We start from the raw sequence: 72,089 nt of genomic DNA on the forward strand, positions 1-72,089 counted from the left end.
TGAAATAGTTGTGGGTGAGGACAAAATCACAAAGTTCAGCCACCAGGTTAGCTGTGACATTATCAGGGATACTGTTCCTGATAGCTTGTAGTCCATCTTTGTGTGGAATATTGGTGTAGAGGGCTTCTACGTCCATAGTGTCCAGGATGGTGTTTTCTGGAAGATCACCGATGGATTGTAGTTTCCTCAGGAAGTCAGTGGTGTCTCGAAGATAGCTGGGAGTGCTGGTAGCGTAGGGTCTTAGGACAGAGTCTACATAACCAGACAAGCCTGATGTTAGGGTGCCAATGCCTGAGATGATGGGGCGTCCAGGATATCCAGGTTTATGGATCTTGGGTAGAAAATAGAATACCCCTGGTCGGGGTTCTAGGCATGTGTCTGTACGGATTTGTTCCTGTGCTTTGTCAGGGAGTTTTTTTAGCAGATGGTGTAGTTTCTTTAGGTAATCCTCAGTGGGATCAGAGGATAATGGCCTGTAGAATGTGGTGTTAGAGAGCTGTCTAGCAGCCTCCTGGTCATATTCCAATTTATTCATGATGACGACAGCACCTCCTTTGTCAGCCTTTTTGATTATGATGTCAGGGTTGTTTCTGAGGCTGTAGATGGCGTTGTGTTCAGCATGGCTGAGGTTATGTGGCAAGTGATGTTGCTTTTCCACAATTTCAGCCTTTGCACGTTGACGGAAGCAATCCATGTAGAAATCCAGTCTGTTGTTTCGACAAAAAAAGGATTCTGCATGGACTCCTCCGGACGGTCGAAGCACCTACAAGATCTCTATCAAGCATTCTTAAAACTACAATACCCACCTGCTGAAGTGAAAAAACAGATTGACAGAGCCAGACGAGTACCCAGAAGTCACCTCCTACAAGACAGGCCCAACAAAGAAAATAACAGAACACCACTAGCTGTCACCTTCAGCCCCAACTAAAACCTCTCCAGCGCATCATCAGAGATCTACAACCTATCCTGAAAGATGATCCTTTACTCTCACAGATCTTGGGAGACAGACCTGTCCTCGCTTACAGACAACCCCCCAACCTAAAGCAAATACTCACCAGCAACCACACATCACTGAACAAAACCACTAACCCAGGAACCTATCCTTGTAACAAACCCCGATGCCAACTCTGTCCACATATCTATTCAAGTGACATCATCATAGGACCTAATCACATCAGCCATACCATCAGGGGCTCGTTCACCTGCACATCTACCAATGTGATATATGCCATCATGTGCCAGCAATGCCCCTCTGCCATGTACATTGGCCAAACCGGACAGTCTCTACGCAAAAGAATTAATGGACACAAATCTGACATCAGGAATCAAAATACTCAAAAACCAGTGGGAGAACACTTTAACCTGTCTGGTCATTCAGTGACAGACCTGCGGGTGGCTATATTACAACAGAAAAACTTCAAAAACAGACTCCAAAGAGAGACTGCAGAGCTAGAATTGATATGCAAACTAGACACAATCAACTCCGGTTTGAATAAGGACTGGGAATGGCTGAGCCATTACAAACATTGACTCTATTTCCCCTTGTAAGTACTCTCACACCTATTATCAAACTGTCTGTACTGGCCTAGCTTGATTATCACTTCACAAGTTTTTTTTCTCTTAATTAATTGGCCTCTCAGAGTTGGTAAGACAACTCCCACCTGTTTATGCTCTCTGTATGTGTGTATATATATCTCCTCAATATATGTTCCATTCTATATGCATCCGAAGAAGTGGGCTGTAGTCCACGAAAGCTTATGCTCTAATAAATTTGTTAGTCTCTAAGGTGCCACAAGTACTCCTGTTCTTCTTTTAATGTGTGTGGTTTGGGATACATACAAAATATTTATGACATGATGCAGGCTCTCTTCTTGCAGGAATCTAATATTTTATTAATTGCAGGATTGCAAAATCTTGACCATTAGAACACCGAAGAAATTAAAATGTTAAGTGAATTCTTGGCCACATCTGATGTCCTGAACTCTTTTAGCTATAAGCAATTTCTCCTTGCTTAGTTAAAAAAAAAAATGGGATGGGGGACTTTAGTATAAGGCACAATTTTAGAATGGATCTTGTATATAAATTCACTTTTCTGCAGCACAAGACCTTTGCACCACTTAAATCCCACTTCAGTCCTATTTTAAGGATACAAGTAATGCATAGGTCTTGTGCTGGACCTGTGCACAGGGAAGAATTTCACTCTGTGTACCTAAGAAGTCCTAAGTCTCCGTGATGTTATCATCAAGCTGCATGAATTCAGTCTTCCTTTTGTACCATAGATATTCATCTAACACTTAGCATCACTGCAGGTTATTGTTTTGTATCACATTCTTTGAGTGGTTTCAGACATGTACTCTACTCAAGTGTGTCATGCCAAGAGCACCAAAGCATTTTACCTAGCAGTACCCATATTGGTGGTGTGTGTGCCCTCTGGTCCCTTTGCTCCTCTCCAGGCTAGTTAAAGGCAGCATCTCTCCAACCCCCTCACTCTTTCTCACTGCCCTCGGCTAGAGTTAGAGCAATCAATGTGGTAGTATACCTCATGTTTCTTATTTCAGTGTTTCTGGGACTTCACTGTATATCGTAAATAGTATAGTTTAACAGTATCCTTAGATTGAGTTTGTAGTTGTTAGTTTAGATAGATAGTTCATAGAATCATAGACTATCGGGGGGGAAGGGACCTCAGGAGGTCATCTAGTCCAACCCGCTGCTCAAAGCAGGACCAATCTCCAGACAGATTTTTACCCCAGTTCCCTAAATGGGCCCCTCAAGGATTGAACTCACAACCCTGGATTTAGCAGGCCAATGCTCAAACCACTGAGCTATCCCTCCCCTAACTCTGTTGCCCTCACTGGTTTAAACATTGTCCATCATTTGGCATGGCTATCCCCAGTAGTGATGCCCCTGCATGCGATGTGTGTTGCACCTGGAAGAAGGACACATTAAAGAAAGGTGCTCCATCTGCAAGTCATTTAAAAAGAGAACACAGATGGTTGCAGAATTCCTGCATAGCTCCTTATGTTCAGCAGAGTATAGTTTCATCTGAATTGAGGATCGGTGCTTTCCTCTCTGATCTCACTCATTCTTCAGGTTATCTGTAAGTTGAGTATGGACCGTGCCAGACTGACTGATTCTCTTCACACCAGCTTGGCCGAGACAATGTTGTTCTTCTGACTTCCTCAGTCTTTCCATTCATCCACCTATTCCTCTCCCTTGTTTATACCTATCTGCTGACTCATTACCACGGTTGAAATTCACATCTAGCATTGGACAAGGAAGAGGGGCATTGTTCCAAAGCTGTTTGGCAGGTTCTACTGAATAGTAGAAAGCCCTTGATGGGTACTACCTATTTGTTTAATTGAAATGTTTTTCCAACTATTCCTTAGCCCATGGGATTCAACTGATGTGGCTCTGCATTCAGGACATCCTGAACTGTTACTTCTCCAGTCCTCTGATCTATCTCTTCATTCACTGAAGGTCCACTTGGCAGTGATTTTGGCATTTCATCCTCCAGTCCATGGAAAGTCAGTTTTTATTAACGCCGTCATAGTCAAATTTCTGAAAGGGGTTTACCTGATTCTTTCCACCAGCAAAGGAAGTGATTCTTCAGTGGGACCTTGTTCTCTGTCTCTGCCATTATTTCAGCAAGAAGAGCTAGTGTGCTGCAGGCCTTAATGACGACCCTTCAAGTACTCAGTTTTTCAAAGACAAGATTGCCTTAAAACCTCATCCTAAGATTCTAAGGTGGTGTCATAATTTCATCTTAACCAGGTAATTTACTTACCTATATATTTTTTTTTCCAAACCTCATTACACTGCTGACGAACAGCATCTTCACTCCTTGGATGTAAGACTGTGCTTGACATTTTACTTAGAAAGAGCTAAGCCATTTCGTTCATCATTTCATCTTTTTGTTTCCTTTGAGGATTGCACGAAGGGTCAAGCGGTCTCTGCACAGACATCCTGTATCACAATGACTTATGGGGATAGCTCAGACTTCACTTCTGCAGAGATTAAAAGCCAATTTGACAACATACAAAGCATCTTTTATTGCATTTTTCAGTGACATTTCAATATTGGACATTTGCAGGAGTGCCGCTTGATCTTCCATACATACTTTTACCAAACGTTGTGCTGTTACATCTGCATCCAGGTCAGATGCAAATGTTGAGAAGATGGTCTTGCAGTTGCTTTTTAAATAGATTCTGAGCTCCACCTCCTTCTGATACTGCTTGCGAGTCACCTGAGTATAATATATGTCTGCAACCACTTGAAGAAAAGATGGCTACTTACTTGTACTGTAACTCTAGTTTTTTGAGATGTGAATGCTGATGTGTGTTCCACGACCCACACTCCATCTCCTGTGCATCAGAGTCACTACTCTTGACATTGGGTGCAAAGGAACTGAAGGGGGCTGGAGTATTTCTGCCTTTAAATAGTCTATTGAGGGACTAAGGGACTAGAGGGCATGAGCACCACCCCTGCAGGTATTGTTAGGCACAGTTTTCCAGTTTTGGTGAGCTCCAGTCTCATAACAGCAACAACAGATTGTTACCAAGATTTGTATTAAAATCCATAATGCACCAGATGATGTTCATAGCTCCTTCCTTTCTATGGTTAGATTATCCTTTTTTCACTCACTCATCCATCCACCACTTAGGATTTGATCCAAAGCCCGTTTAAGTTAATGGGAGTTTTTGGATCTGGCCCTCATTCCTTTTTCTTTCTGGATATATTTTTACATATTCCTCCTATTCCCCTTGCTATCTTTGTGGTCCACTAGTTCATTCTGATCTTTGTAACTTCCTTTTTCTTTTGAGCTTCAAGCCTTAACACATTCAGTATATTTCTCTTCGGGCTCCTGCACTCTTCTTATGCAATAACAGCAATGTGTGTAGTTCCCCAGTTGTTTCCTTAAATGAATCACAAATCTCGGTAAAAAAGAGATCTGTCATAGAGGTTTGGATGTACTTTGGGGCTAGCACTGAGGAAGCAGACACCATGAACAATTGACATCGTGAAGTGTGTGAATTTGACAGTAACGCCACCATAAAAAGATTTTGCTAGTAGCAAGTAAAGAGAAGTACATTTCCCAAGACTCTAGCAAATTCTTTCTAGCAATGTTCTAAAAAGTCTGCAAGGTAAAATTTGCAGCAAACTTCTCTACCATCCTTAACAACAATGACAGTTTTTGTCATTCAGTGTTTTTTGGATTTTATTTGCAAGGGGCTATCTTACCCCCACACTATTGGGTCATATAAGCCCAATACGTTGGCCTTTTCAGGGGAAAATCTCACTTTTGCTTCTACTACATTTAAAATTATTCTGAATTAACTGCATTGATGCCTAAAAAGTGTGTTGTCACTAGCCTTCAGGCTTAACATAGGCAAGGGTTTTGTAAACTCTACAAATGCTTTCAAATACTGAGACTGTGCAAACCCTGGAACTGTTAATGCTTTAAAATTGTCATAAGAGATGATACTGTCAGAATTTTGAGAGCAAGGTTCACTTTCACTATCTTAAGTGAAGACTGATATCATTGTGAATAAGTCTCTTGCTCTCTTTCCATCTCTCCATCTTCCCTTCTCCCCCTGCCACACCTGTCTCCCCTTTATTTCTATCAAATGGAAGAAAATGAACTGCGTTAGGAAGTGAGTGGAGGTTGACAGATAGTGGATGTATTGCAGACTAGTATCTTATGTGTGTTATAGCTTAGCTGCAAAGTCTGCCCAGATCTCGCTATGCGTCTGAAAGTAAAACGTTAGCTAGTTTAGGCAAGCTTAGAATTAGTATAACGGTTTGAGGGGCTTTCGTTGGCAGTCATATTTTCTCCACTGATGTTAATAGGGATGAATTTGTCCCCAAAATTTGAGAGGTGTTTGCTTCAGATGAGCACTGAAAAGTAGTAAAGGCCTCATCTGTATGTCTTTGTGAAAAAACTGTGCTGGGAAACTCATGGGAGCAGTTTATCTTGTTCGGTTTTTGCTCAAACGTACTATTTCAATGCATCCCTTTCTAGTCCAAAAGAAATAATTTTGTCTTCTATTGCTGTTCCTATCGCTGCTTCTATTTGTTCAAAGATTAAGGATTTTTTAATACCCTTTCCAACTGTCACACATTTTCCAAACACTATCAAACACCAGCTGACATCTTCCATGGTACTAGTATTTATTGCTCACCTTTGATCTGATTAGTTACACTGAGTGAAAGTGCTAGAAACACATGGCACACCACTAGATGTACTACATTATCATCTTCAAGACATAATTATCAATTAAGAAACATGAAACCTCAGACTCTGAACAGGCTGTAAAAACAGAATTACAGTTAAGAGCTCACGGTCAATTTGAACACCACTAAACAGTGGCTCTGGAGCTGAGGATTGTATGCTACTAATGTTCACTGACTGAGCTCACATTACTTCAGAAGTACACAAGCAATTTTGCTTGTGCTTGTCAAAGACCGAGTCATTATCATCTCCAAATGTCTGCAGCATTCTGTATTTAATAAGCCTATGATAGGTGCTATTTACTGATTCAGTCTGGGACAAGTTACAATGAGTCTTTTGGACAGAGAAGCAAATGCAATATGGAGACACCTGTTAATACTGGACATTAGAGGTGATACAATATTGGAATAGGACAAATTTGGGAAAACAGATTATTATTATTAAAGATAGTATAAGTAGTAATTGAAACAAAGACAATTGAAATAAACCCTGTCACTAAGCCAACTAACTGCAAGCTAATCTGACATCTAACCTGACAGCAATAGTGATTGGGATGTGCTGAAAGCTAAAGATAAGTGATTAAAGCATAAGGAAAAATCTTCTACACTTCAATCTTTCTACACTGATTTTAAAATTATTTTGGTGATACTTGCTCTGAGGAACACATCTACTGGCAAAGGACTGTGTCTTAAGCAACCATTTAAAGCACATACATCTGGTATCCAGTAAATTAGTTTGGATCAAAAAAAAATGAAATATCCCAAAAATGAAATTCTAGAAAAAATAGTTTTGTTTCTATCTAAATGTATGTTCCGATTTTGAATTTTTTATTTTGTATAGTGTATTTTAAAAATTAAACAAATATAATTTCAAAATGGAAAATCAAATTGTTAAATTTCAGTTGTTGTTCTTAAATGATTTTTTATTGGTCAAAATCAACATGTTCCACAAATGTTTCACTTTTGAAGAATCAACATTTTCTGATGGAAAAATTTTCCCTTGAAAAATCTTTCACTAATTTTACCTACAGTCATAACACTGATATGCCTGTTCAGTTCTGTAAAGTTATGTTCTAGCTTGTTAAATCCATAGAACAGTTGGTTAAGAAATCTAATGCCATAAAGTTTTACTAGACGTTGCACAGATGGGCAATTCCTAAATCAAAATTTGTTCTTTCATGTAACTGGGACTTGATCCATAAATTGCTTTGAAAATTAGGATGAAGACTTTAAACTGGTATTGAAAACTCACGTGGAGAAGTAGAAGGACTGGAGCATGGGTCTGAGGTGCTCAGGGAAAATCTAAACCATGAAGAAGACAGACAGTCACATTCTGTACCAGCTGGAGTCTGTGTATTGTCTTCCCATTCAGCAAAGCACTTAAGAATATGTTTAAAGCTGAGCGCTTGCTTAAGTGCTTTGCTAATTTATGGGGCTTAGTATAAATAAAATTACTCCATTTGTAATGCCCATTTTATAGATTTGTATATTATATCTAAACTTACCCATGTTTGTCTGTGTAAAATGATTTAGTAGCAGCATGGAATGCAGGAGGTGCAGGAAGAGTACTGGGAACAAACCGTGATCTCTCAAAGAGGTTAATGAGAGAGAGCAGTCTGCCTTTGATGGTAAATTAATTACTATGGGATGTGAGTGGATACCACATATGGCAGTGGCAGTATTAAGGGGAGCCAGAGAGCTCAGTTTGCCCATTCGGTGGCACCTGGAGGAGAGACAATTAATTAAGGATTAGAGCCGCTGGGGAGAAGCAGCATAGTGGTTCCTATAAAGGAAGGATTGCAGGGCAAGGAGGGGAAGAAACCCAGGGGAGAGGTAGTTGAGAGTTTTCTCTCTCTGGGAAAGGAACCACTGAAGGTCCTTCAGGATGGAGCTTGTCCCTTGGGACTGTTCCTGAAGGGAGCAGGCAGCTGGGGACAAGGAGCCTTCTAAAGTAGCCATGGGAGAGTCCCAGGGAAAAAAAGCTCTGAAGATCAGTAGCTTGAGAGGAGGTGGTCCTCTAGGGAACAAAGTCCCAGAAGGCAGCACTCTGTGACAGAATGAAACAAACAACATTCTACAGAGCCCAGGAGAGGGGCAAAGGATGTGCTGCAGACTGAGCCCAGGAAGGGTGGAAGAGTTTTTGTTCCTTGGGTTTTGAGTTTCGACATTGTCATCTTGGAAGGGGTGGGACTATTAGTGTGACCTGGCTGGAGGACCAAATCACTGCACAGACCATCAGAAGGAAAAGAGGAGAGTGAAGCAGAGAGGCTGCAATGCTGGGTCTCACCATAAGGAAGCACGCTAAGTTGGTGAATTTATGGCAGGATGCATTTACAAAGAGTATACAAAAAATATGAATGGATACTTTATCAAAATGTGTGAAGAATCCTTTCATAAATTTGGGACTGAGAGTGCAAAGAGGTAAGTGGAATACTTGAATTTCCAAAATGATCATGACAGACTTCCTTAGAGGTGTATTATACATGCTGTAAGGATAGCAAATACCACAGAAAAGGCATCATCCAAGCAGAGGAGCTGGTTTTCCCCTTTAGCTGCTTCTGCACCACCTAATATACCAGATATGGTGTGTCCCTACTGAACTTCTGTGGAATGTTGACACCTAAGAGAGTTTCTGCTGTTTGAATCACCGTAAAGATACCCAAATTGCAGCTGTTATCCTGGACTTTGATGATTCCTTTGAAAGAATTGGTTGGAAATATCTATTCTGTGTTACACAGATTTGGCTTTTAAATTGCTCTATACAAACACTGAACTAGCAATTGTTACGAAGGTTAGGCTTTCAATTGTCAACGATTTGAATTGCCCTAGACTGAGCAGTTGTTAGTAATGCTAGATTTTTTTCAAGGTCCTTCACGATTTTCAAGGATACCAGGCAAGGCTGCCCTATGTCCCCACTATTGTCTGGTGTTGCCTTGGAGCTGTTAATTATAGCAAATGGGCAAAACTGAGAGCCGAGTAAGGAGGACTAGGGATCAGTATGTTTATATGTTGCTATTCCCTTGTTTGTTACACATCCACGTTACACTGTTTAAATTCTTACTGACTTTGAGGGGCATATCTAATTTTAAAGCTAATTGCAATAAACCTCAGACCACTGTGGGTGCTATAAGTCTCACTATGCCAACTGGAATTTTAGGGAGGAAAGTAACAGAATAAGGTATCTGGGTTTGAGACTGCAACAAGTTTAAAGATTTGGTCATTCATGTTCTATATAGGTCCAAATCTAGCCACCTCAAAATGGATCCTGAACACTGGGAGCAGCTACAACTGACTGTGCAAAAAGGTAAACTTCTGAGTGATTAGCCTCTGACAACTGCTGTAATTATTAGGATCAAATCCTCAAAATCTATTTTCTTAAGCTTTTTTAATAGAAAGAGGAGATTGTTTTCTATGGGACAAGTGCCAAGAACAAAAAGAGAGGGAAGAATCATACTCTAAAATCAATCACACAAATTGTTCTCTCATCACACTGTTGAACTTATTCCTATATTCTAACATTTCAAAAGATGCCAAATTATTTTAAAATCTATTATTGCTATGAGAGAGTTCTTATTTTTGAAGTTTCAGAGCTGTTTTTAAGGCAAATGGATTTAGCTAAATAAAAAGAAACATGTAAGAGTAAGGTGTTAATGGCATAGTTTTATTTTAAATTATTGTTACTGAATCAAACTCTTCCAAGAGACATCCTAAAACAACGTGAGAATCTAGACTGCAGGCGTTTGCTTAATGAAATTTTCATTAACCGGTACTTCCATAGGTTTATGATTTGGATGGTCTAATTAATGGACATAATTGTTGTGTCTGTTTGGCACTCCATTGGCTAGGTAAATAAGGAAAACAGGAGAGGTGAAAGTTTCCAGAGGAATAAAGTGATGAGTAGAATAGGTGGGAGAGACAAATTGCTTTCTAATTTACATATTCGTGATCTGGAGGAATCAGACCTGGGGGACTGCACCAGGGTACTGAAAGTCTTGGAGACACAGGGACAAATTATGGACATGCAGCGCCCATGGGTCTGCCACAGACTTGCTACATTAACCTGGGCAAGTCTCTTCATGTCTCTGTACCTCTGTTTCCTTGTCTGTTATACCATTTATCCACTCTCATAAGCTGCTTTGAAATCTTCCAAAGGAAGGCATATAGGTGCAAAATACTACTAAACTGGGTCGGCCAACAAACAGTAAACAATGTACACTATCTAGAGAGTCCTAATATAATTAGAGCATAGTTGACAAATGGCTTCTCAATTACAGTTTATACAAGAATAAAAAAAAATGTGGAGGCTGGGGTTAGAAACACTCAGAAGAACATATGCTTACCAGACTACAGTTAGCCCTTCTTCTGGTTTGTGTTCTGCGAAAAAGTAAAAGTACAGAGAACCCTGAAACCGTCAGCAGATTGTATGGCTGAGATCCAAAATGCAAACAGATGATAGTTCAGACAAAGCATTCATATGTATAATTAAGTATTGCAAAGTGTTCCAATTGTGAGAGATTGTTCTAATATTGTCCAAATGACTCGTTACTTATTAAACATGCACCCGTTCCAGCTTCTGCTGAAGATAATAGCAAAACTCCCATTGATTGAAGTGATAAGATATGCTAAAGTTTTGGGAGTTATGGTTGCCTTTAAGTCACCAAAAGAGCTGGGTGAAAAGAGCAAAAATGTACCTGCAACTTTTCTTGAATTAAACTTGGCAATTCATTTGGCTGGTATTTGTTGGCCTTTTATTCACAAACTTTCAGGTGAGTCAGATTGTATCGATAATTTATAGACATGGAACAATGTGCTGTATTGGTTTTCCACGGGGCAGTTCTTCATACCCGCTGGACTCTCAGCCCTGGCAATCAAGTAGGTCAGTGAATCCCAGAGGGATCTAGATGCAACAGGGACTGTGCATGACCATGTATGCAATTAGCCAGTGTGAATGTGCTGAGAAAACAGAATATGACATCTGTTATGCAGCCAATAAAAACCTAGCTTATATTTTTATCTTTTTTCTTGCGTCAGGAAGGAACCCTGTTTTTATTTAAAGATGAATTCCACATGTGTAGTGAAATACAAAGCCAGGTTTGGACAGATATTGGAATTGAAGCATTGTGGAAGAGGGAGCATGGAAGGACGCTACTCCCTTTCAGTGGCCAATACAATGGCTTGTTGCAGATTATGCTTTTGTGGTGCCTTGTTGGGGGTGCCTGGAGTGTAAGGATTGGGGAGGTTGGAGCCAATCAGAGGGTGGCATGGAGCAGCAGTCTACAACATCTATACACTTCCCCTGTACTCTCAGGCTGTAGGACCAAGTGGTTCTACACTGGCCCCTGCTTGAATCGGACACTAAGGGCATGTCTACACTGCAAAAACAAAACAAAACCACCCTGGGGCACCAGATCTCAGAGCTCTAGATCTCAGGCTGCATTTGGGCTTGGGCTCAGGGACCCAGTGGCGGGGGTCAGAGCATGGTCTCCAGATCGAGACTGAATGTCTGCACTGCAATTTTATAGCTCTTCAGCCTGAGTACTGCAAGCCTGAATCAGCTGACCCAGGCCTAGAAAGAGAGAGAGAGAAATGAAAAGAAATGGCTGCTACTTGAAGATTCTCAGAGATCTGGAACACTAGAAGAACTACTGTTGGAGATTAAAAGTACAATAGAGTTAGTCTAACATGCAATTTATGAGATGTCTGTGACTGATCACTACCAAATAGGAAAATGTGGTCTAGATGAAATTACTGGAAGATGGGTGCACAACTGTTTGAAAGATTGTACCTGGATAGTAATCAATGGTTTGCTGTGAAACTGCAAGGGAGTGTCTGCTGGGATACTGCAGCCGTCAGTCCTGGGCCCGATAGTAGTCAATATTTTCATTTATGACTTGGATAATGGAGTGGAGAGTATGTTTATAAAATTTGCAGATGACACCAAGCTAGGAGGGGTTGCAGGCACTTTGGAGTACAGGATTAAAATTCAAAATTATCTTGACAAATTGAAGAATTGGTCTGAATGCAAAAAGATGAAGTTCATTATAGACAATTTTGAAGTACTTCACCTAAGAAGGCAAAATCAAATGTGCAACTGCAAAATGGGGAATAACTGACTGATAGTACTGCTGAAAAGGATCTGGGGGTTGTAGTGGTCATAAACTGCATCTGAGTCAACAGTGTGACACAGCTGCAAAAAAGGCAAATATCCTTCTGATGTATATTAACAGGAATGTCGTATGATACAAGGGATACAATTGTCCTGCTGTACTTAGCACTGGGGAGGCATCAACTGGAGTATTGTGTCCAATTCTGGGCACCACACTTTAGGAAAGACGTGAACAAACTATAGAGAGTTCAGAGGAGAGCAACAAAAAAGAAAAAAGATTTAGAAAACCTGACCTATGAGGAAATTATGTTTTTAAACTGGGCATGTCTTGATAAAAGTAGATTGGGGTGTGGGCAGTGTGGGAGGGAGAGGACCTGATAAGTCTAAGGGCTGTTATAAAGAGGACTGTGATCAATTGTTTTCCATGTTCATGGAAAGTGGGACAAGAAACATTGGGCTTTAATCTGCAGCAAGGAAGAATTAAGTTAAATATTATGAAAAGCTTTCTAACTGTAAGAGTAGTTAAGCTCTGGAATAAGCTTCCAAGGGAGGCTGTGGAATCTCCATCACTGGAGGTTTTTCAGTACATGTTGGACAAACTCCTGTCAGGGATGGTTTAGGTTTATCTAGTCCTGCCTCAGCAGGATTTTGATGACCTCTCAATGGCCCTTCAGCCCTAAATATCTGTGATTCTATGTATAAATCAGTGCTGCTTGACTGTTATTCACCAGATGAAATAATCTGAAGATTGCTATTTTTATTTTATTCAATTAATATTAAATTTTTATTTGCTTTAGTTTGTGTTCTTGAGTGTGACGCACACATTTGTTGTGAGACATCATATTCTCAAGCACCAAAAATTGATGATGTGTGCTGTGAAATAACAATTTTACTTTTTTTCCTAAAGCAAATGCTATTTGAAATAATTTTATGTCTCTAGTAGATCTTTATTTAAAAAGAGAAAAGTTGTTTTAAATATTGTAGTTTTTTCTCAAACATCAGTTTCCAGAAACCAACATCATTCTTGTAAATGTTTACACTGGGATTGGATACATGCTTTAAGGCTTCCCCAGGCATATCAAATGATTGATGGAAGTCAGAGGGATTCATCCCATCAGAGATACTGAATTGTCACCTAAAGATATATATAAATGTAGGGTTTTTTCCTCAAAATCTGTGCATATAATTAAAGATTAAAATGGATTAGATATTTCAAATGAACCAGAACTTTCATAAAGGTAATAAGTACTGGACACCTTTATGCAAACCAGTACAGTAATGCCACGTAGTATTACATCACAGCCCCCGTATAAGCAAATCAAAATATTCTAGATACGGATAAAATGGTTGGTGCTTTTGCCAAACCCCTCGGTGTGCAAGGCTTTTATCTGTAGAACTAAAACAACAGTGGTTCCAATCCAAATCCCACTTGTCTGACTCAGTGTTCATGAGTGGGAGGAGAAATTTCCAACCTGAGTTTATTTCTTTTTCAAATAGGTTGGGAAAATGTGACATAGTTTGGTTTTGAAAGATTTCATCTGCTAGATTTTTCTTTTGTTAAATCCAAACCATTGCTGGTTTTGGATTCTGTTTATCCAAAGCCAATGTGATTCAGATGCATGGCTCCATTTCTGACCCCTTACTAGAAAGCTAAATACTTGCCTTTGCCATGGTTATTAACCACGGGTTTAGATAATTTTATTTGTGCCTTTGAGCAAAATCATTAATCTGCAATTAATAAGCATTACTACTTCCAGAGCCATAGGCAGAACTGTAGGAGGATCTCTTCCTGAAAGGAACAGCAAAGTACAATATATGGGGACATATTGTTTATATGTACTTAAAGGTTATCACATCCTATTCACTATATGAATAGCCCCAACTGACATTTTCCTGCTCTTCTCAAGCGATGCATGTCTTGTTCATTGTGCTATGCAGAGTCAGCTGTCAGTCAGTGCATCAGGGGACCAAAACCTATTTTCTTTTGCTGTTTTGTTTGCACTTCCACTAAAAAGCTTTGAATCTTTGAATTTCTTTGAAGTAGAAAAACTAATACATGACCAAGGATAACAACTTTTATCAGACTAAGAAAGTTTGGAGCCACATGATTTCACATTTCAGCAGTACCCTGTGTGATAGCAAGTATAAAATAAGAAGCGATCTTGGGTGGGGGGGAAGCTCACCCATTCAAAAAGCCTTCTTTTTTTTATTAACAAACACAAACAAACCCTAAGAATAATAGTTATCCAAGTTCACCATACTCACAGTGTGAGTTTAATTAAAGTCAATGGAGAGTTTAAGAGCAGGGGGAAAGCATGTTGTTTCTTAATTATGTTGTTGACTTAATATATAATGGATCTCACCAACTCATTCTATATAAAGCAATTAGCATGTCTTGCTATCTGCAGATAGCTTAGCAATGGCAAACAGATAATTGACTATATCTAGCACACAGGTGCTTGACTTTGCGGAATGGGCAGAATTTGAATGGGTAAGGGTTATGTGTATGTAGTCCTATATATAAAACATTTGGGAATCCCTTATTTACACTATCTAGAGGCTCGTTTACTCAATAAAATGTCTCAATATTCCACCTAGAAACACTGATCTGTGGGAAAACTGAATGAGCATGGCTTACCCAGTTAGTGTATCTTAAATAAAAGATGGGCACTAAGTGAGCTGTGGTATTAATAGAATTTGAGGTTAACATCTCTCTAAATAATTCTAATATAGAACAAGAACAGCTGGGTAATCAGTAACATAGTAAATTACTGATGATACATACACACATTACAGTGGAGACACATGAAATAATGCATTTAATGGGAACAGCACTGTCTATGCCCAGATGGATGTTAAGTTTCTAGGGAAGAACTTTTGGTTTGGGGTCTTAGTGGAGTACAGGTTAATTAGCTAGCTTGCTTTATGCTGGCTCAAAAATTGTGTAAGGGACACTTAAGCCTGGTCTAAACTTAAAATTTAGGTTGACATAGCTACAGTGCTCAGGGTTGTGAAAAAATCACATTCCCAAGTGCCACAGTTAAGCTGAACTAACCCCCAGTGTATACGCTGCTAGGTCAGCAGAAGAATTCTTCTGTTGACCTAGCTAGTGCCACTCAGGGAGGTGGATTACCTACATTGATGGAAAAACCCTTCCATCAATGTAGCATCTAAACTACAGTAGCATAGCTGTGCTGCTGTAGTGCCTATAGCATAGACATGGCCTTACTGAAACAAATCTGTGGCTGCTAAAGATTACAGTTTTCCCTAGCCTTCAGACCTTACCAACTCAGAACTTCACATAGCTATCTGTATCCTTTGCTGCTTGGTTGCAAGTGGGATGAAAGCACAGGAAAACAGTATTTTTTTCTTTGCAGTAATGTCTGCACTTCCAAAGACAGGAAGTACAAAAATGTGCCAAAAGAAAAGAAAAGAGCGAGAGCTTCAGGATTGGACCATGTTCACATTTTTTACTGAAGCTTTGGGTTTTAAAGATGGGTCTGAAATCAAAATCCCAGATCTGAACATTAAGAAAGTTTGGATCTTCTCCAAACGTTACAGTTGCCTTCTTGCTATAAATCACAAGACCAAAACCTACATCCAAATTAAAACTGACTTTTGGGAGAACCTTGATCCATATCTGAACTTTTCCAATTGAATCCAACTAATCCTTCTATCCCTCTGGTAGCAAGAATAACAGCATTAGCAGAGAGTTTGGTTAGGAAATTAGAGTCCCAGGCAAATCACATACAAAAGATGATATACTAAAGATGGTGACCTTCTGACTTTATATTTGTTTCTCATTTTCATTATATTTATCTCAAGCTTGTCAGTGAATCTTACTCCATATTCAAAACTAATATGTCTCTTTTTCTGGCCTTTCTGACTTGTCTTACATGAAAGCCTAGATAGAACCATGGAGATACTAAAATGAAAATAGAGAAATAATTCTGAAAGTGGTATTACCTTTGTTGTATATCACACAGTCCTATACTCTCATCATGATGGACCTCATTCAAATCACATACAACAAGAGAGTATATCTCCAAGGAACAGTGCTGTTGTGAGTGCTCTTTAGTCTCAGTTTCCTTCAGTTGCTAAGGCCAGGTCAACCCTAGAGACTTTTGCCACTATATCAGGGTCAGTTAGGTATGTTTGTTAATGACATTTTTATACCAGCAAAACCCCTAGTCTCTCTGTTTATACCAGCAAAAAAGTGCTTTTACCAGTATAGCTTATTACCTCCAAGGAATGGGTGTAAGAATACTTTGACTGCTATAATCTGTGTCTATACTAGGATTTGCCATATAGCTATACTGGTATAGATGAGATGTGGAGTTGAATGGCTTCTTTTTGTTTTTCTTAAACCAAAAATTCTGTTTTGAGGGCTTCACCCTTCATTATTTAGCTAGGGATGGACCTTACATGTAACAAAAACAAAACAAAAAAAACCCACAAACAATATTCTGTTTCAGACTTAGAGTTTGCTGTAATGATTGAATTCTTAATACGTTTATTCATTTCAATATCTTTGACATCAAATTTTGCAAGATTTGATCTATCTACCAGCTCAACAGTTTTTACTTGTTTTCCTAATAGGGACATTGAGACTACAATACGTTATCAGTTGAAGCAGCTAAGAAATAAGTGTCCTGTTCCAAAGGAGAATTTTATCTACCCATTTGTATTGTTTTATAGTCTTCAAAAAAAAAAAAAAAGGAAAAAGAGAGAGAGTGTGTGCCAAATCCAGAAATACAATTCTGATGAATAGGAGAAGATTTAAAGTGACTTGAAAAATAAGTACAAATGAACTTTGGCGAAAATCCCAAGAACCTTTTATGTAATAAGCAACTTTAGCTTCAGCTCTGTTAAGTGGGCAACATGCACTTTCATGCTGTCCTTTTTGACCAGTTAGGGGAAACATACAGTAAGCAAAAAATCGACAATAAGCAAAAATTAAAAGTTAATGCTGCAAGTTGGTAAATCTAAAACTACAGAACTTCTCATTTGTACATAAATTATCTTAATATATTATTTGTTAGGAAAAAAATAGCTGAGCAAATCTAATTTCTTTTATTAAGAAATATTTAAATATTTAATTAAATGAATGCTGAGAAATTATAAGCAGACCTACAACTAATTGTATGAGAAAGCCGTGTCCTCCTGATCCTACAATCCTTACTCAGGAAAAGCTGCCAGTGCAATCAATCAGAGTTATGTCTGAGTAAAAGATGCAGGATCAGCCTGAAACATTTTCTATAACAACATTGCAAGAGGATATAGAAGTAAAAAGTATTTTTATTATTACAATCAGTTTTCAGAGTACAAAAGATTCCCTTAAAATGATTTAGCTTATATTCTGAAACAGTATTTATTCTTCTGATCTGCTGATGGTGTTAGGCAACCTAAATTCCTTAGACTAATGCATGCAAGTGCACACACAAAATTATTGCCTCTGAAAGACATAAAACCTTATACAGTACTTATTTCCCAAAATATGCAGCCAAAGTGCAGCACGAGGACTGGTTTTCTGGAATATGAAAGGGAGATGTAACTGATGGTTGTGATTTAAGCAGCTTTTTGAATTCCCTTTTGCTAATGGAGATGATGAAAGCACATTTTGTGTAGAGTTTTGTTTCGACTCAGTCTGCCACGAAGCTGTTTGAATCAAGGCTTATGCCCACATTATTCAGATTGCCAAAAACATCAAAACAGCAACAAAGGAAAAGCTAACCTTGAATTTTGAGTATGTATTTCAGCTCTTGTAAACAAGTTACCATGGAGATGGTACCCAAGTGAGCTACATACTTGACTTATAACTGCTATTGACTTTGGACCAGGAGCAAAATGTGACATGGTGTTGGTGCCATTTCTGACAAAAAATTGCATTTCAGATACTGCACTTATATGTTCTTCTGCAAAAAATACCATGCAAAAGCTTGGAAATTGCTTAGAAAGCCTTGAATTGCTTAACAAGAAGGCAAGATGGTAGGTGAGAAGTGAAGTTTTACCTGTTCAAATTATACAAATTAAGTACCATTTCATAGGGGATGATGTGAGGTCACTCTCTCTGTCTTGTTAGCAAGTTGAAGGACTGGAAAGAGCTTAGCTGCAACTTTAAATGATTTTCACCAGCAAATTATTTCCAACAATCTAAGAAAGGAAGGTTGTTGGGTTTTTTGTTTGATTGGTTTGTGGTTTTTTTACACAAAATGAGGCTTATAGGCTTATCATTATTGGCCACAATTTATTTATTTTGCTGTGTTTTGAATAGGGCTGGAATAGTATCTGAGAATCATGTCAGAAATAAAGATCAGCTATCATATTTATTCACAAACTTATCTCTTGTGGAGAAAAATAAAAGGATAATATGGAAAAATGCAGGTAGATTTTCTTGTCTTACGGATTCCGAGAACCCTGCTTTCCTGATCAGGAAAGGTTTTCATTGCTAACTCCATCACCCTTTTCCTGCAAAAATGTGAATTCTAATAATCATCATCTTCAAAAATTAATAATACTTAACACTTCTACCTTTACAAATACAAATTGTTTAGATTACTTTTCTCCACAATAGCCTATAAGTAAATGAGGGAAATATCTTTCCCCCCAGATTGATAAAGTGTGTCACAGAAGGGATTAAGTGATTGCTCAAGGTCACCTAACAAGTCTGGTAGAAATTAGAATAAAGTCCAAGAGGGACAGATTCTGATCTCATTTATGCTGGTGTAAATGCATAATAGCTGCATTGAAGTCCTGATCCAGAATCCTAGCTCTTAGTTCTCTGCAATAACCTGTTGAGACAAAAAGGAAAAGTCTCATGCTCCCACTACTTTAGGAGACAAGCTATTGCCTTGTATGCTTGATTTTAAGACATCTTTTCACTCTGGAACTTGAGGCTCAGCTAAAGCAATAGGGGATGTTTGTGTATGCACAGCAGCTGAAGGTGGAATTTCTAGCTGTGGTACATGTACACTCACTAGCTTTGATTGAGCTAACACACTAAAAATAGCCGTGTAGTTGCAGTTGCACTGACTAGCTATTCAAATATTTACCTAGAGTCTCTGATGGGGATTATACTCACATGGCTAGTCCAGGCCATTGCAGCTACTCCACTATTTTTATCTGCAGTGTAGACATACTCTAAGGGATCCAGAATATGGGGTGCTGCATCTTTTTCTTGCTCTCAAGTCTGGCAATACTCAGGAAAATTTCTGGGTCATAGGCTTCCCATGTTCTTTATGTAGTTAGTGTATTAAAAGTTAAAATACCCTATTTCCTCAAAAATGTCTGGGGAAAATGTTTTGGTTTGTTGTTTGTTTTTCAGTTATATGCATTACAGGAAAGAAAAGGGAAACTTCTTGCTAGTTTCTAGTTTTGGTTTAATCCGTGTAACATCACCTGGGACATGCTGAGCTCTGACAGGAGAAAGGAGGAGGAAGAAGGAGAACAGACTTTCAATCTATTCTTTGCCCTTCCCTTAGCAAATATCCTGGCATTTTCCATCTTCTTCCTCTTATCCTGCTTTCCTTATCTCTCATTTCCTCTGCTCTTCCTTTTTAAAAGCTTCTGTCCTATCTTCTTCCTGTTCCTTGCTTCCTTCTCCTATTGACCTTTTAGCCCCCAGAAAGAACCTGTGCTTTTAAGTAGATTGTTCTGGTGCTTGTCTATGACATAAATCCAAATCCTAGAACATAGGTGCCAACTTCCCCACTTTCCCCTGGGTGCTCAACCCAGCCCAGCCCTGCCCTGCCCCACCTCTTCCCATCCCCGCCCCACCTCCATTCCAACCCCTTCTCCAAAGTCCCCTCCCTAATTCCGCCCCCTCCCTGCCCCTATTCCAACCTCTTCCCCAAATCCCCACCCCGGCCCCACCTCTTCCCCGACTCCTCCCCTGAGCGTGCCACATTCCAGCTGTTTGGCAGCGGCTGGGCAGGAAGCACTGGGAGGTACGTGGAGGAGCGGAGACTCGGTGTGCTCAGGTGGGGGCGGGAGGAGCAGAAGGTGGAGAGAGAGATGGGGGGAGCTTGGCTGCCAGTGGGTGCAGCGCACCCACTAATTTTTCCCCTTGGTTGCTCCAGCCCCGGAGCACCCCTGGAGTCAGTGCCTATGTCCTAGAGACATCAGAGTGGTTAGCAAAATTCCCTTGATTTCACTAGGACTTGGCACTTATTTATTTTCAGATGACATTTCCAAAAACAGTTAGTTCTCACTGAGCAGTTCAGGCAATTTAACCAAACCAGTACTATAGGATAAACTAGTACAGAATTACTCTGTCACACACACAGAAACTTTACATCTGGAAGCTTTCAAACAAATAAGCATAAGAACAATAGATCTAATCAAATATATTGTCTCAAAATAAAATGACAGTTAAATGAAAAATGGAACATCTATCCATGGAGGTACCTGAAATGTTATTGAAAACATTTCCTGTATAGCTAAAGTCCTTCATTTTTGGTTTATATCGTGTATAAAATTTCCAGGGAATTTATCAGCGTTCATATGAAAAAATTGAATGAAAATCAGTAAAAACTGAAAACACAGGGCCAGTGGGCATGTATTGGGTGCCCAATACTTCTGGGAGGCAGCAAGTGGGGGTGAGCATTTCTCGGTACTCACAGGGGCTGGTGGTCACAGTTTCTGGTACCCTGCTATCTCACTCCCAGATTTTTTTGTAGAAATTAAATACAAGTGAAAATGAAGGGCCTTATACCTTTCCTATAACAAAAAAGTAAAAATCAGATTTTGTCTGAAACACTGTTAATAAAATTAGGTAATTTATAGCCAACAACCTAAGATGAAAGGAATCTTTCTGCTGAAGAAATTGTCTGTCCATGTATGCTGACAGCTCCCCAGTGTTATAAAATAATGCAAACAATGTTTTTCCTACCCAAAACAAAGTGGTTAAAATTATATTCTCCCTAGCTGTATGGAAATGCACTAATTTGTAACTTTCTAAAGCCAACACATTTATGCTTCGGAGACACATAATTTAGTAACAAACAGCAGACTGAATTTTGATCAGGTTAAAAAAAATGGGTACAATAGCCTTCAGACTTCAAATGAGCTGAGAATGTTCCATTTCAGACGGAAATTTAAGGGGTACCATTTTTCTTGATGTTGCCTCCAAGAGGCAATGAACAAACCAGAAAGGTCCTGCTTATTAGTGTAATGCCCTAAAAATTCAGTTAATACAGAATTCTATATTATCAGGTAGACAACAATTCAAACCGTGGTTTCTTCACTGCCTCAGAGATTATATTATTGAACTTTTCTTATAGTACTCATGGTTAGTGCTATGGACAAACTGGTCAGGATAAAATAAAAACGTAACTGAATCAAATGTTATCTTGAACTTTGTGAAAACTTACTTTTCCCCCCTCAAATTTTCATTTCTGTACAGTACCTCTTCCAAGTTTTGGATGAAAGAAATAGAAATACCAAAAGGCCCAAGAGATTAGGGTTTTCCATAATTTCAGACACAGATGAAAACAGAAAAGTACTAGAACACACTAAGAAGGAAACCTTTTACAAAGATATTAAGCCAATTTTCCAGACCAGGGAGGGTTAGGAAAGTTTTAGATATTGTAGGCATCTGATTTTGGTGCACTTAATCCATGACAAACTCAGATATTTCTGGGCTAACTTTTTAGTAGTCGTAATATAACCATATAAAACAGATAAGAAAAGGAAAAACCTGCATTCTAATTCTTTTTTTGTTTTGTTTTGTCATTTGTAAGTGTGATATAAAAGGTGTAATAGTGGAATTGGACTTCAGAGAAGAATTGAACTCTGAAAGATTCACATCAGGCTGGAGGTCTGTTTGGATTAGTCCTTCATTTAAGTGACATTACTTTGAAATCCAATGGAAAGTTAAAATTAGACTGTCTTAATTTTGAACTTCCATTTTGTAGCTAACTGCACTGAATGTTGTGATTGTCAAAGGTGCCTTCCTTCAGTAATACAATGGAGCTGTGATTCTATCTGGATTCTCGGCACCTCATCCCCTACGAAGGCAAAATTATTGTGTAGTACTTCGGGCTTTCTACTTCTTCTCTTATCCAAATCATTTACTTAAGAATCCTATTGACAACAGTTGGAAAAGTGATCACTTTATTATAGTGGTCAGGCCTTGGCAAGGCTGCCAACCACAGTAAAATCAGGTATCGGTTTGTAATTGTGGTAAAGTATTGCTGTCACTCAAAGCATTGAAGGAACCAGAAGGAAGCACAGAATGCCAGCATATCACACTAATTCATGTTCTTTATCTAGCTGTAGGGCAGACATTTCCTTAATATCTGGATACTATTACATGTATTCAGAAGTCCCTCAAGGAAGAGGAGCACAGTGGTTATCTCTTCCCACCACAGATAACACCTGTAGATCTAAGAGGAAGTAGGCAGTATGTTTATTAAAACAGATGTGCAGGATTATTTTTCAGTTCAGTTCTTTACTTGTTAAAAGACATGAATTTGTATCATGAGGTAAACCTGGGAAGACTTGGGCTTTTATCTTAGGGAACATCTACACTACAAGTGCTACAGTGGCCCAGTTGCAGCATTGCAGCTACACCTCTATAGTGTAGATCCTTACTACACTGACAGAAGTGGTTTATCCATCACTGTAGTAAATCCACCATCTTGAGAGGTAGTAGCTAGGTCAATGGAAGAATTCTTCTCTTGACATAGCATTGTCTACAGTGAGGGTTAGATCAATCTAATTACATCACACAGAATGTGAACTTTTTCACAGCCATGATCAGTGTACCTAGGTTGACCTAAATTTTTTGGGGACCAAGTGTTACAATAGCCATTACTGCTTTCTGTAGGACATCTTCCTGTTTCGATGAGAGTCCTTCTTAAGATATTGGCAGCATGTCACTGGTCAAGAAAGTTTTGTTCTTTTTCTTTTCAAATGCAGACCTGTCCCTCACAGTTATTGATGCCTTTCTCACCTTAAGGTTAGGTTTCTGTAATGTGCAGTACATGGGGTTACACCTTCAAACAATTCAGAAACTGACGGTAGTTCTAGAGTATAGTATTTCAGTGATAAAGCTGCAGTATATTTTACACACAAATGTGTAATACCAGATATTATTGGACTATCGGTGTTTGAGTTTTTTTCTTAACCTATAGAATCCTTAATAGATCCATGTGCTTAAAACACTACCTTTCTCCCTGCATGAGGAGGGGAGAAAATTCCAGAGTTTTCAGTGTCTTATCTTATGTTTGTGAGGAAGGGAGCTGATGATGGAGCAAGAGATTTGCCAGAAGGAAGATTCCCAAGTCATGTCAACAACACTTACAACAAAGCTGAGCAGTGGTGCAGGAACTAGGGATTTTGGGGGTGCTGCTGCACCTCTTGCTTGAAGTAGTAATAACAAACACCAAATATATGGTTTCCATCATCAGCACCCCCACTACAAAAATTGTTTCAGCACCCCTAAAGCTAAGTGTCTCGAGCATCCATCCTTCCTACCTCAAGTATAGATTAGAGGGATGTTGCGTCTTTTCTTCATATTCTTAAGATTATATACAGAGCAGCCAAATGGATCCGATTGGTTTTAAAATAATCATGTTTACTAACTATATATAAATGTACAAGGCCTATCTATGTATGTACACACAGCTGCTATGTTAAGTTCTAGTGGCTTTAATCTCTTAGCTTTTGCTATGGAAAACAGGGAGGTCACTAGAGAGTTCTCAATTGAGCTGGTCGGAAATTATGTGACAAATGAGCATTCTCTAATGAAAATAACTTTCTGTCAAAATCAAAACATTCCACAGAACAGAAAGCAGACAAAGTTTCCATCAGAAACCTGTCTGTTTTCACACCATCTTACCCACCTTGCTCCATGGCAGTCCACCTGGTAGGCTGCTGGGGATCCGGTGTTCCCAGGCTCCCAGCTGCCTGGTGGGCTGATAGGAAGCCTGGGAGCCAGAAAGCCCTGGGAGTGCTGGCTTTCAAACTTCCAGGATCATAGTTCTTTAGCAGTCTGGGGACCCCAGGGCTCCTGTGCCTCTTTGACAACCAGGTAGAGTTTCCTGGAGTCAAACCCTGGGGCTGTCCTTGTGCAGAGCAAAGCCAAATATTAAAATCCTCCATTAAATGGAATTGCCTTTCTATAACTCTCAAACTGTTCAGAGGGATAATTCCTATACACTACAGAGGGCAAAGTTATCTACCCCAAAATATGAAGTGATGAACCTTATAATATTTTCAGCCCTTATCTGTCTTCAGTGTGAGTTGAAAAGAACTAAATTTGACTTCCTTTTATAGATTATACTCTATTCATTTGAAACCTAATTTTAAAATAGCTTCAGAGGTGATCTCCACAATCACAGGCCAGTAAGCCTAACTTCAGTAATGGGCAAATTGGTTGAAACTATAATAAAGAACAGAATTATCAGACACATAGATGAACATGATTTGTTGGGGAAGAGTCAACATGGCTTTTTGTAAAGGGAAATCATGCCTCACCAATCTATTAGAATTCTTTGAGGTCAACAAGCATGTGGACACGGGTGATCCGGTGGATATAGTGTACTTAGATTTTCAGAAAGCCTTTGATGAGGTCCCTCACCAAAGGAAAGTAAGATATCATGGGATAAGAGGGATCAGTAACTGGTTTTAAATATAAGAAACAAAGGGTAGGGATAAATGGTCAGTTTTAAGGATAGAGAGATCTAAATAGTGTTGTCTACCAGGGATCTGGGACTAGTATTGTTCAACATATTCTTAAATGATCTGGAAAAAGGAGTAAACAGTGAGGTGGCAAAATTTGCAGATGATACAAAACTACTCAAGATTGTTAAGTCCAAAGCAGACTCTGAAGAGTTACAAAGGATTCTCACAAAACTGGGCAACAAAATGGCAGATGAAATTCAGTGTTGATAAATGCAAAGTAATGCACATTGGAAAACATCCCCACTATACATATAAAACAATGGGGCCTAAATTAGCTGTTACCACTCAAGAAAGAGATCTTGGAGTCATTGTGGATAGTTCCCTAAAAACATCCACTCAATGTGCAGCAGCAGTCAAAAAAGCTAACAGAATGTTGGGAATCATTAGGAAAGGAATAGACAATAAGACAGAAACTATCATATTGCTTCTATATAAATCCATGGTATGCCCACTTCTTGAATACTACATGCAGATTTGGTCTTCCGATCTCAAAAAAAATATATTGGAATTGGAAAAGGTACAAAAAAGGGCAACAAAAATGATTAGGATATGGAACAGCTTCCATATGAGGAAAGATTAATAAGACTGGGACTTTTCAGCTTGGAAAAGAGACAAGTAAGGGGGGATATGATAGAGTTTGGTGAAAATGACACTTGATTTCTTCTCTCAATGTTTTTATCTGTTGAAGCCAGAATTTCTCTTCCATTTGCAAGAGGGGCAGCAAATGGGGGTTTTGGGGGTGGCTTACGTTAGTTCATGACTCCTCATTCCAAGTAAAGAAAAAAACATTGAGTTTCACCTAGTTTCCACCTAAAAATTGCCTCCCCTTTACCTCCTGGGTTGGGGATTTATAGTGAAATGTTTTCACAGCTCTCATTACATCATGACAATAAAACAGCATAGTCCCTCTGTAATAGTTAAATCTAAGCAAATGTACTAACTTGTGATTTCACTTTTTTAGTGATTTTCAGTGGCATTCAGGGATGGGGAAGGACCAGTCAGATTCAAAGGCTAAATATGAGCTGCAGACCCATTTAACCTCTGTTTTCTTTTACTGGGTGGGAGGTGGTATGTGCAAATTTGAAAGGCTGTCTAATATGAAATCAAAGGACAAATATTCATAAGTGGCATGCGTAAGATCATTTCTCATTGAAAGTAACAATTAAGTCATTTATGTGAACTTTCTAAAAATACTTCTCATTACCTCTTGGTGGCACCGAATAGTTCCACTGGCTTTTGAACCCTGACAGTTATCTGCATCTTTAAGGCATTTGTCCATGGTGGAGTTTTGTGCAGCGCCACCTCCACCCTAGCAGGAGCTCTGCTTTTATGCACAATGTGTAATTAACTTGTGGAACTCATTGTCACAAGATATCATTTAAGCTAAGGGTTAGCAGGATTCAAAAAGGTAATAGACGTTTATATAAATAATGAGACCATCCACACTTATGCTAATTAGGATATAACAAAAAAGAACAGAACATTACAGCATAAGTCACCAATAACTGATGGTTAAGACTAAAATTTTTCTATAGACCATAATAAAGCACTATGGCATTTCTTGTACCTTCCTCTGATGCATAGATTCATATATTTTAATGCTGGAAGGAACTGTTATGATCATGTTGTCTGACTTTCTGCATAGCAGAGGCCAAAGACATTTACTCAGTTATTCTTGCATGAGGCCCATATGTTGTAGATCTTTATTTAAAGACTTTTAGTCATGAGTAATCCACCGCATCTGAGAGTAAGTTGTTCCAGTAGTTAATTACCCTCATTGCTTTACACCTGACCTCTAAACTGAATTTATCTGGCTTCAGCTTCCAGCTATTGGAACTGGTCACTCACTTATTTGCTAGATTAAAGAGCCTTCCGCTATTGGAAGTCTTCTCCACATGTAAGTACTTATAGACTGGGACCAAGTCACCCTTTAATTGTCTCAATTGATAAATAGATTGAGTGTCCAAGTTTTCTCATTATAAGTCTTGCTTTCTAGACCTTGATTCATTCTTGTAGCTCTTTTCTGAATTCTTTCTAATTTTTCAATGTCCTTTTTTCTAAGTGTGGAGAACAGAAGTAGACACAGTATTCTAGTAAAGGTCTCACTGATGTTGTATACAAGGCAATGCCACCTCCTTACTTTTATTCAATAGTTCCTGGTTATACATACAAATATCTGATACAGGACACTTTCAGAAACATGGTTATGCAGTAGAGGACTATTGGTCTTTCCTATGTTCCTAGCATGAGAGACTATAGCCACTGCTTCATCATTGTCCATGGGTGAATGTGGATAAGATAATGGCCCTGACAGTTTACTAACCTTCCTTCCCTGAAGTTCAGAGACTATCGCTGACAGCATCACTAGCCCTGAAGATTCCTTCAGCTCACGGAGTCGTATTACACCCTGCAAAAGCCCCAATCTGGAGATGGGAAAAGAGTGAAAGAATCTCCGTACACACCATCTCTGCCTTTGCACATTCTCATAATAGTCAGGTGCAATATAGCACTTTATGTGAAACATGCAGTTCAGAGTGGCAACCAGTCCTTCCAGCGCCCAGACTAGTCCTGGATTACTGAGAAAATCCATCATCAGCCAGAACATCTTGAAAATACCAGTGTGTTGAATCAGACAAGGGTTGGTGTAAGCAGCAGGGTTCAGCTATGTGTCTCCATTTTTGAGACAGGGTAGTTCATATACAATTAAGTTCGTCTTTATTTGTTAAAATTGTGTCAAAAAACAATGATCACTCACTGATTTTTTCATTCAGCCATTACTGTTGCTGCTCACTTTCTATCCCACTCCTCCCCCATCCCCCACTTAATTGTCAATGTAAAAAAATTTGGTCATGACTATAAACAGCAGTAAGTAAATCCCCATTAAATGTTGTGTTAGTACTGTAGTTAATGACAAGGTTAAGACTGCTATAGCTTTTGACTCTTACTGAGTATTCAGCAGTAGATTAATATAAAACATACAGTAACCAGCAAACATTCCCTGCTGTTGAAAAATCTGGCTTTAGAATAGTATGTCCTCTTTTTTTTTCTTTTCCAAAATTAATGAGTGAATTTAGTGCTCATGAAAGTGAAAGATCAATAACACTGGCCTGAGTCAGGCTTAATGTAAGCAGGTGCTGCACAAACTTTCCCACTCATTTGATAAAAATCCATTGAAGCTGTAAAGGCTTCTGAATGTTGTATTACAATTCAAGGCCACCCATTGTCCGATAAAACACCATGGGACCCCCATCACTTGCTGGGCAGAGATTTGAAGGCCTTTAGAAAGGGAAAATAGAATTTTTTTTCTGCTGATTGTGACTTAATCTGAAATCAATTTACCAGAGCTGAATGTCCCATTGGACCACTGTGACAGATAGCATTATATGTAGGCATAGTAGAAATCTATTTTAATAGGTAATTGTTGATAGAGATCAATTGCTGTTGCACCACCTCCACAAAGGAATTAATCTTCTAATAGAAAGGAAAAGTTTATTTTTAAAGTACAATATTATTTGAAAGGTAAAAAGTGTATTGTGTGCAAATCCATAGTGTCTGATAGTTAATGACATTAATATAATAATATTGTAATTGTAAGGGCAAATTCATCACTACACTCTGGGGCACAGGAGCAGATTTACAAAGGTATTTAGGGGCCTAAAATGCAGATAAATGTGATTTACATAAGTTCCTAATTGAGTTACATGTCCAACCTACTTAGATGCTTTTGTAAATTCTACTAGTTACATATCTGCCTCTTAGCCCCTGAGTAAATCTGGTCTTTGTAAATCTGGCCTTAGATGGTTTCCTCAACTCTGGTGTTTGTAAAGCAGCTGTAAACGCTGCCTAACGGTTAGACTAATTATATGACTAGCTTTGCTTTACTGGAGCAGCACAAAGTCGGTTAAGGAGTGGTTCTCAACCTTTTGGGCTCAGACCTATTTGTAAAGATTGATGGCCTGTCATGACCCAGTAAATAAGTCCTGGTGGGGGAGAGTTGAAGAGCTCATCTTTCACTTATCCCATATCAGCGCCTCCTGTGGCTCCAGTCCAATATGCTCGGCTCACTGCTTTGGGTACCATGATGGAAGAGTGGCTGAGCCAAACTGGAGCAGCGCTGCCATCCCATAGGTCATAACACCCAGAGAAGAGAGCTGATCCCAGCCAGCTCCCCAGGACTGGAACCGCAAGAGGTGCCATGCAATCCTTTGAAATTTTGGGTCATAACCCACTGGTTGAGAAACCCTGAGCTAAAGCATACCAGTGAGCCCCAAGATCAAATACTAATCTAAATGTTAATAAACAGTTGATATATTGATTATTTTAGAAAAAATATTTTTGCCAGCTCACAAACATGCATTAATAAAACATTTTTAAAAAGTAAATCTTAATATGACGCCATCAAAATTCACAGAAACAGAATCTCTCCAAACCTAAAGCTATACATTTTTACTATCTGATGAAGGCCTGCACTAGGGATGCCAGGTGTCCAGTTTTCTACCAGAATACACAGTCAAAAAGGGACCCTGGCGGCTCTGGTCAGCACCCCTGACGGGCCATTAAAAGTCTGATCAGTTGCACTAGGGGGAAGGCAAGCCCCCTATCTGTCTCCACACAGCTTCTGGAAGTGGCTGGTATGTCCCTCAGGCCCCTAGGTGCAGGGGCGATGACAGGGGCTCTGTGCACTGACCCCGCCCTGAGCACTGGCTTCGCAGTCCCATTGGCTGGGAGCCTTGAGCAACCCAAATCCATCATTCTCAGCCCCACCCCAAAGTCTGCAGCCCTAGCTGGAGCCATCATCCCCTTCTGCACCCCAATCCTCTGCACCAGCCCTGAGCCCACTGCCACACCATGAACCCCTCATTTCTGGTCCCATCCCAGAGCCTGCAGAGCCCATACCCCCTCCCACACCTCTGCCTCTAGCCCAGCTCTCGCTCCCATACTCCCAACCCTTTAGCCCCAGCCTGGAGCCCCCTCCCACACCATGAACCCCTCATCGCTGGCCCTACCTCAGAGCCCGCACTCCCAGCCACAGCTCTCACCCCCTCCTGCAGTCCAACCCCCTGCTCCAGCCCAGTGAAAATGAGCTAGGGATCAAAGGTGGGGGAAAGCAAGTAAGGGAGGGAGGAGAAATGGAGTGAGCGGGGGCGGGGCCTTGGGGAAGGGGCGGGGCAAGAGTGTTTGATTTTCTGCTATGAGAAAGTTGGCAACCATAGCCTGCACTGCGATAAATGAGTGATTGAATAGTGTTCCAAGTGGACGTAGAGGCACAGAGTAGTAAGAAAACCAACTATTTTAAATGAGGATTTTCCATTGAAGAGGACTATTGTCATTTGAAATATTCTATCAAAATCTGTATCTTGAAATATTTTTAGTTTGTTTTTTCTCGATGAGTTAATACTGCATCAGAACAAATAAAGAAATACCAATACAATTGTTCACTATACCAAGTATTCCAGTGGGTTTTTAACATGAGTTAGAACCTGCTGCAAGCACAGTCTCTTTGGATGAGTTCTGTTATATGATACAATATCACTGAGATATAGAATCTTATCGAGTAATAGAATAAATAACAAGTAACACCGAATTATGGGGCTATAATTCCTTCCAGAGATTCTGGTGACATTATAAGGTGACAAGAGCAAAGCCCAAGAGGTTTGCGTAGTTACCAGAACTCTGAAATGGAATTGGATCACTGTAATTTAATGTTTGCTTCTTTCTTTATTTTATATGAATTCAGTAAGACATCTCAGTATGTTCCTGTCAGAAGATTGTATTTTTTACAGGATTTTTTTCCTGACTTCTGATGTAGCATCATGACAGCATCAAAGTTCTCCCCAAGACATAAGCACTAAAGGCTAACAGGCTGGTTCAGTGGTGCATCCACATGATACTCAAGTGTAAGGTTACTCCTGCAGATTCAAAAAGTAATGGGACATCACATGTGAATTATATTTCTTTGCAAAACTTGCACTAATGTTAGGGATGGACCCAAACCATGCATGGTTCCAAACAGTTCACAGCTCTGGTGCCCTTCTTAGGTAATAGTCTTGAAAGTTGATAGTGACAATGAACACCTGTAAATCTCAGATGGCCAGATCCAAACTCTGTCAATCCTTATAACAATTTGATTACAATTGTCACTTTCATTTGTACTGTAAATATTTTATGGCTCTGTGTGGGTTTTTTTGTTTGTGTTTTGTTGCATAATTTGGAAACAAGTTTTTATTTCAGAAGGGGGAGAAGCCTTTCTAGATTTGCTTTTGACAAATAGGGAGGAACTGTATAAGAATTTGGAAGTAGATAAGTGAAAGTGATCATGCAATGATAGCATTCATAATTTGAAGGAATGATGAGGGGGAAACAGCACAATAAAGATAATGGATTTCAAGAAGGCAGACTTTAGCTACTCAGGGAGTCGGTAGGTCAAATCCCATGGGAAGCAAGTCTAACGGGAAAACCAGTTATATGGGGAGGGACATAGCTTTGTGCCCTGGGTCAGGTTTTCTTCCTCCCCAAGGCACATTCTAAGCTTGACTGCTCCGTCTTCGTGCTAAAGAAAGTAGTTGGGCTTCCAGCTTGTCCCAAGTGCCACTAGTCATTATCTCCTCACTGAGGCTGACATTTTCTCCTCAGCATTTGCTGCTCCTGCCAGTCCACGGAGCTTGGAACCAGACCTGTTCCATAAGTACAACAGAAAGCTCGAGAAATAACCAAGCCCTCTCAGAGGTCCAGAGAGGCCCAGGCCACTTCCAGCTTTTGAGCCCCCTAGCCATAATAAAAATAAAAAATGACAACACATGGTCTAATCTTGTGCCATCAGAACCGATATATTTTTATTAACTCTTTAATATGACAAAGTCTATATCCGTAAACAAAAGAATGATGTCTTTTACCAAATCACATCTCTTATTTGCTTAAATTTGCAGTTCTAAGCTAAGAGTGTTTGTCACATTGTGGTCCAATAGGGATGCACATAAAAACAAGTTGCAAAATTTATCAAATGCCAAAAAATTAACAAGTGTCTAAAATTGAGGCCCCTTTGAGCTTGAGGCTCAGGCCAAATGGCCCTCCTGCCTTTCCCCTCACCCCCCCATTGGCCCTGGAAATAACATGTACAGTGCCCAAAAGGTGCAGTCCCCCATAGAATTTCCCCTTAGGCCTGTCAGGTACCAACCCCACCATGGTGTACTGAGGACTGTTGGAAGTGCAAGCTATCACCTTAAGAGTATGTGTGCATGGTGGGGGCAGGAGGGGGGAGGCTTTTCCTGGTCCTCTTTGCAGGCCAGGTGGTTCTATAGTGAAGTGTCTAGGAGTAGCAGTCAGTCAGCAGACTGCCAGCCTAATGTAACGTGAGTTTACTTCCAGCATGAGTATTTGTTTTTTTATCTAACTCCACTCTCTGTGAACATAACACCCCCCTCAAAATATATCAGCTGTCCCTGTCCCCAAATTCCATCAATGCCCCTATCAATCCACTAGTTCTTCCTCTGAATCCTACAGCCTATCCATTCCTCCCTCACCCTCTGTTCCTCAATATTCACCCTATTTCCTCAGTCCACCAATAATACTCCCCTTTCCGTGCTATGATAAAGTAATACTCTCTCAGTTCTTCCCACATTCTGGGCTCTGCTTTTGTATTGCTGCTGCTCAACTTTCTCCACGCACCTGCTGAGGCTCAGCAGACTGCTGCTGCAACTCCCTCCTTTTCGCTCATCCTTATGATCCAATCCCTCAGTTTTTCTACCATCTCTGTCTGGGATGGAGAAGGTAAGCCAGGGGAATAAGCTGTTTGACTATCAAGGCAGGGAGAGAGATTTAACCGTTGGCCTCCATCCATCCTGACACCAGACCAGAATCTGTGGGAGCAGAATCTGTGGGAGCAGAATCAGAAACAGTTCCAGAAAACTGAAGCAGGTCTGCTTGGAAACCTAATTGAAGACCCCAATTGCCATGTTATAAGACATCATGGTGCGACTGGCTAGTGACTGTTTGACACAACACCTTACTGTTGATGCTCGATGTAACTCTAAGGCTTGGTCTACACTATCCGCCTGATTTGGCAGGTAGAGATCGATCTTCTGGGATCGATTTATCGCGTCTCATCTGGACGCGATAAATCGATCCCAGAAGTGCTCCCACATCGACTGCGGAACTCCTGCTCACCGAGAGGAGGAAGCGCTATCGACGGGGGAGCTTGCCTGTGCTGCGTGGACCCGCAGTAAGTAAACTTAATTCGATCTAGGAAACGTCGACTTCAGCTACGCTATTCTCGTAGCTGAAGTTGCATTTCCTAGATGGATCCCCTACCCCAGTGTGGACCAAGCCTAAGATAAACAAGAGGCCGTTAGGAATTCTTAAAATATGTAAAGCTGAAATCATTAGATACAGCTATGTTGTCGGATACATGTCTCCTGAAACCAGCCCAATAAACAGTCCTCTATAAGGTAATGATAGACTTGAGCTATCTGATCTCTCTCTCCCAGTGGTATGTAGGAGTTAAGTCATTTCTACACTCTATTTTCAGTCTTTAAATGTTATTCTCCAGTGTACTCATGCCTTTAGAAAGATGTGGAAAATCTTCTTTGAATTCCTCCTTAATTATTATTCACTTGTCACCACTTTCAGATCCCTGAAGAACAGGATGGTTTCTGGTGTTGCTTTCAAAGGGGGGAGCTTTAAAAGAGCATTCTTAAATGTATTCTGTGTTTTAATTTAAACCCATGATCTAGTTTTAATTTTGCAATGCAGTTTCCTTTTGTGTTACATACTTCAGATTGCAAGGTACTTGTTTTATAACTATCTTTTTGGATGACTCTGTGTAGCCTTTTAATATTTAAGCCTATATTGTGATTAAAGCTGGGTGAATAATTGACACTGGGCAATTTATTACACAAAATTCAGAACATTATTTGCAAATTTATTCAGTGAATATTTCTGTCTGTAAATTATTTGCAAATGACTCTTTGAAAATAACTGAAATTGATAATTCTGTGCTTGTTTAGTTGCATAAACAAGAAGGTATTGTTTCTGTTGCCTGGATGATTTATATAACTAACCAACATTTGTTGCCAACTGCAAAATACCAAATTTTGAGTGTTGTTGGCTGGTTGTAAAAATGAAATTCACCTTTGGCAGCAGATAAAAAAGTATTTCAACTTCCTTAGAGGGATGGATTGGTTGGGATGCTAATTTGCAATCTTCCATTTCACCAAAATGTCTTTCATATTAATTTATAATGCAGTTCTAATGGGAAAAAATCACCATTGAACATGTATCAAACATAGTGGAGTCGTTACCCAAGTAAAGCTCTTCCAATTCCCTCTTCAAGGACCCCACTATTTTTTTTTACCTGCATTATTCCCTATTCTCAAGTGTAGAATGTAACAACTGACTTACCTGTCTGGTTTAGAAATATCCCCCAAAGTTCACCAGGAAGAGTTACATGTGTCACTGAAGGGCGATATGTTTCACACTCCCTTTCCCTGCCTCTCCTTCCCCCTCCCATCCTTCTACAGCTTGGAGTGAAGCGCATTGCCACTGCATGGCTCCCATCCTCTGCCAGCTCAGGAAGCAATAATTACTGCGTAGCAAGGATAATATCTGCAGTTACATTATCTAGTATAAAATTACAATGGCTATCAATCCTCATGCTGAAGGCTTTAAGCTAATCACCAGCTGGAGTTAGGGTAAAATTTCCCCCTGTAGTATAGTAGTGCACAATTAGGAGGCATTATGCCTTTCTCCAAAGTGTCTGCATTTGTCTACCTTCAGAGACAGGATATTGCAAAACTCACAGAACTTTTGACAGCTCGGTATTATTTGGTATTTTAGACCTGAGTGAGTAAAAAACATTTTAAAATGGAGAGAGTAAACAATTCTGGAGTAAGTCTGTATGACGGAAGTCCTCCCTGTGACTCTGAGAAAAAAAATTGAAAACACGTTAAATAAATTGAACTAGTTGGACAATTATTCTATTTTGATAGATTTTACTACTCCTGTGTGGCAGCATGTGCTCTCATATTATACCATATAGCTGGCTAGCATGAAACAATCTATGCATTATAGCATACTAACTTACTAGAGAATTGAGATCAAAATTACAATAGTCTTCCTGTGATTATAAACAGCTAAGACAAAAATAGAAAAGACTGTTAATCAGCTCTAAAAATACACTTCCCACACACCACCTTAAGAACTAAGGTTGAGCTTTTTAAAGAGGATAACAGAGCACATCTGTCATTGTGTCAATGGGATTTTGGTGCTTAACTTCCTTAGGCCTCTTTGAAAATCTGACCCTAAAATTTTAAGGAAGGTTAGTGCAATTAAAATTATCCAAATCATTGGAGGGGGTTGGGATGGCATGGAGGGAAGGGAGGGTGGTAAAGTTGAAGGGTAAGTGGGATGGTGAAGGAGGTCATCAAAGCACTAAATAGTTTCTAAATAAAGTTGTTAAGTGCTAATATAAGTCAAATAAACACCAGAAGCATAATTTGAACTTGGTATCTGGACAAAATGGCTCCAACACTAGAAGCTTGTTTTCACAACAAATGAAGAGCGAGACAAAGATTGGCATATACAATTGTTGCATTTTTTTAAAAAAGATTTTATCCCAACAAAACTCCTGTCATTGAATTTGAATTCTCTTATTTATGAACGTGTGAGAGGGAAATTAGGCTCAAAGACTTCCTAGCTAGTAGGGGTATTTTTTTTTGTAGCGAAAAGGGAAAATAGATAGCAATCAATGTAAATTAGAAGTGATGGAGTGTAGAAAATTGATTAGGGACACTAAAGACTTCAGGAAAAAATCATAGCTGGCACAGATAAGGATAAGGAGAAGTTTAAGTATATTAGGAACAAAAGAAATTCTTGCAATGGTTTAGGCCCTTTACTAGATGGAGATGGTAAAATTGATAATAGTGATGCAAAAAAGGCAAACATATTAAATAAATATTTTGCATTTGTATTTAGAAAAAACAAATGTAGAATTATATTATATACCTTGAGGATGATAAAATACTTTCCAGTTTATTAGTATCCAAGGAGGATATTAAAAAATATCTACTAGGGAAAAACTTTTTAAAATTAGCAGACCTAGATAAATAGCATCCTCTGGCCCACGGACGTTAATTTTCAATACATTTGTAATATCAGAGAAATTACAGAATACTGGAAGAGTGCTAATGTTGTACCAATATTCAAAAAGGGCAAAAAAGAATGGCATTGGTAACATACCCCAAATAGCCTGACATCAGTCCTGGACCAAATAATGGAAAAGCTGATACAAGATTCAGTTAATAAAGAATTAAAGGATAGGAATATAATTAATGCCCGTCAATATCATTTTATAGAAAATAGATTGTCAAGCAATTTTTTGAAGAAGTTAGACGTTTGTTTGATCAAGGAACCTGTGTTGATATAACATACTTAACTTTTGTAGGGCTTTTGACTTGCATTCTAATATTTAAAAATGCACTACAAAAATATCACTAAACCCTACATTAAATAGATCAAGATCTGCCTAACTGACAGATCTTTACAAATTATAATCAACATAGAATTGTTATAGAACAAGGGTCTTTGTGGTGGGTTTCTTCAGGCATCAGTACTAGACCCAAATCTATTCAAAATATTCGTCAGTTATCTGGAAGTAAATCTAAATCACTGCTGATAAAATGTGCAGATGAGACAAAGATTGGCAGAATGGTAAATAATGAGGACAGAGTAATCTGGATCTCTTGATAAACTGGCCCATTCAAACTAAATGTATTGAAATGAAAAGTCAAATGAAAAGTTATACATCTAGGAAACACAGAATAGGGGACTGTATCCTGGAAAGCAGTGCAAAAGATTGAGGGTTTATACAGACAAGCAACTGAATGTGTGATGCTCTGGCAAAAAAAGACTAGCGCAATTCTTGGTTGTATAGACAGGAGAATAATGAGAAAGATTGGGAAGTAATTTTACCTTTGCATACAGCATTGGTGAGTTCAATAGTATAATGCTGGGTACAGTTCTGGTGTACAAATTTTTAAGAGAATGTTGAAAAAGTGGAGAACGTGCAGAAGAAAGCCACAAAAATGAACTGAGGACTGGAGAAAATGTTTTACAATGAGTCTCAAAGAGCTCAATTGTTTTAGCTTATTAAAAAGAAGATTGAGAGGTGACTTTACGGGGAGAAAATACTGAGTACTAAGGTGGGTCATTAATCTAGCGGAGAAAAGCATAACAATAACTAGTGGGTGGAAGCTGAAACCAGTTAAATTTAAATTAGAAATTAGGCACACTTATTTAATGGTAAGAGTGATTAACCGCTGGAACAAACAACCAAGGGAAGTGGTGGATTCTCCATCTCTTCAAGTCTTCAAATCAAGACTGGATGTTTTTCTGAAAAATATACTATAGTACATTTTAGTCAAACACAAGCTATTGGACTCAATACAGGGGTTACTGGGTGAAGTTTAATGGGCTGTGATATAGAGGAGGGTCAGATGGGATAATCTAATGGTCCCTTCTGGCTTTAAATTTATGTCAATACTGGTAATTGAAAGTACTTTACAAAATTAGAAAGGTTGTTTTCAGCAAACAAACCTTTATGGATATATTGCATTTTATGGTATAGCATTGGTAGCATAAATCCTCTCAAACATGAGTAGTTGGAGTCTTCTCTTAGCTTCAGAAATCCAGCGATCAATTACTTCTATTAAAATAGACTAGATGACCCTTGTTGGCCCTTCTAGCCCTAGGCTTCTATAATTCTATGACAATAATTAAAAGGTTACTGACTATTTTATATTTATATATACAGATTATATAACAATTTCAGCTATGCTCTTTTATGTAAGAGATGCATATACCAAATCTCATTTTCTTTCTTCTTATAAGGCACTCTTGTCTATTTTATCTTTTTTCTCTCCCTGCTTTTAGTTTACAAATCTCTACAAACTAAAATATTAAATTATATTTTAAAAATACCCTCAAGAAATTCTAGATATTTCTCTTGTTCTAATGGTTAGGACACAGGCACAGGTTTTGTTTCTGCCTTTCCCATACATGTTCTGTATGATCTTGGACACATTTTGCAAGTGTGTGGTGGTCAAATAAGTACATGCACCCAGCTAGGATGACCAAATATATGTTTGGGATTGTCACTCCCCTTTCACATGTCTTTCTGTGTGCAATTTTGCATGCGGGCCTTGAAAAAGCATATATACATTTTTGCATACATGTTTTTCAAAATGTGGTCCTTATTATCTCTCTGCATCCTCTTTGTACTTGAACATAAGGATGGTTCTTAACTGATTCACAAGGATATTTGTAAGTCTAATGATTTGATTTTTCTCAAAAGTATCTGTGACCCTTTCTTTTTTTGCAAAGCTAGCCTTATCAAATAATAATAATAATAATAATATTGCTCATATGAATGATCTCAGAAAATGAATAAAATAGATGGAGGCATGAATTAGCTTTAAAGTATATTTATGCTTTTTATTTGAATGGTTGTTCTCACATAAGCTTTTACCATATTTGCCCAGCTCTCCTGTGAGTGCATTTGCTTATGTGGCTTTGTATATGTGGCGTATGCCGTAAGACTTATAGAAATATTATTTTGAATTTGCAAATGGGCAGCTGAATAGAATACATACAGCAACTTCATCCACAACACATAAAGCATGCCGTATGCATGTTATTTATCTATACCTTTACATAAAAGGCACAATTCTCTTTCCTCATTTCTATCATTTTTAAGGTATATTGTTTCAAATACAGAATCTTCCAGCCCTTACATGTTGTGTTACAGTGTTAGCTGTAAATGCCAGAGAGTATCCTATTTATGAATTCCAGTCTCAGAAGCTAATTTAATTGGTGTATTCCAACTACTATTGCTTATTTCACACTTCAGTAGGTAAAGATGCATTAATAATCGAAATTTCAAACTGTAATTAACATTAGCTTTAGGCTCCTGACAATGGAATGATTACATTTTTATGTATGGCTTGATAAACAAAAAGTTACTCTAACCTGTGAATGAATAACAAAAGCAACTCACACTTACTCTGCAATGCAAATCACAACACGTAATTGTGTATTCCATGGAACCAGAAAAGGGTGTGTGTGTGGGGGGGGGATTTCCTAGTGTCAGTAAAATCTGAACTGATGTCCCTCACATCTACTTCAACTTTGTATTCAATTACAATGAGCAGCAGATGATGTGATTCACCTGGTGACCAAACTGTTACTTTGCACACTATTTAGTTTGAACAGTCCTTTTTTTGGTCTTCATTCAAGTGAATTTAGGACTGGTGGAAGGTATTGGGGTGACAGCCCTGTAGAGTAAAGGTTGAATTTATCTATCATACTGTGCAATCTTCTCTCACAAAGCCCAGAAGTACCTCTTGATCAAAGGATCAGACTCCATGACCATTCAGTTTTTGGCCTTTCTGCTGAGACTGCCAAAAAAACCCAACATCAACACCACCACCACCACACCCCAAAAACTCCCAATGATTTTTATGAATACAGACCTTAGGCATTAGGAACTAGATGATCTCTCTCTCCTTTCACATAGGCCACTGAATCCCTACTGACCTGAACCAGATTTGAATATATGACACAGAAGTAAAGGGTCTACATTTCATTCTCTGAATAATCCTTTCTGCATCTTTACTGGGTTAGTGCTGGTTTAATCAAGATGAACATTAGTAATTTGACAGGTTTTTTTTGCATGTTACCAACATGGACAGTAACAAGATGGCTAAAAGCAAAGTGTTATATTAATGTGTATTAGTACCCTCTAATAATAATGCTTGTGATATGATTACAATAGTAGAGTGTGTAAATGGGATAGGAGGTTACAGCAATAAACCACAAAACGATGACCTAATCCCACTGTTGTAATTATCAGGTGCATCGTGAGGTTGAGGCCAGAGAAGTGCACAAAGGCCTACATTCTGCACATTGCTGAATGCTTCTGAGAGGCCATAAGAGCTAGTGGGAGTTGAGAAAACTCAGCACTACTTTGGCTCAAGCCCCAGTTGCTGTCTGGTGCATCCATGGCATGACTTGGTGCTGTGAGAGTACATTCCCTTCATTTTGTTTTCCAAAGTAAAAAAATGTAAAATGTAATTTCATATATTTTTTCCAGTGAGAAATGTAGTGTCTGCTAAAAGGGTAAGAGAAAACAGTGGGAGAAAGATTCTAAATAAGTGTATGTGTTTAGCAGCAGTTTGTGGCCCAGCAATTTTCACAAAAGAAAGTGTTTGGATAGAACAGTTATGTATGTTTAGCTTTTAAAACAGAGATTAGGTTCAAAGTGGCCAGATGGGGCATCAACCTCTTCAAAGGGAAATTTTGTGGGGAAAGGACAGTACAACAGTCACTCTTTTGCAGTGAACCATGTTCAGTCTCTTCTTTTCCCTCCAGGCACTGCCTGTTTGCTCCTACAATTCTGTTGTGAGTTCCTTTATTGTAAGTCTCCTATTAACTCCTTCCCCAAGACACATTTTATGTCTTAACAAATTTAATGTAGGGTTTTCTGTGTGTGAATGCTTTAGGCCTTGTCTACACTGGCAATTCTGTGCAGTAAAGCATCTTTCTGCGGTGTAACTCCCAAGGTGTACACACTGCCAAGCCACTTAGTGCACAAAAACTGCACAGTTGCAGCGCTCTGTAAAAACCACCCGAACAAGAGGTATACAGCTTTCTGCGATGGGGCTACAGCGCAGCAGTGCCAGTGTAGAAACCCTGGTCGATTACAGCACTGCCATTGGCCTCTGGGAGGTGTCCCACCATGCCTATTCTCGCCTCTCTGGTCATCAGTTTGAACTCTACCGCCTTGCCCTCGTGTGACTAACCATGATCCCCACCCCTTAAATTCCTTGGGAATTTTGGAAGTCCCCTTCCTGTTTTCTTGGTGATGCATGCAATGGTCTCAGCACATCTTTCTAGGTGACCATCCCAGCTCCATGCACCAGGCCATCCCCCAGTTGAAGCAATGCCAAGCTGCAGGACCTCATCAGCATTTGGGGGAGAGGGATAGCTCAGTGGTTTGAGTATTGGTCTACTAAATCTAGGGTTGTGAGTTCAATCTTTGAGGGGCCACTTAAGGATCTGGGGCAAAATCAGTACTTGGTCCTGCTAGTGAAGGCAGAGGACTGGACTTGATGACCTTCCAGTTCTATGAGATAGGTATGTATTTATATTATTTTTATTTGGGGAGAGGAGGCTGTCCAGTCCTAGCTGCACTCCAATTGAAGGAATTATGATACCTATGGACAGATTTCACAATGCATGAGTGGGAAACACTGCAGTGCAGGGTCAAAGTGAAGGAGCTGCGGAATGCCTACCACAAGGCGCAGGAGGCAAACCGCGGCTCTGGTGCTGCGACCATGAGCTGCCAGTTCTACAAAGAGCTGGCTGCAATACTCAGTGGCGAGCCCACCTCCACTGCGAAGACCACTGTGGATACTTCGGTGGCTCGCATGCCAGTCGAGAATGGACCAAGCCAGGAGGAGGAAATCTTAGATGAGGATGTGGAGGGGGAGGGGAACCCAGAGGTAGACGACAACTTGGAGATCAGAGATGCATGAAGCCAGGACCTCTTCTCTACCCCAGAGGAGGCTATCCAGTCACAGCTGCCGGAGTGTGGAGAAGCACAAATAGGAGAGGAGGACCCTGGTAAGTGGCTTGGATTTTGGGAATCACTGAAGTAAGTTGTTGCGGGCAGGAGGGCTGCAGAAAGCAGGCTTGTATCTGTATGGAGCGTACAGCATGCGGCTATAAGTATAGGAATATTTTCATTGGCCAGCACACTCAACAGTCATTCTGTGCTTGCTTAGCCTGTTGTTGAACTGCTGTTGTCAAGGTGCCCAGCGTGTGGCTTCATAAGCCACAGCATTAAAGGGTAGGCAGGGTCTCCCAGGATCATAATGGTCATTTCAACTTCCCCTATTGTGATCTTCTGGCCTGGGAAGAAAGTCCCTGCTTGCAACTTCCTTAACAGGCCAGGGTTATGAAAGATACATGTACTTTTCCAGACCAGCCTTTGTTAATGTCCACATAATGAAATGCCCACAGTGATCCACAAGCTCTTGGAGAACCATAGAGAAATACTCCTTCTGATTAATATACTCAGTGGCTAGGTGGTCTCATGCCAAAATTGGAATATGCATGCCATCTATCGCCCCTCTGCTCTTAGGAAAGCCCATTTGTGCAAAGCCATCCACAACGTCATGCACATTGCCCAGAGTCACAGTCTTTCGGAGCAGGATGCGATTAATGGCCTTGCACACTTCCATCAACACGAGTACAATGGTCGACTTTCCGACTCCGAACTGGTTAGCGACTGATCGGTAGCAGTCTGGTGTAGCCAGCTTCCACAGTGCAACACCTCGTGCTTCTCCAACAATAGGGAAGCTCTCATTCTTGTGTCCTTGTACCGCAGGTCTGGGGCGAGCTCATCACATAGTCCCATGAATGTGGCTTTCCTCATCTGAAAGTTCTGCAGCCACTGCTTGTCATCCCAGACGTGAATGACGATGTGATCCCACCACTCAGTGCTTGTTTCCCGAGCCCAAAAGCGGCATTCCACTATGGTCTCGTGTCATAGTTACTACGTGTGGTGAGATCAATGTCGAACTTCTCTTGCCTTTGTAGTTTAAGGAATAAATCCACTGCCACTCATGACGTGCTAGTGAGAGTGAGCAGCATATTTATCAACAGTGCGGGATCCATTCCTTCAGACCAAAGAGACAGAGTGCGCAGTACACAAACCGTTGAAAGATGGCGCTAAATGCGGACGGAAGCACGGGGATTGCTGGGATGTGAAGCAATGCATCACGGGGCATTAGGACAGGACCCAGGATGCCCCGCGACCCCCTCTGTCTTCCCACAACTCTTTGTGGCAGAAGAGGAAGAGATGCTCTGTGGGATAGCTGCCCAGAGTGCACCGCTCTGAATAGCAATGCAAGTGTTGCAAGTGTGAACACGCTATTGTGCAGGCAGCTGAGAGTGAATACACAACAGTGGTTTACCTTCAGTGCTCTCTGAGTGGCGATGTAACTCTGCCAGTGTAGACATACCCTTAGTGCTGAGTTTTCAGCTGTGCTCTGCTGAAAGTAAGTAACATGAGAGGGGCCCAAGCAGCCAATAAGAACAATGCTGTGGGAAGTTAGCATCAACAGTACTGTTATGCTGGAGGGTTGGGCAAAAGCTCATTGTAACCACCACCCTTCATTCTGTATAAATATAAGAAACAATCAAGCTCCTTTGTGGAACTACATAGATGAAGCAGAAGGAGCCAACACTCAAACCACAGGCATGTGCCAAGGCTTGAGTAGAAGCTGTACCATGTGGCTCCCAGTAGTCCCTTCAGATCCTGGTGATTGAGACTGCAAAAGCAGAAGCTGGGGCACTGTTGGTGGCGGGGTGTGTGACACTGTACGTGTGTGAGTGTGATAGAGAAAAGAAGAAGCAAAAACACACGGAGCAAAGAAGCCCTACACAGGCCACAGAGTTACTGTTTCAAGGTCTCTGCAGATACAGGCAGGCAGCATTGTGATAATTTTCACTTTTTTATGTTTTCAAAGTTTTCTCAAAACCATAAGGGGTAGAAAGTATTACCCCTTTTTTAATACTGAAATCTCAAGAACAATATGGCAGTCTCAGGAAAAAAAAAAAGGGGGGGGGGCGGTTGGATAGCCAATTGAGTATAACCAAGCTCTGCACTCTGATAGGCATTGAAGAGCACAATTGACATTTATCCCAAAATTTTACTGCCTTTAGGATTTAATACAACACAAATGTAGTCTGATAATTTGTTGTGCTATTTACCATTTAAAAAAAAGTAGTTCTGCTCAGTCAATCAGTCTGAAATTTTAGAAAGATATGATACAGTTTTCCATGTGGAAACAGTGAGGTCACTTTGAATTTTAAGGCCTATATCCTGTGCTTGAATTCAGTTGGCAAACACTTGGCCCTTTGTGGATCAAATTACAAGAGTGTGACTTGTTTATCAGGACAGCTGTGAATTCTCAGCTTCTTGCTGTTGTTTGGCAAATTAAATGGCATAATTTGTGACCCAAGTAACATGGCAACTGACATAAGAGACTATTAAAAAAATAAGCTAAACAATTCCATCCTACCTTAGCATTGTTTGATAATCAGGAGAAATATGTTCATCTGTACTCCTGTCATTGTAGTATTAAAATTCTTTTTCATTGATTCCAGTACTGGCAATATGACCTGAGATAGGGTTGATTAGAAATAGATACGTCAAAGAACTGCCAGGAGTGTCCATCCCTCTCCTTCATCTCCCATATTTCAGGGTCATGTGGCTAGCTGCATTTATGGACAGCTAGTCCACTCCTACCATTCATACTCCACGGATGGCATCCCATAGTACATACTTTTTGAGGGTTGCATCATAACAGGATACAACATCAGGGTTTAAAGTCTGAGCCTGCTGGAAGCTGTGAAATTTGGCTTTAGTGCTTTGCACTTGCTTGGATGTCTCATATTTTGGAAGAGGTGACATGGTCTAATGGGTTTAACACAGGTCTGTCTGCTGTGCCCAATTTTGTCATTGACTTGCTGTGTGACCTTGCATTAGTCACTGAATCATTCTGCCTCTCATTTTCCCCATCTGTCAAATGGGAATGCAGTGCCTCAGAGGCTTTGCAAAGCATAATTTAGTGTTTGTCAAGTGTTTAGAAGTTCTCTGCAAATACAAAATATTTTGTTTCCTGAGGTATTCACCCATCTTTAACACACATCTGAACAGTGAAAGATATTACAGTACTGAGTTTCTCCAACAGGCCCTTAAATTAAGCCCTTACCCCTCTAATTACTTTATCTTAAAATGGTGATATGGCAATCCATATATGGAAGCATGTAGTAAAGATATCACATGAAGTGTCTAAAGAATTGGCTGCTATGGTATCTATCACTTTGCTGACAGTCCAGTTGTTATAGTGATGACATAATCTAAAATATTCTTTTTAAAGTTGCTTTCCATTTATTATGTTTTAATTCAGAGTGATCTCTTTTGTTAACTTTTAAATTAATCTGACCAGATGGCATAAGGAATACATTAATTAAATTAGGTGGCACAATAAAGATCTACAATTCCTTTTCATCTCCAGAAAGGCTTAACATGTCTCTCTCTTTCTTCTATTTATGTTCAATAATCCCAAATGTCATGAATAATTACATGTTGTTAATAATAATGGGTGGAAAAAAGTATTTCTGTTGAGCTGAAGTGTTTTAAATCAGATACTATTACAATTGTTTTGTCGTGTAAAGATAGTTTGGAACCAGACACTAAGTGAAAGATTAAGCTATTTTGTATAGTTCTGTGAAATGCTAATACATTCATTTCTAGTCAAATAATTAGGGACTAATTTTCAAACCTGGCCACAATAGGTATGATTGCTAGAATGTGATTGTCTGGCTATGCTGAAAGAATGATAGGAGACATTAGATATCGGTTTAATCAGGCCAGAACTTTATTATTAGATGTCTGGGACTAACCTGGCGGATAAAATGAGCCGTGCAGGTGAAAACCCCCACAATTCACCGGGGGGGAGGGAATGCTTTTTCAGTCCCCTCCCCCACCTTTCCGTTCATGTCCCTTCAGCAGATCGACTGCCAGGACCCTCCAATTCCAGCCAATTTTGGGGGTGGGAGGCTTCCACCAGCTCCACCCCTTTTCATCCAGGTCCCTCCAGCAATTTCCTTGCCGGGATATTACAAATTCCAGCCAATTCCTTCCCACTATCCCCGCTTACCGTTTGACTGCACGTGGTCCTGCAGGAAGCCATGCACCGGAGCCCAGCCTGTTCCCTGCCCACGCTCAGGCTGACCTTTTTAAACCCCTCATTCCTAGGTGATGAGTCATCCACCACGCTGACTGCTTTTCCAGCAGTTTTACATCTCCTTTCCTCCCCCAAGCCAGAAAGCATTTCCCTTTTCTCCCGGCCATCCAGACAACACCCCTGCCCCGCTTAAAGTGCAGGACGGTGATTGCTTGCACCTACAAAAGACCACATGTTTTGTGAGCAAACCAGATAACTATGTATTTAAATATCAATTTGTTGAACAATTAATCTGATTTGTGCATGCAAAGGCATCTCTGCCATATTAGATACAGGGCTTTAGGGATCCACCCAAGTTTGAAAATTTAGTTGCTTTCTATTCTCTCCTATTCTTTTAAATATTATTTCACACTAAATTTTTCATCTGTATGTCAGATATGGCCTGTTTCCTCTTTACTGTGTATATAATAGAATTGAAACTGGAAATGTGGGGAGGAGGAAGAGCATTTTTTTTTAATTTGGTACATTATTGAGGCACATTGTAAAGTTGCTACCTCCACCTCTCTAAAATCAACACAATAATTGACACTAATTAGCACTGTCCCTTTAGTGCAGGCAGAGCTAGTAGCATGTCACAATGCATACACAGAGAGGGCAGAATTAAAGCTGGCCATCCAACCTAATTCTGACATTTCCTAATTTTTGCATGCCTTGCAATCTTTGCAAACTTTGCAATCTTAAAAACATTCTTTGAATATAGGTTTGTTTGTGTGTAATATACATATATAATACACTATAGTATCTACTGTACTGGTAGTCTCCATTAGAGAGGACAAGATACAAATAGGATTAAAGCCTGAACTACTTTGTTACCAATATTAGAAACATTTAAACACATGCTTACATTTATTCACCTGAGTGGCTCCATTGAAATCAATAGGAGGGTCCACATATATGAGTTAATTTGATTGATTGGCAATCCCTCGATTTGAGGATGATCTCTACCATGGATTTACAAATGGGTCCTGAGATGACTCAGGAGTCTGATCTTGGAACCACAAATCCACCCGCAGTAGGTACAGACAATTTGTGGCAGAAAGTTATTTCTTTTTCCTTCCTACTGTCTCTCTTTTCAGCTTTGAGGGCAAGGCACTTCTCCTTGAAACGGGCCACTGCCTGATGGAGGATATGGCGCCATTGGGGTCGGTTGGTGGCTTGCTCTTCCCAGCTTGTCATGTCCACATCAATTTTCTTAAGATACGCTTTCAGTGTGTCTTTGTTGTGTTTCCTCTGATGTGTGTTGTTTTAGGATCAGGTCCTAGCCATGACCATTCTGATAAGCATTCAGGTAGTTAGAATTGAAAGAATAGGGGAAGCTTGCATTGTTGCTGCCCGTGCTATACCTCTTCTGTACATGAGTCATTTCTGTCTCTGCTGCTCTAATTTCCTGGGACCAAAATAGCTGCAATAACATTATTTATTGAGTTGATACCATACTTGATACCATTGCCTAAGTATCAAGGGCAGAAAATTCAGACTAATACATTCTTTGAGTGACATATATTGCAAGAAGACCATAAAAATCATCCTCATGAAAAATCAGTGAGAATGGAAAATGGCACAAAGTAACCCAATTTCATTATGGTCTTTACACTATAATCATCTCCACCTATTCTAATGCCATAGCCTGCATGATGAGCAGTTGAAATCCAATTTGAATTCATAATACCACATTTAATTTACACTACCACCTGTCAATAAGAAATAGACTGAGACATAGCTCCTGAGATATCCATAGGGAATGTTCAATTATAATTAACCTTCCTTTTTTTTTGTTAAATCATTGTCATCATAATGGATTGTTTGTGCCATTTCCCATTCTTGTAACAATCTGTCATGAGAAAGTATTTGAATTTTAATATATTTTCTGTGAAATAGAACAGAAGATGTTTCCCTTAATGTTCACGGTATGGTGATCAGATTGTCCATCCCATTCTTACCCTCTCTCTCCCACTGCCCACACACACATTAATAAACCAGCCCCTGGTTGGGCCTGCTGAGCAGCGCAGACTCCCTCCCTGCTCCCGGCATGACCCCTCCCCTTTCCCTCCACTGGGCCTAGGGAGTTGCCCTGTTCCCTCTCCTGACAGGGCTGGAGGAGTAACCACACCTTCCTGAGTGAGTCTGGGGAGGAAACTTGACCCCGATGGACTGAGTAGTCTGGGAGGGCTCAGAGTTAATCAATCATATATCTATGCAGAAGTCCCAATTATCCATTCTCCTACCCATTACCACCACTAAGACAGAAGACTTGGGGAGGTGGGAATGGCTATTGAAAGGGAATTGATCATTGCCTTGTTGTGGGTCCCACCATGCCAGAACAAGTCACTGGAGGGAACTTTAGGAAGGGTCATGTGAGGGGAAGGATAGCTCAGTGGTTTGAGCATTGGCCTGCTAAACCCAGGGTTGGGAGTTTAATCCTTGAAAGGGCTATTTAGAGACCTGGGGCAAAAATCTGTCTGGGGATTGGTCCTGCTTTGAGCAGGGGGTTGGACTAGATGACCTCCTGAGGTCCCTTCCAATCCTGATTTTCTATGAACTAATCCAAGTAAGAGCAGAATAGGTTTGTTCAGCTCCTGAAAGGTGTAAGTAACATCACACAACACTATAAATGAACGGAATATATGGGATAAGAAATGTGGCTACAGTGTCTATTCCTCTGACAAAGATTGTCACAAACAGATGAAATGATAATAAAAATGGGTATTGGCACAGACTTAACACAGTCATTATTATCATTAGATTGTAATCTTAGTCTCCTCTTTAGATATCATCATTTGGTGCTAACTGACATCAAATTTGAATTCATATTACTATATTTAGCTTCCACAGTTACTGCTTTCCAATAGCCCCAACCCTGAGTACATACATCTATGCAAACAACTTTTTTTTATAAATGGATGATGCAAATAGCCTGTCATAAAAACTAGTGCAGATGAAATAAGAATTGGTCTAAATCGGAACCTTTTTTGAGGTTTGGAGAAATTTGTCCAGCTGTTTGATTTTTGTTTTTTGTTGTTGTTGTTTTCACTTGCATTTATATTTTCTCTTTCCAGTCAGAAAGTCTATTCCAATATGGTAGATCCAAGAGATTCAGAGTAGTTTCACTAAGCTCCATATAGGCTTCTGAATTTCTGGATGCCTTTCTTGAATCAAATGTTCATTTTTTTTAGGTGGAAGCCCATCCCTGTTAAAAGCTGTATTCCACAGAGCTATTGTCAGAATGAAAAAAATATGTCTTAGAAATACTGCAGCTGCAATTAAGGATTTCCCCCCTTAAAAATGTGGGGGAAGAAAAAGAATGTTGAAGAGAGATCTCCCCTGGCAAAATGATTTTGTGTTTTGTCATACAAGGCAATAAAACCAGAGAAGCCCTTTAAAATCTAGAAGCTATGCAAAACTTGTTTGTTTCTGATTTGCAAGGGTTTTGTTTGACCATGTATTCTGGTTTTGGTCCAACTCCCTGTTGCCTTTTATTTTAAATGTTGAAATGAAGATGAAATAGAAGCACAGCCAAAAAGCCAGAGGTTTTTCTGGTTTCTACCAAAACCCGTAAATCCATCCCTAGTACTCAGCCCAAATTCATTGGCCCAGGATCACGAGTCATTAGGTAAACCTGGCCTGAGTTTTGGGTTTGAAGCAGAAATTCCACACAAACTGGAGTCAGGAGACCTGGGTTCTCCTTCTCACTCTACCACTGAGTTGTTATATGATCTTGAGCAAGTCTTTTCACAACTTTGTGCTTCACCTTTCCCATCTGTAAATAGGGGATTTTTACCTTTCTTTGTAAATCACTTTTGAAAGCTATGTATGGACAGTGCTATATAAAACCGTGGCATTGGTTACAGTATAAATATTTAAAAGATTCTGAAATCCATACAGTTTAAAATGGAAAGCAATATAAGGACTTTTCCTTGTGGGGTTCCACTGGCATTCTAAAAACTTGATTTTTTTAAGTTGGAATTAGTAATAGAATGTAGCCACTCAGAAAGTACTCTCAGAAAGTTCCTCCAGTCTGAAATATTCTACCAATTACAGAGAGAACTTAAAAGTTGGAAATTCTGGTAGAATCTTTCAAACCAGTCGGCCTTTTCATGGCACAATTCTAGACTTAGGTAGTACAAATCTCCTTTACTTACTTTCAACACTTGATAGCATTACAATGAGTGATGGCCAGAAATCAAAAGTTGTGGAGGTTTGATTTGGATGACCACCCAAAACATCAGATCAGATGCTTGTCCAAAGTCAACTGATCTTTCTTTCGAGACTCATCCATGGTCACCAAACGACACGCAGCCTTTTTCTTCCTAATGTACCCCTGTTCCCTACCCCCTGTAGGGTTGTTCTGGGGAGAGCAAAGATCCAGAAGCTAGTCCACTACCTACTACAAATATGCTCTAATCTTCTAGGTTGACCAGTTGGCTTAATCCAAGCAAAAATCCTCTTCTGGGAACAACTGGACAGCCTACTCTGGCACAGAGGGAACAATAAATAGTATGTGATGTTTTAGGATTCAGCCACAGCACAATTGGGTTCCATCAACATCTGCCTTGCAACCCTGGGTGTCTTGTGGTTGTGCAGTTTTGGTTCAGATCTCTGACTCCAACACTCTGCCAGTAGCCCACAAGCTTCACCTTAGTTGTGCCCAACATGGATACTCCTTGCAAACTGACCTGAGTACCCTTCCAGCCCAGAATTTGTCCCAAAATTATCCTCCTGCAAAGTCCAGTCCTACTCACTGGATCCTCAGAGAAGAAGTATTAGATTTTCTGCCTCTACAGAGACAATATAATATTCCAACTGTCAGCTTACTAGAAGCACAAATTTTATTGAACTTACCCAGCACTGATAATTTAATATGGGAGCAAAACAAGTTTATTAACAAAAGAGCACAAATTAAGTGATACCAAGTTAAGAAAAAATAAAGGTAGAGATGGTTACAAGCAAATAAAAGTGAAAACATGCATTTAGAAGTCTAAAACTTAATCTAGCAAGGTACAGTCTTTGTTCAAGATGGGCTCTGTTACCCACAGTCTCCTTTCCTAGCCCGGATCCATCACAGAGATGAAACTGTTTTGTTTCTTTGTCTCCTTAAAAAGAAGGAAACTTAGGAGTTAGCTCCCCCATCTCTTTATAGTTCAGTGAACATTTAAAATGTATTCGTCTGAAGGGTATCCCAGAACTAAGTTCATTAGTTTGTACTGAGTAAAAGAGCCATGAGCCCTGGATGATAAAGCTCTATTATAGTTGCTACTATGCAAATTATCTCTTCCTGCTGAACCCTTCAATACAAATGAATAGCCCATTCAATTAGGGTCACATCTGGTTTGAAGTGTTGATGTCTTTTCTTTGTCTGAAGAAAACCTATCAACTCTCCCCAACATGCCTGGTTTAAACAACTTTTAGTCACAGACTTTAAAACATAATATTAGTGAGTATCTATAATTTCACATGCAACATTGTTACATATATTGGACAATGATATTATTGATCAGTGTGTTATTAATTTTCAAATGATACCTCACAAGGCATACTTTGTACCCAAATCTCTGCAGTAGTGTGAATACAGGGGTGCCTGGGGTCAGACCTACTGATCTGCCTTTTCCACGTTTTAAAGGCACCAGAGTACATAGTATTAGGAAGACTGATGAGAAGTGAGGGTTCTTATTTGTCCATCTTTAATCAGAAGTTCTGCCTACACTGTTTTAAGTGGTTGTGATGTTAACTGTTGCAGGAGAAATATGGAACAGGGAACTAAGATTTTGATAGAAAATGAAAGGAGTAACTGACTTTCAGTTAGTTTGTTAAAAATAAAACAAACATTTCAATCTTCAGTACCTGCTGATTAAATAGTGAGATATATAATGTCACATGCAGAATATGCATGCAATTTTGCATTTAATTTACATAGGTAGTTCTTACAAGTGCATTTGCAAGTTTGCTAATTTTGCCTTCAAAGGACTTACTGTCATTTTTACAGGCAGTTACTCAATTTGTGAACATAACTGAGGTGGCTGTATGGACATCTGGATGTTCAATTCTTTGCCTGTTAGAACAGAATGTATATGCACATTTGTTTTAATATTCTGTCACTGGTTTGTAATCTTACAAATTTGAGAAATAAGTAACAAAACTGTATAGCTCACCTTTTAATATGTGATGGGTTTTTTAAAAGTGTGGCTGAACCTTTCATAATCAAGAAGTATTGCTATGATGTGGGCCTGACATGGAAGAATGTATAGTGTGCATGTTAACTTGATGCACTATTTCATAACTAATGTATACAAATGACTTTCTAGTTGCAGGGGAAAGCACAAGCCGTCCTTGATGATCAGTGAGTGCATTTTCATGCTGACATTTGCTATTATGGAAGGGGAAAAGATGCCAGTCTTGTTTTGGTTGAGATCAGCAAGTCTGTTATCAACAGGAAGTTGATTTTACTTGGGAGCAGCTTTTACCCTGAAATATCACATTTATTATAATTAAATAAGAGGTGAATTTCTATCCCTGATCTCAGCACTATTGAAGAGAGAGCTCACGGAAGTGGGGACAGAGATCTCTGTGAGGAGGTAATAGACTTAATGCATCAAATGTAATGGTGTGAGTGATCTCATATAATTATTTCCAATGGGTTTGAGTCCACACACTATCTGCATTAGTGTGCAGATGCCACAAGAAACCTGAAACTACAATTTCCACAGCCTATTCACATAATGGATATGGAAATAGAAGTAATTTCAGATAGTAGGTAGGTATCCTAAGCCAATAAAAAACATATATTGCTCAATTTCCTACTCAGCACTATAATAGGAGGTAAACAGCTGTTCAGATTCAGTATAGTACTCTCTTGGATTGCTTTGGACATATGCAGCATGGTACCTTTGGAAGATTAGTGTAGAGTTCCTGCAACATTAGAGAGCTGTTTCTAAACTTACAAAAAAAAATAGTAGTGCTGGATTTATTGTATATTTGTGACCTTTCTTCTCCATGGATACCTGCACTTTTTGTGGCATGTAATCTCCATTTTCACCAACTAATTTATTCATCTGTGATATCCAGATATGACTGTTGACAGAGACAGGAGTGCAAATGGAAAAAAAAAGCAGAGCACTTCTGGTCCCAAAGTGATCTTTGTTCATTGAAGCTAACCAACTTCCATCTGTGCTTTCTTTTCATGAACCTGCCACTGAATAATGTAAAATCTTCTCTCTAGGTTGCTAGTGACTGGTGAGTTCAGTTATATATCCCTCCAGCCTAAGGGATTTTTTTTCTTTTGGTCAGCCCCAAGTAGAAAGTGTAAAACCCTGGCTGTTTTATTTTTGTGCAGATTATAGGGCAATGTAAAGTTTCACAACAATGTACAAATATTTCATAAGTCAATACAGTGAGAAGGATAGTTTTAGTTTGCAAGTACATTTTAGTCTTGAAGAATTTGAGGATCTCTGCTTGTATGTTATACCTCTTTCTACTACCCTTTGTCTGTCTTTCAATTTATATTGTACGCTTTTTGTGGCAGGTGTTTCTACTGTGTTTGTACAATGCCAGGCACAATGGGATCCTAATCTTAGTTAGTTCCTAGGCAGCACCATAATGAACATGATTAATAGTGCAAATACTTAAAGAATTATGAATTTTGGTCTCAGTGCAGCATAAAAAGTAAACATGATCTATTTGCATAAGAAGGATTTCCGGGATCCTCTCCCAAATCGTTACTAAGATAATAAGTATCTGTTTGTATTAGTGATAATTTGTAAATAAATATTCATGGGGGGGTGGATCTTCCTGGGGAGTAAACTGAAATTAAGTGTTTATGGAAAAACTGAAACCATCTGATTTAGTCACTTTCACCTTCAACTTTTATTTTTTGTGGAAATGAAAAGTAGTTTCCTGCAAAGGAAGGGGGTAATTCTTGCACATGAAAATTTGTAAAGAGCAAATCAAACTCTAAAAGCTCTCGTGATATTGTAGCTTGTTGTTCAATTTGTTGATCTTTATCTAAAATGGCCAATTAGATTTTCAGTCCTTCAGAAGAACATACAAATTATTTCTAGGGATATGTTAACCATAACAAGTCTGGTTTGGTATAAGCAAAGTTTTCTATGCTTTTCTGAACGAGTGAATTCACTTCAGTCTGTAAAGTGTGTCTGAAAAATCTCCTTGCAGCAGGATTATTCAATGGTCAAACCTCAAAAGGCTTGTAATTCAGATTTGGTTGAGCCAAAAATTTGAATACTTGAGATTGCAAAACTTCCTAAAGGGTACTGAGTATCTGCGACTCACATTGACTTCGATGGGAAATTATGCTGTCCAGTATCTCTCAGGATAGGGCCACAAATCAAAAGTTTTCTTACCAGCTTTTCTGTATTTCTAGTTCACTTTTAGGAAGACATTGATTTGGAGACAGGCTTTGTCCCCTGCTTCTTCCATGATGAGGAAAGACCTACTTGCTACCACTGTAAAACCTCAAAGTTTCCTGTCTCAGACACAGGACTAGACTATGTATGAGCCCACAGTTTCTAACATCTGTAATAACACCAGTAAGTGAACTTCAGTACATGTAACATCTTTACACAGTGAAAGTGATAAAGCACAATCATCTGCTACTGAGGATTTTTACATAATTTTACATAACTTTTCTCATTTTCAAAAGTTTTCAAGAGTTAATTCTCTGTCTAACATTTTGAATATATAGCTTGGAGTTTCATAAATAGGGATTTACTCAATTAGCATTAATATCTGAATTCTGTCTCTCATTCATTCTCTATGACCTAAGGGCCTCTTGATGCCAAATGCTACGGGGTACAAGGGTGCAGAAGGGTTATAAGGTTCCTCTGGGTCTGGTTCACCAGAGAATGTCTACGCAAGGTTTCTACTAAAAGTTGGTGTCACAGTGGTGGTTATAATCTTTACAAAATGTCTGTGCAGATAATGTGTAAAGAGATATGTATATATTTTGAAAAATATGTTCCTAAGGCCTTGTAGTTAAAGGCATCTCATCCAACAGTAGTGTGCCTTAAGTCAAATTCCACCAGATATTAGGCGGGAGGAACTTATCTCCTTGGTTGACCATTGTGTGGTTTACAATGGGTGCCTATTTGTATACTGAATCAAATACTAATGGAGGGATTGTGGGGCTTCAGACAGAAAAGTAAAAGGAAAAGATAAACAGTGGAGGGGAGGTCTCAGCCATCCTGGTTTGAAAATACCGTAAGAAGCACTTTTGGGGTAAGCTGTAACTTATTAGACAAGAGGACATCTTGTTAGTGGAGTTTAGGCTCTAGGATGCGTTATGATTTTATTTGATATACACCCTTTGGTTTCCATTAACCGTTTCTGCTATCATTCAAATCTCTTGTTTTCACTATAAACATATCTAGTGCTGCATGTTAGATGGGGCTGTGCTCTAAGGTGTAACCAGTGAGCTGTGGGGTACAGTTTGTTTGGGAACAGCAGATCTGGTAATTCTCTGAGTGTCCAGTGGCGAAGGGGCTGGACACTCAGAGGACTCGGGACTTGGAGCATGCCTATCACTAGCCTGCGTGAGGTGAGAGGGGTATGCTTGCGCTGCCGGTAGCAAGGAGAGTCAAGGAGCTGAACTCTGGCAGGCACTGACCAGGCTTCCCCATGCTAAAAGTGTGTGGTAGCGAAGTGCCTCACAACCCTGGGTATTCTTGGGGAATGTTACAGTCTCAAATGTAAAGACTCACCTATCCCTAAGCTAGGCCAAGGCAGAAACAGCACCACATTTTCCCACCTCCAAGAAAACCTGAATGTACTTGTACTTGTTTAGTTCCCATATAAGCTGTTGTAGAAAGCCACAGTTGTATAGATCCATCAGTATTATAAATCTGTCTCCATATAAACTCCATATCTGTAATGACTGGTAATATAACTGTTGCTCAAAGAGCTGCATATGTATAACTTTATGATATTCAGTATAGCTTAATAGATATATATTGACTTATTCCATATCATGCAGGCCTAATTTCTGTTTTGTTACACGTGTATAAATCAGCCTCTTAAATGAAGACAATTCAGATCAACACAGGTATTAATGAGATCAGAATTTCAACCATTTCAGTTGATTCACTGTTGAGAATTATATAGAAAATATTTGCTTATAAACCATTGGCAGGACTCAACCAGTTCTGTTAATTAACACAGCACAAAAAATATACTGTAACTCCAGACTAGATCTTCAGGGTGTTTAAATCAGCATTACTCCACTGGCTTAAATGGAACTCTATTGATTTACACCAGCTAAGAATCTTCCCCTCTGCATTTTTGGTCTGTGTGTTCAGACCAAAAAAAATAAAAAAATAAAAAAATAAAAAAAATGGTATTTTTAGTGTAGTGTAATAAAGCCCTCCTTGCTACATAAGTAAAGTACAGTGCTAGGTTTAATGGGTGTTCAGAATTTTTTGACTTAGGTTTTTCATTACTTACAAATGATTGATTCTTCACACTTTAACAATTAAAGCAGTGATAATTGGCTTATTACCTCTATAATCATCCACTGAAGAACAATTGAACTAAAAGAATCTGTTTAACATAATAAAATAAAAAAAAATCTTAGATCATTTTATGCTAAGCCAGCACTAGTTCGACAGTAAGTTTTATAGCAGCTGAGTATCTTACATTCTAATAAAAGCAAATAGATTTTCCATTATTGCAAACCACACATATAATGCCAGCAGGGTATATGGTGATTCTAAATAGAAAGTAAATAATCACTAATACTGTCCCTATTTAAGTTTAAGAAATAAAACAATTATGATTCTTCCTCTCATCTCTTACTGGGGGCAGGGAATGATTTATTATATGTACTTGGAATTAGGTTACAGTAAGAAAAATCTTTGAGAGTGAGTCTGTAGTATCCAATATCTTTTCTGCGAAGATTTCCCCTCTCCCCCAACACAAACTGTATTCAGAAATTTCAGGTCATGAAAATAAGTTGGTTCTGTAATTATCTCTTTCTGGTTACAGAAAGCCATCATGGCCATCACATCTCTCTTTGGTTTGGTGTAGGGCAAAATCCTGCCCAGCAAGGCTGGTACTGTGATACCAAAGGATACAGCTGAACCCTTGCCACCTTGGCCAGTTGAAGTTGATATATGGCCTAGTTCAAAACCCAGTTAAGTTAATGGGAGTCTTTTCCTTGAGTTAATGGGCTGTGGATTAGGCACCTAAGTGAGTACCACAGTTGGCCATCATAGTGGCAGTGTGAAACAATTAGTCAGTATAGTTGATCAAGTACTATCAACTTTGTAGCTGTGAGGTCTTCTAGTGGCTGCTAACACCAGTGAGATCTAGCAAATTCTTTACTATAATTGTTATTGCCAATGATTGTGAGAGAGAGCCTCCAGCTTCCTGGGATTTTGCTTCAGTAGAATTGTAATCTCATTTTGGACATTTTATGTTAATCCATTGTTTCATTTCTTTACTGACTTTTGGTCAATAATAAGTAATTTAAACACCAGTGACATAGTATATTTTTATTCCAGGGCTAATGCATGATTTTTTTTTTAAATTTGGAGGTTCAAATAATTTTGGTAGTGTCTGTTTTAAAATTCAGGGGGGTTGTATTTTTTCCTTTCTCATCCATCTTCAGGTGGGTTAAAACTTGGAAATAGAATGAATAGGTTCAGTAGATTTGTCTTAGGTTATTTTCTGACCTTTGTGCATTTTGGAATTGATTGCATTCATATATTGTAGATATCATACCATGCCTGTATGTCATGGAATCTGTGATCTGCATTAAGAGCCAGGTCTTTCTATATTCTCGCTGAGGAGAGAAAAGGGCATAAGGAAAACAAGAGAGCTTTTCTTCCTACCCAGACCACAAGCAGCAGTCTGTGGGGAGCCCAGCAGCTATAGGGCTGCTATTCCCCCTCTAACTGTAGTAGGCAGAAGTGGGCAGGGGATCTAGCTGAACCAGGGCATAGAGGAAAATAAACTGTTCCAGGAAAAATTCTAGTGCAGTTTACTACTTCCACTGGGGATCAAGGGCGAAGACAAGAACCCAATTATGACTGTTCTTCTCTTGGAGCAGCACAACAATGTGCTGTTCATTAATCAGGGCAGAATGTAAGATTAAAGTGTAGTAAAGCTGGTTGGATTTTTTTTTCTCTGCAGGAAATTCTAATTAAAAAAATTGATTTTTTTTCAACCAAACCCCCAAAATGAGTCATTTCCCCATCCCCACAAAATGTTTCTCAAAACCCCAATTTTCCACTGATTTTTTTAATGGAAAAATTATAGACCTAGAACTCTGCCCTATATGTGGAATTTTATGCTGAACATGCAGAGGTGTAAATGACAAGAATAAGGAAGTTCAGATTGGAATATGCTGGATGTTTTATCTTGGAGCTTTTGTTGCTATGGGTATGTTGTGGAATTTATGTAGTAGAGCTGCACTTCAGTCTTCTGAATTTTGAAGAAAATTACAACAAACTACTGTGCAATGACCCATACAGTTAAATGAATTTAGCAGTTATTACTGACGTCAGAACAAAATAATGAACTAGGAATATTAGAACTATTGGCTCCGCTGATTAGGCAAAATAATTAAATCGTTATTAGGCTGGTCAGCATATCAAGAGGTCTTACGACAAATTAAAGAGCAGTACCTCTGCCTTATGTTAATAGTAATGCTAATGGTAAATAACATAGAAGTCTTAAGTCACTCAAGGAAGGCTTTCCCAAAGCCTTTTTAAAAAAATTGGGTAGTTAGGGCCATTTAATGCTGCCAAATGCATTTTCTGCATCCATTGATAGAAAAAGGCAGTGTGATCCTTCACCTGAGCTTGATGTAGGAGACAAATAATTCTTCTAGTCTCATTTTTGTATGAAGAGTATCTTTTCTAAGAATTCCCATTCTATTTTCAGGTAAGATATGATGTGAAAGTTTCTGCCTTCTTAAGTATTATGATAATTTAGGCAGTTTTAATATCTTGGGGAATACTACTTTTCCGGAACAGTTCAGGGACAAATCTTTCGACAGTAAATGATACCAGCCATGTTTTTGAAATATCATATAGAAATCAGATGGTTACCTGGAGATTCACCTGCAGTTTTTCTCTCTTCTGAATTGGTACTCAGTTATTCATAGTGCTGATTGTCACAACTAATGGATGAACTTCACCTCTGAGTCCTCCTGGTGTTTACTCAGGCCTCTGCCTGTCATCTGGCTCTGCATGCAGTCAAGCGATTCTCCCACTTGCAGAGCATACGTTGGCTGCACTCCCCTGGTACTAACCATGATCGCCTCAACAGGATATGGCTATACTTAAGCAACTATTGCAGCACGGTGCTTTGTACCACTTCAATCTGGACACTACAACAATGGGAGGGGTTCTCCCATCGGCATAGATATACATTTATAATTCACCTCCCCGAGATCTAGTAGCTAGGTTGGTGGGGTTAGGTCAGCAGAGCTATGTCTCTCAGGGTTGTGGATTTTTCACTACCTGGAGAAATGTAGCTAGGCTGATGTAAGTTCTCAATGTAGACCAGCTCTGAGGCTCAGTAGGGTGACCAGATGTCCCGATTTTATAGGGACAGTCCCAATTTTTGGGTCTTTTCTTATATAGACTCCTATTACTCTCCACACTTGCTGTCTGGTCACCCTATAGGCTCAGATCGTGCAGTTCAGTTATTTTCTCGGCAATGGTAATGATAACCAGTGACCAATCAGCCTCCTTAAAGTGAAGTTATTTATGTAGAATAAAAACATTTCTTAAAGACAATAAAATTGACTATATGCATATCTAGCTTTTCCATAAGTCCTACTATTCCCTGGATCTGGGAAGGCCCAATTCTTCCTTTCCAGCCTTGATAGCTGCTGACAAGTGACCCCCCCCCCCCCTTCAGAAAGGCATTTTAACTCTTCAGTCTTCTTTTGGCAAACCAGTCTTGACAGTTCAGCCTGAGAGTATGTCATTGTTTTGTAATTGCCCCCCAGTGTTCTCTGGGAGATTGCTTATCTGGGGATCCATGGTGTGGTCTTTCTGCACAGCCATCATTGAATTCCAGCATTATAAGCATATAATAACTAGTCCACGCTATCCCACTCCAACATAAGTTAGGTGAATGCATTCATACAGTGAAGTCTTGTAACCCCAATATATAATAGAATCCCCTCACTGACCAGACCCCATACAGCATTCACAAACTGATTATATCTCAGCATGCATACCATTATTCTATATCAGCTCCATGTCTTATCACGTGGTTGAAATTTAGTAAAGATGACATCATTCATGAGTCAATTCAGTTTAATCAAAGTGTCCTTATGAAATACAAAGAGACCTGATAAAATGTACTGACCTGACATTTAATGATTTCAGAGTCTACTGAAACTTTTATTTCCTAGAGTGACAAAGGAGATGGAGCTGGCAGCTTGCTCTGCTTTAATGGTGTTTGCTAATATTTTGCTTGCTTTATCCTTCCATTTTTAGTATGGATGCTTAACTCTGTGGAGCATAAATTTAATCTGTCCTGATAGGCATCGACAGTGTTTTATATTTTATGTAGATAAGTTGCTGTAAAACTTCCTCATTACTCAGGTCAATTTATGTGTTGTTTCTAAGTTTTCCATTTCATCAACTAATTGGCAAAGGGCTTCTGCTTTTTTCCCACCTTGTAAAATCATTCAAACATTCTACCACATCCATGACTTTCAGAGTTTAGCCTCTGAATCTGCACAGCCATAATTTTCTTTCACATAGCAGGATATAATTGTTGAGTTTTTTCAGTATTGAGTACAAAAGGCTAAATTTTTCAGCAACGAGGTGTTAAATCTACATATTGCTTTCTTAAATTTCTTACATGCCATCAAAATTAAGAAATGACCAATATTAGTATATTTTCTACATATGTAGAAAGAACAAAAGAAGCAGAAACAAAAAAGTACCAGTCTGTTTCTTCTTATGCTGAGCTCATGTTTGAAAAGAATAAATGTAATCACTTGGACACCTGGTTTGTCAAATGTCCTTTGGATTTATTTTCTCCTTGAAGAATTTGTGCTGGTTAAAATCTCCACTGATGTTGCATCTTGTGACCTTACATCTGTCTAGATGCTTGTTAACAACAGAGCTCCAAACTCCTGCCAGCACTACTAGTATGTTTTTGTTTTGTTTTCTTCCAAGGGGTAACATTTGTGAAACTTCCCTGAAGAACTAAGTTATTGCTACTTGGGTAATATGTAATGTCCAGAGAGAATTCTTTAGATTGGATGATACCTTGGCTTTAGCTATGATATATTTGCACTCCAGGTCACACCAAGACTTAATAAACTGATGTGGTACTTTTTGTTAAGTACTGCTATTCTTGGAGTAAAAGGATGTATGTTTTGCCAGCTACCCAATCCTCTTAATTCTACTGACATCATTTTCCATCAAGTGAGTCTTTTGCAATGTTGCTATTTGATACTCCATTGATTTGAAATATCTTAAGACTTTTACCCTTGTTGGTTCATTAAGGCCATGAACATTCCAGGAATATATTTTTAGTTGGTTTGTTTTATAGTTTTGTGGGTAATGTGGATGAGTGAATTGGATAAATAAAGTCACTGAATTGGCCATTTATTTTGAATGTGAATATATAACTGCAGAAATCAAACCCACTGATCTGCACTGAACCCTTCCTTTATGCTTGTGACTTTAAAGATTTTAGTAAGAAAATCTTCATGTTACAAATCATTTGTCTTGCACACACACAAAAAGTTAAAACAATCCAGAACGGGCACATTTCCATCCCCAGTGATGATCATTCCAGCTATCCTTTCTCCCTCCACTCAGTATAAGACAATGCGTAAATAAATACACAAACTTCACAGCATAGGATATTCAGATGAAAAAAAGTAAATGCTTTTAATTAGAATTAACAATCCCATAATGAAACTTATACATGGCCATATCTGGTACAACCATTTTAATGAAATTTAACCATTCTATCAAATATAAAAAATGGAGTAATGCTATAACAGTTCTGTGTTTTCTCGAGTTTCTCTACTTAATAAATAGTTTGTCACCAATCTTTGATATAAACATTGCAATTAGCAGCAAGAATGCAATTTATGTAGCATTAAAAACAATTGATCGCACTGGAGACAGTTAATAATTTTGACTCTAATCTTGCAAATTGTTGCAAGTAGATCTCCCTCCTTCATGTGGCGCCCGATTAAAGTCAGTTGGGCTTAATGCAAGAGACAGTCTGCCCACACACAGCAGATTGCAGGTCTGGTGTTTTGTAAAGACATTGACACTAAACTGGGAAAAGACTGCTGAATGTTTTAGTGAATTATAAATGTTAGGCTTTTTATAATGTAAATATATTAAATGAGCCCATTACATTATTTCACCAATAAATCTACACAAAATATTCTCTGCATAGCTTTCCCAGTAAAATTGTTTCTTCCTCTTCAAAGTTATAATGATTAACTTGCCTGCTTTTCCCCTGTCTTGATAATGGAAAATTTTGTGCTTACGCTTTTGCTTGTGTAATTCTTGGTTTGCATTCCTATCTTTTTTTTTTTTTTTTTTTTTTAACTTTAGCAAATGAAATATATCTCCAAAGTGAATTCACCCAATGCCTGTTTTGAACTGGGTCTGCAGGATGGTTAAACCACCTTAGGAATATATCACTGAGATGGTTCAGGGGGAGAGAGGGTGACTATCTAAAATATTTGTAGAATAAATATTATCTTTGATCCTTCAAACATGTGCATAACTTTTCTGACCTGAATAGTCCCATTGAAATCACTAGAACTACTCACATGAGTAAATTTACAGTTATTTGCTGGATCAGGGCCATAATCAGAACAAGAAAGTTAGGGTATTCTGGGTGCCAGTGAGGAAAACAACAGGGAGTCAGTTGGGATTGCTGAGGTAAAATGGATGACTGGGACTAGGAACCAGAAAAGGGGTAACTGGGTTCGGGACAGGGACAAAGATTAACAAGGAACTGGGATATCAGGGGAGAATTTAGACTGGCTGGACAAAGAGATGGGTTCAGGAAACTGTTAAAGGTGAGACTGGGGTAAGGAGCCAGGGAGGAGGGAGATTGGGAGTCAGAGGGGATAAGGGAGAGACCAATCAAATAAGGAGCCAGGTCGGGGGATGCCTGGGACTGGTTTGACAAGTGTGGAAGGTGAAAGAATGAGGAGGGAAGATTAGGACTGAGACAGGAAGTCTGCAGGAGAAGACTAGAACTGCTTAGGTAAGGAGACTGGGATTGGGACAAAAAGGCAAGGAGTGGAGATTGGTACTGGGCAGTCAAAGAGAATGTGGGAGAAGAAGCGAGAGGTGGGGATGAGGTGGGACTGGGATGGAGACAGATAGTAGACGGGGGAGGAAGGAAAGATAAAGCTTGGGGGAGATGGGCAATTAAGTCATAAGAACGGTCATACTGGATCAGACCAAAGATCCATCTAGCCCAGTATCCTGTCTTCTGACAATGGCCAATGCCAGGTGCCCTAAAGGGAATGAACAGAACAGATAATCATCAAGTGATCCATTCCCTGTCACCCATTTCCAGCTTCTAGCAAAGAGAAGCTAGGGACACTATCCCTGCCCATCCTGGCTAATAGCCATTGATGGACCTATCCTCCATCAATTTATCTAGTTCTTTTTTGAACCTTGTTGTAGTCTTGGCCTTCACAACATCCTCTGGCAAGGAATTCCACAGATTGACTCTGCGTTGTGTGAAAACATACTTCCTTTTGTTTGTTTTAAACTTGATGCCTATTAATTTCATTTGGTCACCCCTAGTTCTTGTGTTATGAGAAAGAGTAAATAACTTTTCCTTATTTACTTTCTCCACACCAGTCATGATTTCATAGACCTCTATCATGTCCCCGCTCAGTCGTCTCTTCTCCAAGCTGAAAAGTCCCAATCTTATTAATCTCTCCTCATATGGCAGCTGTTCCATACCCCTAATAATTTTTGTTGCCCTTTTCTGAAACTTTTCCAAGTCCAATGTATCTTTTTGAGATGGGGCAACCACAGCTGCATGCAGTATTCAAGATGTGGGTGTACTATGGATTTATATAGAGGCAATATGATATTTTCTGTCTTATTATCAATCCCTTTCTTAATGATTCCCAACATTCTGTTTGCTTTTTTGACTGTCGCTGCACATTGAGTGGATGTTTTCAGAGATGTTTCCACAATGACTCCAAGATCTCTTTCTGTGCTCACTACCGCATACTTCCTTCAGAGCCTGGAGAGGAACCTAAGATTCCTGAGCCTCATGACTCCTCTGCTATCAAACAAGTACATGTGAAACCCTGTGTCAAAATGTCTCATCCCCCTCTAGGATTGGACCTCATACAGAATGACAGACTAGTATTATTGCTATCCATTTCTCTGTTAGCACAAGTGGCAGAGGTCTGTGGTGTAGATCTAAAGGATCCAACCCTGCTAATGACCCAATGGGGTGTTAAAACCTAGGAAATTACACACACAAACTATGTGAACAACATTAAGGTTGCAAAAGTTGAATTCAGAAGGAGTGCAAAAGCACTCCAGAGTTATGAAATATATTTCTATAAAAGCCCATGAGAAAATTAATACTTCTGTCTTTAGAGCAGGATTTTAATTTTGTGCAGTAAATAAGGTCACACTTTGAACAACAAGAAGAAAACTATTTTCTTGCCCTATTTTGACCCAAGCGGTTAGTCAAAGTTTATGGCTATGTGGGCACTCTAGTTGGGAGTAGAAATTGGTGGTAGCCAGATATTTCTTTGATGCAACCTTTTTTGTATAAAAGGAATGTACAAAGTCCAGTGTGTCTGAATGCAGAAGGAACCAAGAACAAAAAGGAGCAGTTTCTTATGTCTAGCCTACATTAGAAGTGGTGCAGGCTAAGGGACGTACTGGCCGCCGCTTCCAGCAGCTCCCATTGGCCTGGAGCAGCAAACCGCGGCCACTGGGAGCCGCGATCGGCCGAACCTGCGGACGTGGCAGGTAAACAAACCGGCCCGGCCCACCAGGGGCTTTCCCTGCACAAGCGGCGGAACAAGTTCTGGAACCACCTAAGATGACAAAAGAAACCTTGGGAACTGATCCTGACCTAAAACTTGGTCAGCAGTGCTACTGAAAATCCATGGTAAGAATTTCATCATGAAATTTCACTTAAACCGATCTCTCCGTAGGTAAATCTCTCTTTAATCAAAACTATTCCAGTTTTGTGAACTGTGTGGGTAATTCCATTTAAAGTGGCACATTGTTGTGTATTGACTCCTTAGTGGGGCAAAAGACCTAATATATCTGGACTGTCCAAGAGAGGGCTGGACAGTGCAGAACACATGTTTTTGGGGAATATCCATGACTGGAAGTGTTTTGGGGTCACCCTGTATGTGGTAACCAAGGCTGTTCCAGAGCATGGCTGGTGTGTGCTGACAGGCTGCTGGACCAGGGCTGTATCTCTACACAGACACTCAGAGTGTGACCTATATGCTGGCAGGCTGTTTGTGAGTGACCCAAGTTCGAAGCTACAACAGAAAAGTATTGTGAGGCATGCAATACTTCCAGCAGCTCCCATTGGCCTGAAGCAGCAGCTCCCATTGGCCTGCTTCTCCAGGCCAATGGGAGCTGCTGGAAGCGGCGGCCAGTACGTCCCTCGGCCTGCACCGCTTCCAAACCGGCCCGGCCCGCCAGGGGCTTTCCCTGCACAAGCGGTGGAACAAGTTTGGGAACCACTGTCTTAGGTGAAAAGAGAGAGATGGACAGGGAAAGAGAAGTTGGGATGTTTTTGCTCCTCCCTTTTATAGTTTTTCTTTGAAAAGCATTTTCCTGAGTGTGAGCCCTAGTTAAATTTCTTTCCGGCTGAGAGCAAGGAGACATGGAGTCTCGTGGAGGAAGCGCTGTTATGCTGTTGTTTTTCACCTGCTTATGCCGAAATGCAGATTTTCTTTGTCATCTTTCTTCCCCCTCTTGCTGTCTGAGGACTCTGCTTACAACTTATATACAAATTGAGGTAAACACCCATCCCTTTGTTTAAGGCAGGCCTCTTTGACCAGTTCTACCTAACCAGGGCTATGTGAGTTTGAACATGTGCCTTTAACATCATGCAGGAGGGATTTCATAACTTTACACATTAATGTTGATACATACATTTCACCATAGTATTGGCCAGTGAGTTATCAGTTTTCAAATGATACCTCACAAGGCATATTTTAAAAAAATATTACTACAATAGTGTGCAGGATGTGAATACACAGGTGTATTGGGTCACAAATACTCAGTCCAAAAGCTCCTGGGAGGCCTCACACAGCTTTTATGTTAGGTGGTGTTTACATTTACAGTTATGTTAACTGAAGGATAAGTTCATCTCTTATTAACTTCAATGGGGTTTTAACTCAACCCATAACAAGGTTTCATCCAGCTCATAACTATATATTGAATAACTGCTTATTAATTAGCAAAGTCCATTCGCTGTATTGCATGAGGCAGATATCCAGAGGGGGAAAAAACTATGAGATCATGTAATTAAAGACTGAAACATAATGTACACATATAAATCTGGCATTTCCTAACTTTTGAATGCTTGACTTTACAACCATAATAAAGTTCTTCAACATAAATTTGTATATATATACACACATATCACTTCACTTCTCAACTCTCTTTCCCATTTACATGGGGTCATAGGTGCCACAATTCTTTGCCACTCCTTCTGTTCCATGGCATGGGTTCATAGGTTTTGGAGTTGCAGTCAATTTAACTTAAAACTTCTTTTGACAGAGACTTTCTTTTGTATCCTTGATCTCCCACATCCTTTCTTGCTGTCATTTTCCTCCCATGATTTCTTTGCTGGTTATTCTTCTCCTATTCTTATCATGTGTCCATCCCACCTCAAATGTGTGCTCTCCAGCCTATCACTTAGGGTCCCAAGTTCTTCTTTCCCCTAATTTCTTCAATGCAGACTGTGCCTATTCTTCACTTATCTGCCATTATCCTCAGTATATTATTATATACTTATCTGCATTTTATTTTCTTCCTTCTCCACCATTTTCAAACCACAGAGCAGGCAGGAACAAATACATGCAGCATACGTGTTTCCTTGCAGTTAGCTCCTTAATTGTGGACAGTTAGCTCTATCAATAGCTACTCCCAAACTTTCCCATCGCACTGAACTGTAATATGTACATAGCTAATTATGGGAAAGTAAAGATAGGAGAACTGTTTGACCAAAATACAAGAGGAATAAAGAAAGAAAGATACAATGACTATGAGAAATGATAATGATAATGGCAGTTATGGGATCTTTCCTAATCTCTTTTTTAAACAAGGTTTATTACTTTATATCTTTATCATTATCTATGGATTTCTTTGGGTAAGGACTCTGGAAGTTTTGCCCTCCTAATATTTAACACGAGAGGCCATATAACTGAGCCAAAGAGGACTTATTTTTTGTTTAGACTTCTCATTTTAAAACAAATGACAAATATAGTAAGTGGGGAAAAACATCTCCTTTTATGTCTTCTTGATCAACGAAGCTCTCTTATGCATTCTGCATGGGGGTTTATGCAACAAATCAACCAAATCCAGTCCTCCTAAATGTCAAGAACAAAATTGAGAAAGAGACATGAAATAAAAAAACAAATACAAACAAAAGCCCCATCAAACTGTATGTGGAAAAGTTTGAAAGACTGGCCAAGGACATACCTACATTGCCCTGTTTGTAACTCTTTCACACCATGTTTTTGGAATCAGATTGTGAAGCTCTTGTTAAAGTTGGATCCTCCCTCCTTCCCACAACTTCCTTCACATTTTGCTCTTTACTGTCACATATTGACATTTAGGAGTACTGGATTTGGCTGATGTGCTGCAGTAAGACCCATACAGAATTCATAAGTGCAACACTCTGATAAAGGCATAACCCACATTTTCCAACAGGATCAAATTTTTAATTTCCAATTTTGATATATGTATATTTTTGAGAGTGTCTATATTATTTTGGCTACACTTAATGGCAACCTGTAGAGTACAGACACTGCATGCCTACCTAGCATGGGTATAAAAGCAGTGTAGAAGGTGAGGCACAGCTTAGGTGAGCACAATAGTGTCCTACATGCCTGGACCTCAAAAGTATATCTCTTACATGGCTCTCTACATTCCCAACCAGTGTCTCCCATGTCTATGGTGCTATTTTTAGCAGTGTACTGTCCTGATGCCAGAGCCTTTCACTGCCATGTGTAGCTACATAACACCGTGATGTGCAGATGCAGTCTGCCTGTCACTGTAGCATGTAGCTACATGTGTAGTGCCTATGTTGTATACATCAATGTAAGTGTAGATATAGGCTTAGAGATAATCTATTTCTCTCCATCATTATGGGTTGTCTCACACATTCCCTGCAGGAGCGGTGCCAGGGTTTTTGGCACCCTAGGCGGGGGACGTTCCGCGCTCCCGGTCTTCGTCGGCAATTCTGCGGCGGGAGGGTCCTTCCGCGTTCCCGGTCTTCGGGGCACTTCGGCGGCGGGTCCCGGAGCGAGTGAAGGACCTGCCGCAGAATTGCCGCCAAAGACCCGGAGCGCGGAAGGACCCCCCACCGCCGAATTGCCGCCCCCCCAAATCCTGGCACCCTAGGCAACCACCTAGGTCGCCTAAATGGAAATGCCGGCCCTGAGTCCCTGACATCTGGAGCTTGTATCCTATTTCACAGAAAAAAGATGGATTCAAAATTTAAGAAGTTCCATTTGCTTTTGAGCAAAAAGCAGAAAGAGGCAAACATGTCCAACTTCCTGGACTGACTTTTTGACCCCATTACATGTTAAGAAAATGGTAACTAGAATCTGTGTGTGACAGGATGTACCAGACCCTCTCCGCCCTCTGCTGGAGGCATTGCTGCCCTGACATACCCAGCTAAGGAAAAGTGTCACCTAGGAATGGGAGCAGTGCATTGAGACCTTCAAGCACAGCATTCACTTCTCACACCCCATCAGTACCCGGCTAAAGCCAGGAGAGCTAATGATCCAACCAGCAGACCAAATTTGGTGATGTGCTTCCTGAGGCATGTTGCACATACTCTAAGAAGACTGCCTAAAGAGACCGCTTTGGTGCTGCTATATGCAGAATCAACAAAATTCGGTCCTACAGCAGCTAGAAAGTCCAGGAGGGAGGCAGCAGCCAATCAGGTGAGATAAGAAGTCTTGCCTGCTTCTTCTACGGAGCAATGCTGGGTGAAGCAGAGATAGAAGAGGAGCTCCCTGGTCCTAACTCAAAACACCCAGACTCGGGCCAGGACCCGATAAATTGATTACACCCTCAGTTAAAGCATGTGACAAATTGCTTATTTGTTGTGGAGTTTAAAAGCCGAGGCAGGCATTTTGAGTTGAATTTCAACTATTACAAGTTTAATAAAGAGTTCGCTGCAGGAGATGCCTTGCTCGTGGTGAGCTCTGACACCATCCCATCACCTGTGAAAATGACCTGTAGCCTCCATGATGGGTGAAAGCATTAGTAATCATCCTAGATCCACTGCTGATTGAGTTCATCAATTTACTTGGGAAGCACTTAGGTAGTAGAGTGATGGGTGGTATAGAGTACCCCAAGGTATATGGTTGTTTTTCAGAGCAAAACCAGCAAAATTTCCCTAAAAGCAGCTTAATGTCTCTTGTCAACATTTCTCCTGAAAATAACTACCTACAGTTCCCATGTGCTATGGTCAATTTTCTTCTATTTCTCACGTAACCTTTGATTTTGTATATGGTTGCCACGATACTACGGTGATGGGTCACTGGAAATGAATATTAATAAACTATATACACTCTTGCAAAAAGAGCATTGAAGAAAGAGCTTGGTTAAATGACTGAATTCCAGACCTTACTGCACTTTCAATATTGTCATTAGCACCCTGGATTCTGCCAGGGACATGCTGCCAAAACAAAGGGCTACTATGAGAATGCCCTCCTCCCGTCAGTCCTCTGCTGAATCCTGTGAACCAGGAACACATGTGGCAGAGAGGAGGATTTGGGCATGGGGGACTGTGGAAAATCTATATACTTACTTTTTAATTTAGCATTAAGCTCTTTCCCATAACCACAACTGGGTCCAGGGCAAAACTGTTTGGCTAACAAACTTGAATTTAAGTGTGAGTTGCTGGAAATTTAAGCCTTGCTTAAACAGGGACACTGATGATGTAGCCTGGTTCAACTGGTGTGAGTTGGTGGGAGGGGGAAAAGGTGCAGACCTCATAGGTGGGCTCAGTGTCTCCCCCAGGAAATGTTTGTAAAATGCTCAGTGTGCATTCATAAAAAATTAAAAAGGAGAAGTAGGGGAAGGCTTAGAGATAAGGGAGGAGTTTGCTGTATCCAAAAATGGGGTGATGTCTCTGCCTTTAAGGAAGTTATCCCCTATGTGCTTCCCTCAATTTAATAGATGTTTATATAAGGGGAGGGGGCCTTCAGGAGCCCTTCCCATCCCCTCAGCACTTCATTGAATTGACTCAGAGCTTAGAACGTGGTCAGTAGGCCCACAGGAACTAGGCATACAGAACAACCAGACAGATTAAGAAGAGGTGTTACTATGGTCTGCCCTATCAGACATTTCCAATGGTTTGTTGGAGGCTGTTCCACATACAGCCCATTATAGTCATTCCTACAGAAGACAGTGTCATAGACTTTAAGGACAAAAGGCACTATTATGATCAACTAGTTTGACTCCTGCATAATACAGTCCATAAACTATGGGGTTGGTTCTACATCAGAAAGAAAAAGGTTTTCTGTCCAGTCACATTTGGGTAAAGAAATTTGGTTTGATGAGTACCAGTGGCATACTAGTGAGATGGCAGCTCACAATGCCATACAGTCTCTCAGAGCAGCCTTACATATCCATTGAACTGGGAGTCGGGGCTGGTTAGCAACAATGAATCCTACTTCTCCCTGTGGTTTCAAGTTTCCCAATACCACCCTCTGAAATCTGTCTAGCCAGTGTTATTAACTATCACAAAATGCTGACAGAGCTAATCAAAATCAGCATGAGAACCTTTTTTTTGCCTTTTTGTGATCATCATCCAATGAAATCAGTGGTGTCTCTGTACCATATTCAGGTGTGATCAGAGGTCAGGTTCTACAGGAGATGGAGGGCAAGTCTGTTGACTCATGCTGACAGCTAGACTAGGTGGGTTGTGTTTGCCACAATCCAGGAGCATAAAAGGCTCAGAGTATCAGAGTGGGAGGTTAGACAGGATGTCTTGCAGGCTAAAACCCTCGAAACAGCCAGCTCAGGAAAAGCTCAGGTTTAGGTTTGTATTTGGTTGTTAAGAATAAAGGATAACCTTGGGAAGGAGTGAGTTTTGTACATTAATCCAGTGTGTATTGAGTAGGGTAGGAATCTGGTCCAATCTTAAAGAAATCAGCTGTCTCTTATTGGACTCTTTAATTAGTTATCACAAGTCTTACTGTATTTCTCTGGATAAGCTGGGAATAGTAATAGCCCTATAGAACCTCTTAAATATAGTCAAATCATAGTACAATCCTTTTTCTCTTTTATCTACTATCTGTACTCTTAGTAAGGGAAGGATCACAATAGTGGACTTACCAGACACCAGCCTGCTGGGTTTCTGTGTCCATGTGGGGAAGGATTCTTGATGCAGCAACAATGTGGAGGTAATACTGACGAATGGCTAGACTGGATGGTAGAGACCTGGCTTTTATTGTCAGCTCTTTCGCTGACTTGCTGTTTGACCTGCGACTTAACCTGTGCCTCAGTTTCACCATCTGAGAAAAGGGGAGGAGGTGATAATTGCCAAGTGTTATCATTTATTCCAGGCTTTGGTGGAACGTGAGGCATGGGGTGGGATGCATCCAGGAAAATAACAGGCTGGTACGAACTAGGGCTGTGAGGAGAGAGAGAAGATGAGATCGGCAAGTACATTCTCCCACACTCCCTGCTCAAATATTGAACCCACCCCAAGTAAATGTCATTCCTACACACCCAATTCAAATTAAAAAGAGGGTGGACTCTCTAGGGCACTGGCACCACATTAACCATTAAATGACATTTACAAGATTTGAACCATAAGGATGCAAATCCATAAAAGTTTGTTGTTTAGTGACTGGCTGAATCACTGCAAGTGTAAGAATCCCATCAGCCAACAATGGAGCTATTGCAGAACTGTCTTGCTATAAAATGTACAGTCATTGTAAAAAACACATCTCAGCAGTTTAATTTGATAATTCATATGTATGG

The sequence above is a fragment of the Trachemys scripta genome, chromosome 8 (assembly GCF_013100865.1).
Source record: "Trachemys scripta elegans isolate TJP31775 chromosome 8, CAS_Tse_1.0, whole genome shotgun sequence".
Lineage (NCBI taxonomy): Eukaryota > Metazoa > Chordata > Testudines > Emydidae > Trachemys > Trachemys scripta.